We start from the raw sequence: 52816 nt of genomic DNA, 5'->3' as shown, positions 1-52816 counted from the left end.
AGTATGTCGGGATATTTTAAGTTTCATAGCTGAATTAGCAGATGTGTGCAAATTTTTATTTTAATTATCTTCAAGTATTTATCAAAAACATATTTCTCTTGTTTCTACCTAAAATCATTCAAGTAGAAAAAAGAATAATTGATGATTGAGATGTATTTTGATAAAATATGGTAATAGTTTAAGTAGAAAATCCGCACACCTAAATAGTTTAGACATAAAACTCAACAAATTAAAATACTTTAAATATGCTTTTAATTTTTAACTATTTAAAAAAAGAACTTCGGATAAATTTGTAGTTCTTAATAAAACTCATTTTTATTCAATAATAACTTAAAGATTATGTAAAAGATATATTTAAAAAATCAGAAATAGCAAAGATAATAGATATAATAAGGTTTTTGTAACACCCCGTATCCGAAAATAGAGATTTCAGATTTTCTGGTGTTACAGGTGGCACTCACGGACACCATCCACGGACCGTAGATGGACTCACGGTCCGTCCTGCAGGTCCGTGGTTCGTGACAGAAAACTTCCCCAGAACTCAGTTAGAAAATTTGGCTAAGTGTTGACCCACGGCCGGACTTACGGTCCGTAAATCAAGTCACGGACCGTAGTTCGTGTCCGTGGATCGATGCCCCAAAAGCCTAGCTTCACTCCCAAACTACGGTTGACCAGCACTGACCGTCATTCGATCCACGGTCCGTAGGTCTGACCGTAGATCGAAGGTCAACAGCCAGTTAGCTGAAAATTTTGATGGGTCAACTTCAGATGGTCATAACTCTTAGCACAAAATGAATTATGTGTCACATAACCTATGGTTAGATAGATAATGGAATTATCTTTCCAACGCCACCGAGTTTGCTAAATTTCGACATCCGCGTAAAAAGTTATGCTCGTTTTAGTGAAGGCCTATCGAGCAGGCTTGACTTACGGACGCAATCTACGGACCGTAGATTGACCCACGGCCCGTAGGTCCATTCCGTAGATCACTCCGACAGCAGTTAATTCAGGGGTCCTTTGGTCTTTTCCTATTTCGTTTAACCCCTAAGATACGTCATTTAGACCCTAAATCATGAGATTTTAATTAGTTTAACCCCAGAAACATAACTAGAACTTACCTAAGTCAAATCATTAATCAAACTTAGAAGAATTAGAATCAAGAGAGGAGAAAAAGGTCAAGAACCCTAGTTCAAGAACGCAGCGAGGTTTCTTCAGTTCCAGCCCCAAAATCGAAAGATTTCTCCGTGGAATTCGTCACCAGGTATGTGGGATTTCACTAGTGGGTTCCTTTCACCCATTAGGTCCCTAGAATTCAGTCAGATTCTTGATTCCATGATTATGAACAGACCTAGGGTTTCTAGAATTTCAACAGATCATCATGAATTAGTTATTTAAATGTTCCAAATCAGATTATCATGTTATTGCTCAGTTTATCGCATGAATTTCAGAACCCTAGCTATGTATTTCTTTAGTTCTTGAATTACACATGCTAGGTCAGATATTTCAGTATTCAGTTTTACATGCCTCAGTTTATGAATGCATCATTATCAGATTAATTGTTGCATTCTCAGTTTGCATGTTCAGTTTCGAGCTATCCAGTATTTACAGAAATTCAGTCATAACTAGTTAACCACTTAATTCATTGGGAGTAGCATAATACCGAGTTGGACTAGGGTTTCAGCGTACCCATATAGTCCCAGAACTACGAGCCACGTAGGTGTAAGTCCCCTCTGTGGGCAACATCAGTTTAGTGATCACGCCAGCATGCCTCTATACCTCTGGCAGGGTATATTGGGTCCTCTCGATGGGGCGTATACATCGGACTCCACATTTAGCTCATGTGGTTTTATGTCGGTTATTAGTAGCTCCCACAGTTCAGTCAGACTCTATTGCATTGACCATATTTCAGTACAGTCAGTATTCAGTCTCAGCATGTTATAAATTTGGTCATTGCATCAGTTAGCTCAGTATTCAGTATTTTCAGTATCTATATCATGTTCAGATTATTTCATTGCTTTATTGCTTTGTTCAGTTATATGTTATTTCAGCTTTACTCTATCCTGCATGCTCAGTACCTTTCAAGTACTGACGCATACGTGCGCTACATCTTCTCGTGATGTAGGTTCAGGTTCTCAGTATCCAGATCACGCTTAGATCGGTTCTCGATCTCCAGTTCAGCAGCATCAGTTGGTGAGTCCTCATTCTCCGAGGACAATAGTCATGAGTTTCTTTTCAGTATTTTTAGTCTTTAGTTTCAGTTTTGCTAGATCTAGTTGGGGCATGTCCCAACATTTCTAGTCAGTTTAGAGGCTTATTTCAGACATAGTTAGATTCAGCTTAGTATTTTGAGTTTGATATTTCTTTTGTATTAAACTCTCAGATTTGATATATTCAGCTATAGTATATGGGTATTCCCCATCTTTTCAGATTTAATCATGAATTAGCTTCCGCATCAGTTTATTATCTTTAGTATGCTCATGATCATGCCAGTAGGGTTAGCTTGGGATCACTTGTGGTCCTAGGTCCCGTGTCCGCGTCTTGGGGGTAGCTCGGGGCGTGATAGTTTTATAGCTATAGTTTCGGTAATTACGATCCATAGTTATAGTTTTGTTTGCTATGTAGACTGCGGTTTGTATATTTTACTTGTTCGTTTGTATATTTCACTTGCAAATATACAAATAGGGAAAATATATATAAACGGAGACTGAAATTTGTATGTCTCGTTTGCTCGTTTTTATATTTCGCTTGCGAATATACAAACAAGAAAAGTATATATAAATTTTATATTTATATATTTAAGAAATTTTCACAACTCTATTTATATATTTGGCTTGCCAATATACAAAGAAGGTAATTTATTGTGATTTTTTCATAAATCGTATACAAATAGTTATGATAAACATATAAAAATGACGAACTTATACAAATAGAAACCAAATTATACAAATTTTGGAGTTATACAATAGAGGGACCGAATTATACAAATTAATAAATTAGAAAAATGAATAGCAAAATTTTGCAAAACTATAGCCACAAATTAAAATAACTAAAACTATAGTTATATTACATAATATACTCTAGAGGTTTATCATTTCGCATATTTTTTTCTATTATAAATCACACTAGGTAAATTTGATGCAAAAGATATTATTGGAGAAATTGATACTTAATTTGTTTCACCTGTTATATCAATTGTAATCATATCATTGATATTATTGTATTTTTATTTTTTTTATCTTTGATTTTGCTTCCAGCTTGGCGGCTACTTTAGGGACGGCCCAAAGCAATATATTATCATAATGATGATATTTAGACTATTTTTATTCTTTTTTATTTTATCAAAGGGATGTCTTTATTCTCCAATAAATTTTAATTTAATTATTCGTTTTCGTCCTTTTGTTTATATATATTTATTTATACTTCCACCATATAAGTTGATCAAAATATTTTGAAAGATCAAATTTTATCTTAAAAAAATAAAGTTTTAAAAAAAAATTAATACTCTTGTAAAATTACTTTTTTCAATTCAAATCATATTAAATACACGAAATCATTTCTCCGTCTATGTAAAGTTGAAGAAGGAAACATAAATAGTCTTTATTTTATCATAAAGAATAATTTCAAGAGTTTTGATTACTCATAAGAAAAACGCAAAACACTATTTTATTGTTATAAAGACAATTTTAATAAGTACAAAAAAGTTGTCAAAAAAATAATAAAAGAAAATATAGTTTTAACTTTTGAATCAAATAATAGGAGTCATTATATCAATACGAGTCTTAAGTCTTTACAGATTATTGAAATTCTTTCATCAAAGAGGTGAGCTATTAGGTTGAAACTTTTGAAATGAAAAGAATCCTACTAGAACACTAATATGATATCAACACTAAAATTTAGTATGAATCGAACACTAATATTATTAACATGTATAAATATTAGAAACGAGTCTTGCAATATATAAGTTTAATTTAATAAAAAAAAATCATATAAATATCAAATAAAAAAGAGAGTCAACATAATTGAGCTTAGCGAGACACTAAACCAATTGTTATTATTCATTCAATAAAGTTTTGTTAAATAAATGAGTCAATTTTCCTTTGACTATGGAAAGGGAATTCATCCTAATATTTTGTTGTTTTGGTTATCAGTCATCGACTTATCGTAATTTAATTTTATATAATCTTAAAAAATATTAGTTTAAAAAATTAAAGGCAGATTAAATGTATCAACACTAAAGTCGTGAGCTATAACTTTATATGTAAAAACTTATTAAAATTGTACTAGTATATATAAATTAATAATTTTTTAAAATATAATAAAATCAATATTAAAAATCTTAATTACTCAAACAAAATCCATACAACTCATTAGCAGAACCTCTTAAGGCATCAACTTTAGCATGTTATAGAACATGCAGCTGATCTTAAATACAACCCATGAATGAGCTGTCCAACATCTTCATAAATTAATTTATTAAAACATGGAATGATACGATAAATAAATTTTTATTTAATATTGTTTGTTAGTATATTTGATGGCGGACACTAAGAATAAGGTTGAGTATTAATATTATTGGGGGTATTTTTGTCTCTAAAAAGTATGTCAAATATCTTCTAGGGATATAAGTTTCAATTTCATATTTGACATTAGTCTTCCTATGCAATAAACAAAGAGCACGCTTGATAGATATTCATAAATCTTTATTTGGACACCTTCTCGACATTGGGCTGGCGCTAGATGTCTCGAGCGGTTCATCAAACTCTCTCGACTTCTTTGTGTGTTTGCTTGGTTATTGTTTGAATTCTTAGTAAAAATTTTGCATTTACCATTACTCGAGAGATCAATTATGTGTTTTGTACTCGTAGTTTACATATCGGAGAGATAAATCATCTTTTGGCTCTTTTTTCTTTGTGATAGTTAAGGGTCTGAATCATTCGATCATCTAGATGACTAGAATTGATTTGGTAAATGGGCTGACCCAATATGAGTTGGTTTAGTAGTGTACTTGGACATAGCTAGAATCATAATGGGCCGAATATCCACTCGGAGCTACTATTTAAGTCATAGTCAATTTGGGAAGTATTGAGTTGATAGCCATATGACCCTATTATTTATTTAAGTTATATTTGGTTTGTTCTAAATTATTTAACTCGTAGCTAGTGTAAACAAACTTCAGACAAGATCGATCCTCCTTTTTTTTTCATCGTCTTCTTCTTCTTCAGTTTGTTGAACAAGTTTTTGTAATCGATGATCCAAGATAAGAAGAAAATGACATTGAGTCTTTGGACGTAAAGTTGGTCTCAATGTAAAGATAAATTTCTTAATTTGTTCTGACCTAAGTAACTGGAAAATGGGCTTGTGTCTTTTTCACTATGAAGTATTTATCTTTTATTTATTTGAAATTGTTCCTTTTACGAAGTTGAAAATACTTGGGTGAGATATATAACAAAAATAAAAATCCTTAATCGAGATTTATGTTAGACTTGTTAAGTTTGCAGAATATGTTGAGTTTGAAATTAGACTAACAAATCTAGGGTTTGAGCCTATCAAGCCTAATTTCAAACAAAAATGTTTGAAGTTTGAGAAAACCAAGCCAAACTTCAGACAATTTCAAACAAAAATGTCTTAATGTTTTAATTTTACCATAAATTTGAAGTTGATTTTAAAGTGGCTAAATAGACAAATTATGTAATTTGGCTATAGCTTTAATAGTGGTCCAACTGATCCTCAAATCGGTGATATATACATTTTTCCTTTCTTTTTCGAGGGAATGAGATCTCTTGCCCACTTACAATTTGATTAGAAGAAAATATCAATCTTTCATGTGCAAAAATAAAAATCTTCGATTAAAAAAACATGAACTTATAAAGGTATAGAAAATCATTTCCCCCTCTTTTTTTTTTTTTAGTTCAAAGAACAGGTTTATAACAATAACAACTTTTATATAATTAGGAAAGGTTTTCAACGTTTAACTGAACTATATATATTGCAATTCTCAAGAATTTATGTGTTTCTTTATTCACTAAAAAAAATTAATCAAACTCTTTTACATGTTACCAAACATCTTTAGCGTAGATAGTTGTGGATAAGTGACTTAGGTTACTAAATATTTGTGTAAATATTTTATGCTTTTGGATTTCCTTCACGATATATCCCTAAAAATAATTTTCACATATAAGTTTTATAAAAAAAAGTGAAATTTCATCAAGTGTCTTGAATTTCGTTTTTAATACTACGATAAAGTTTCACTTTTATCCATGACATAATTACAATATTATAGATTTCAAAATTTAGTTATTTTTCAATGATTTTCAATTATACGTGTGGAGAATTACTATATTTGAATTTTACTCTATTTTAACAAATTTTCCAAAAATAGTACTAAAACAAATGAGCCTATGAAACTGTAAATATACATTAACATTTGTAGGTTATCCTCTTTAAACAAAATATAGTGCTTAGACTAAATTTCTTAAAAACAAAATTAAGAGAATTAAGTAACATGGTTATCACTTACTAATTAAAAAAATTAAAAAGGTCAACTCATGTAAATAAAATAATTAATATGCAAATTCTACTTACGATATGTTCCTTCCCTTGCTAAGAAAGTGGTACGGAACAAGTGGAATCTCAAGATAGTGAACGCATTAACTTTAATTAATTAAATAATTATAACATATGATTAATTTATTTTTCTTTAATGATTGTCAGGTGAGTTCATTCAATTAGATGACTAGGTCAAGATATCTCCTAATTAACTCCTAAGCAACTTTTTTTTTTTTTTTTAATGTTGAGATCAATGAATTATTTGTTGATGAATACTCCACCCATGTCGTGACAAGATTCCTCTCTGACGGATTTTAATTATTTTTTAATTATGGTTTCCTTTTTAAAAATTAAAATTCTAAGTAAGAAATTAAGAATAACCTTACTATTGTTTTCCCTTATTTACCGCTACAATACAAGTGTAATTCCGTGAGTAAAGTTTGAAGAAGTTCTTATAGATCTTCGGCTCTAAGAAAAGTTTTCGATTACAAATTAATATAACAATAAAATAGAAAGATATTACAAATCAAAATAATAATACACATTGAAGAATAAGAAATTATACAATTACTAACTAATACTACTTCTAAGTTCTAATTAGGATAAGAAGAGGGGATTGAAGCTAGCCCGACCCATTGCCTCTCCCAAATAAAATAAAGTGTGATAACACTTGACTATCTACTAATATTCTATTCTATATTCTAAATCCCAATACCTCCCTATATATCTAGGATTATGTCTTCAGTAAATACGAGAATTTTAACATTAATGCCTAAAGATTTAAAATTAGCTAATTAAGTAACTAAGATTTTATTTTATTTTAAAAAAATGTTATCTTAATTCCTCCGTTAACTTTTGTTTGTCCACTATTCCAAAATAGATTTTCACTTAACTTGTCATCTTTAACATATATAAAAAAAAACAAATGTTTTTTTATTTATCTTTTTACTGTTAATATTAATTGTAATACTTATTCTTCAAATCATTTTTTCAAGACGTAAGACTAAACATCAAATAATATGAATATTATAATAAAATAGGCATATCAATTACTATTTCTTGACAAAGTTTAAAATAGACAAGTAAAAGTGAACGAAAAAAATAATTAATTGAGAGAACCAACGTATAACTAATTGGTATCATTATAATGATTGGACGGCATAAACACTCGATTTTTAATTTAGATGAGTAATAATAAATGAGGATTACTGAGCTTAAATAGGTGGGCATGGCATGCTGTACGATATACGTAGGTAACACTCAATTAGTTAATTAATTTGGTATTATTTTTCCAAGAATTAACATATAATTAAAAATAAATCAATTGTTTGCATGTGATTTCAGATCTCTAGAAGTAAGAACCTAAACAGAGAAAGTCAAAATACTTTGATGGTCAACTCATCATTATACACTTTATTAGATGTTAAAATTAATTTACACATGCAAACCTGAAACTGAATAGAAATTGTCGAATTTGGGTTCAATGAAGGTAAAATGAGTCCAACCAATAGGTCAAACTTTTTCCATGCTAGCCTATAATACATATTCTTTCACCCTTATAATTATATTATTAAAGGTGTCAAATTCAGATCACGGGAATGAGAAATTTACAATAATGATTTTCTTCTTTACTGAGTTTTACATCGCTTCAATTTAGATTGATCAGAACTCGAGTCAGTAAATTCTAGTTACATGATATTTTCCAAATAAATAAAAAAATTATTTATATAAAGTGGTAATATCTTCTTCTTTTTATGACAAGTGTTATATTTTTCATATGTGGACAAATCTAACGTATTAATAGGTGTATAAGTGGGAATAAGGTGTTCATTTTAACCTTTTAGATGAAAATATTATATACGTCGTTGTTAATAGGTTGATAGTAGTGCCTTAGTGGAAGCAAAGCGATCTTTGTGGAAAACTAACATGCATTGCCATGAATGATAATTGATATTTAATTCTACGTTCTATGATTAAGATTTGGTAACAAACTTTTTTTTTTGTTTTTTTAATTAATCCACCCAAACTATTTTGGATAAAATTATGTTTTAATTTAGATCGATTCGTACCTTAACTTTGATATTTATTGTGCCATTGAAGACTTATAATAATAAATGATAGGCAAAACTTCATTTAAGAAAATATTGGTGAGAAGTAATCAGTTACATTTCGATTAACAATTTCTTAGCACGTCTAATTATAGTAAAAACACTAGGGATATTAAACCTCGTTAGTACGCAATAAAAAAATAAATCATTGTAGTTAGCTTCAGCTACGACACTAGTATATATTATTATAATAAAGAAGTGCAAAATATTTTAGCCTATAATTAAGCTTGTAGCTAGCAAATTCTAAATTCATAGCTTCGTTTAATTTTTAGGGTGTGTGTTTGGTACGATAGGAAATAAGTGATTTTTTTTGGGGTTCGATATGCAAGTAAAAAAATATTATTCTAAAAGTATTTGCATATAATCTAGATAAATATTGTGAGAGGGAGAGCAGGGCAGGGGGATCACACTATACGGGAGTGGAGTGAAAATGAGGTGTATTGATGGAGGCTGAAAAAGACACAATCCATATGAAATGCTACTTATAAAACTTATTTTCCCTATATTTCACCTAATCAAACATGAAAAGCTTGAAAAACATTATCGTCCTCCTCCATACCAAAACTTTAATTTCATTAACATTACCATGTGCCCAAAGCTAGGTATCCTCACCACCACATGCAACTCACATGTATACTTGTAATGAATACCACATATTGTAGTATTTTCCTTCTTACTCCATAAGCCATGATAAATATTGCTACTCTACGTTACTGACATAAAAAAATAATACTATACAATATATTATTAAATAAAAAAATAGTAACTCATTAATGACGAGCCATGCACTTGTTATTAAGTACCTCCATTTTCCTCCTTACTACTATATCGATCCATTGTCACCCAAGATTGCCCTATTAGCATTTTCTCCACATTTCTATTCAAACAAATGGCTATAACTTGGATGCTTTGCATTGCTTCCCTCCTCTCTTTCTTGACAACCGTCGATTCAAAGGTCCGCGGTGTTTACACCGCTGGCCCTTGGCAGAACGCTCATGCCACCTTCTATGGTGGCTCTGATGCCTCTGGAACCATGGGTACGTATTTTATTCATTTTATACAATAACAAATTCAAAAAATTTAAACATAAGTTCATTCACCTTTAATCTAGAATATAATTGCTTATTGAAGAGCGTGTTAGATTGATCAATCTATTTATACCTATATGGTTTGCACTTTTATAACCAACTATATATATTTTTGGTGACCTGATAGCGTAAGCAATTTTTTTTTTAAAAAAAAAATTTGTAAATTTTATATTTTAAGAAGGTTTACGTATAAATATATTTTACCATCAGGTGGTGCATGTGGATATGGAAATTTGTACAGCACAGGATACGGAGTGAATAATGCAGCACTAAGCACAGTACTTTTTAATAGTGGACTAAGCTGTGGTGCTTGTTTTGAAATAAAATGCACTGATGAAAAATGGTGCAACCCGGGTAACCCATCCATTTTCGTAACGGGTACAAATTTCTGCCCGCCAAATTACGCTTTGCCAAATGATAATGGAGGTTGGTGCAACCCGCCCCGGCCCCATTTCGACCTTTCCATGCCTGTGTTCCTCAAAATTGCGCAGTATCGAGCCGGCATCGTCCCAGTTACCTATCGAAGGTTAGTCGTAATAATTGATAATCTAATAAAAATGATAATTATTAATCTACTATTATAAATAAGATTCAATTATAGTATAAAATATTCTTACGTAAAACGTAACTCAAAAGGGTTGATTTATTAATCTTTTTTATATTATGAATCTTTCCCTTAGAACTCCTTGCTTCGATCAATCGTGGCTTGATCTAATCATTAAATGAAAATGTGAATAAAATGTACGTCTCTCTCTTTAAAGAAGGGACGATGTTTTCGAATTGAAATAATTTTATCTTTCTTCATATTATTATAGTTTTAGAATCAATAATTTTATACGTGATATCTATAAATATCTTTTGATTAACCTGATAGCATAATATATCATTTTGTTTGAAATAATAGGGTTCCATGCAAGAAACAAGAAGGAATAAGATTCACAATCAACGGTTTCAATTACTTCAACATGATCATAGTGACTAACGTGGCAGGCGCTGGTGACATCCAGCAAGTTCAAGTCAAAGGTACTAAAACTAAATGGATAATTATGAGTCGAAACTGGGGGCAAAATTGGCAATCCAATGCTTTGCTAACTGGTCAAGCACTTTCATTTAAAGTCAAAACAAGTGACCGTCGCTATGTTACCTCATACAACGTGGCACCTTCTAATTGGCAGTTTGGCCAGACCTATCAAGGCAAAAATTATCGAGTTTAAATAAAATTACCCCACAAATTGAAAAGAAATAAATTACTACATACTATATACTTATTAGTATACCATTTTCCCCTACCTTCAATTTTTTCTCTTTTTTAATGGGATAAATTATAGGTATATGTGGAATTAGTTTATTTTCGTTTTATATTTTGTAACGATCCTTGATTTCTTTCGTACAAAAGAATCAAAATCGCATGAGCTCAAAGTTGTGCTCATTCCACGTGCAATTCAGAATACTTTTTTTGTTTTTAGTGATGATGTGTAAGATGTTGATGTGGTGGTCGCAGAAAATGTAGCCCGCAATTCTATTTAATGTAATGGGAATAATTATATATTGTCTATGAATATAACATTTTGTCTCTTATAATTTTTTTAGATATATATTTGGCGATGTTTTAATTTATTTCTGGAGTGATTATATGTTGGTGAGTGAGGAGGCTGATTTAAGTAATTAATTACTGTGTACGACAATATTTTATATTCGTCTTGCTAAATCATTGACTATGATATCAATTGTTGGACTAAAGCTAACCAAAGATACTATCATCATTGTCTAAAAATGTCTTGTGCAATTGTAAGAATTTCAACCATTCAAAAAGTCCTAAATTCTGTTGGCTATTTTGACTATAGATTCAATATTTTCTTGTTACACTGATAACTGTAATCCTTCGTCTCCATTTCAAGAACAATAATACATAAAACATGAAGAAATATCAAGATTCAAATAGAACACTAATTTCTCAAGCCAAGGGTCTATCAAAAACAACAAAAACATTTGTACCTCTCAAGGTAGGGATAAGGTCTACATATACTCTGCCCTTCTCAGACGACACTCATGGGATTACACGGGGATGTTGTTGTAGTAATTAGAACTCTAATAGTAGGTTAACTTACATAACTAATAAACTGAACACACATAAATCTATTGTTCAAACAGTATCCAACAAACTAAAACACAAAAAAAAAAAGAGGACAAGCTGTACATCCTTGTTGAAGACATTTTCTTAGTTATATGCCAGAAGTTCTTGAACAAAAGAGTACTAGTAACTGGCACACCAAAAACTTACTTTCCTCTTTCTAGGAAAGAAGTGAAAGTGAAGGTCTTGGGTACTTGGATTTCGCGGGAGTCTCTTCCGTGCTGCTTTTGCAGGACTTCTTGAGCGCAAAGCTTGATCGACTATGCTGATTTACCTGCCGGACTTTCTTATCATTTTTTGCTACATCCTTGGACTGCTGAAGCTGTTCTAGAGCTGTTACTACTTCGTCCATTGTTGGCCTTGACTTGGGGTCCATCGATATGCATTGAAGAGACAGGATAGCAACCTTTAAGGCATGACTAAGTGAATATTGTCCTTCAAGACGGGCGTCTAGAACACGGAAAACTCTACGTTTATTGGTCAAATAAGGTTTTGCCCAATCAACAAGACTATGTTCCCCCATGGGTCGATTCTTGTCTATTGCTTTCTTACCGGATAGAATTTCTAGTAGAACTACCCCGAAGCTGTATACATCACTCTTGGCAGTAAGATGGCCTTCCATAAAAGAGAAAAGTTATCAGCTCAGAGCATGAACATTCTTATACACATTTAACTATTTAAAAGGTGAAACAAAACATAAGCGTTTCATTCAATTCAAACTAAATTTTAATTTATAAAAGAATCACGTTCATCTGTTCTAATAGTCCTCGTATAATCATAAGAACTCGGTGTCCAGATACAATAAACAGGACGAGATGAGTATATGAGAATGTACACATGAAGTTCATCGTCTGTAGACTAAGCCGTGTTAAAAGAAAATAAAAAGTACCATCAGATTGTGAACTTGAAAATTGAATTGGGCAGCATGCAGACAAACCTGTGGATAGATACTCTGGAGCAGCATATCCATAAGTTCCCATAACCCGAGTAGACACGTGGCTCTGATCACCTATGGGACCATCTCTGGCCAACCCAAAATCAGAAAGCTTGGCATTGTAGTCCTGTCAATGTAGACCGTAAAATTGAGTACAAAAAACCAAGTATCTGAAAATATGAAAGACTTCGACATAACCCATGTTTCAAGGCGACGGGACAGTGCAAACTGTAAAGTGACCCTTTGAGATGATATTCACATACCGAGTCCAGCAGAATATTTGAAGTCTTGAAGTCCCTGTAAATAACTTTTGTTTCAGCATTATGAAGAAACGCAAGGCCCCTTGCAGCACCAAGTGCAACTTTCATACGAAGGCTCCAAGAAAGTGGTTGGTAGTATGAACCTCCTGACTCAAATAAACAAAACCACATATATCATCTAGGACTCCACACGCTTGTTCATATGTACCGTAAGTAATTACACAGGTGGAAGAATATAAAAGTAATACTGAACTCACTCCTAAATAGATGATTCTCCATGCTACCCTTAGGCATAAACTCATAGACCAAGAGCCTGTGATCTTCCTCTAAGCAATAACCGATCAAATTTACAAGATTTGGATGGTGCAGTTGCCCAAGATAGTTTATCTCAGCCTGCAAATTTGTATGGTCGAGAACATAAGGTACGCTGCTTATAATAAATGGCATTCATTTGTAGCAAAATGCTATATAAGCACTGACCTAGATGCAAATCAAGTCATCCTATTCATCACGATATTTGTTTCTTTCCCCAAATCTACAAATGAGGTTACCCAGCAGAATCCAATACTCCCTTCGTTCCAATTTGTTTATCTTACTTTCCTTTTTTTATCAGTTTAAAAAGAATGTTTCTTTCCCTTTTTGAAACTCTTTAATTTCAACTTCACACTTGACATATTTAAGACCACGAGATTAAATGATATTTTGGTACATTCAACATATATTTAATCTTAAGACCACAAAATTCAAAAGTCTTTTTTACTTTCTTAAACTTGTTAAATCAAAACCAGACAAACAAATTGAAACAAGGGAGTAACAAATATGCAGATAAGCCTACGGAACAATAATTTCACAGTATCAACAATGTCTTTTAAAAAAATTAACTCCAGTTGCGGAGCAATTCCAAGTAGAACAAAGCTTCAACTCACCAGCCATTCTCTGTGCCCCTGCCACCCTTCTTGGTTTAACTTTTTCACAGCTATCACAATCCCTGTGCCAGGCTTTGATGCTGCAAGAGTATGCTCGTCGACCCACCCTTTGAAAACCGAGCCAAAACCTCCTTCTCCTACTACACTGTCAGGACGGAAATTTCTAGTTGCAGATCGGAGTTCACTGAAAGTGAAGCTCCTCAAGTTGGATGACTGCAAGATCTCACCCTCACTCCGAGGAGTCGGGGGTACGGAAGCTGATGAGTGTTTGCTATTTGAATTACTAATATCGGTACCATTTCCACTGACATTTCTTGAATCCAACCCTAAAAGAATCCATTTACAATGCAAACAAAAGACAGTAAGCAAAAGAATCAAGATGTTCATCCAACAGTAGAAAACAATTACTACTAATCTCCACATACCAAGCAAATTTCCTACATAAAACAGAAACCTTTCAAAAGGTAATATTACTACTCTTTGAAACACACAAATTTAACTTTCGTTGCAATTAACAAATACATGATAGACAATACATTAGTCACCCACAAAACCTTACACTGACCAGAAACCATATTTGGTCTATTTCTTCTCCTTCTCCCCTGCAATGACCCCCACCCCACCCTAACCCCACCCCCTTTTAGGGGGTGAGTGAGGGGCTGGTGACAATAATCCTCTGCAGCTTTAGGGTACTTTCCTTTTTTTTTTATTCTTCAATTTTTTAAGCAAGCAAATACTTGAACTCACCAAAACACTCAATATATAACTAGAGCTAACAAATCATATCATACCTTTCAAAAATAAATTATACAAAAAGATAGTGAACTTAGTATACCTGAAACAGTGTAAAATGTTGTCTCAGCCTTGATTTGGTTACTCAGACAAATCCCCATTAGAGCAAAAAAAAACCCAAAAAGTCAATCTTTTTTAGCTCCACTAGCCACCAGACAAACTGCAAAACTCAAGTTTTCATCATTATATGCACAGATTAACACCAGTTGTTACTTCAATACAAACCCCAAAAGTTCATTGAAACCCAGATCTAGTGTGAACCCAAGAATCTTCCTCTACATCATGAAATGACAGTAACTTTGGAGATAAAAGAAAAAGATTGAAACTTTCTGATGAACAGGGCTGTAATTGTTTAACCCCACTTGCCTATGAATGAAAAAAATTATGACAAGAAAGTTGGAAGTAAAAGGACAAGAGGGAAAAAGGGCTTTTATTGCTTTTCTTGATTCTCTATGGTACTTTTGAAGTTTTTTTTGGACTTTTTGTTGGTGAAAACTGAAAAAGCCATAGATTAGATGGTTGGTTGACTTGCTTTGTAGGTTCTGTGTCTCTACTAGTAGCAGCACAGATTACAAGCAACCAAAAGAGACTGAAAAATTAAACTGGGGATTAACTACTTAATCAAATCAAAAGATTGTTAATGGCTTAACTTAGTTTCAACTTTATCTGTTGTTGCTTAGCTGTTGGATTTTTGTCTCTGTGTTGCTAGATTCTCGCTAATTAAGCAAGGCATATTTAGGAAATGATTATGGCTTTAATTAATATAGTTTAAGGCCTTCAAAGCAAATGCCTTGCTTGGTTCCACAGTTTCTATAAACAAATGTGCTCTTTATGTCTGGTAATCATTCAAGTTATGAATTTAAGTATGTTCTAATCATGAAAAAATAATATTATTTCATCAATATAAATTGACATATTATAATAAGTTAGTTAATGGAGTAATATAGTTACAGTTACTTGTATAACAATAATATCACTGAGATCTGAAGAATAGAGTGTATACAAATCTTAAGGTAAACAAATTATATCTGATAGATTCATTACTCTAGGAAAAAGATATTCCCTTCGTTTCATTTTATGTGACACTTTTTGGATTTCTAGATTCAAACACGTCTGTCTTTGACCATAAATTTTCTATAGATCTTTTAAACATTTTGAATTATCAATTATTGTGACTTATACTACTTTTTACATAATTAACAAATAAATAAATTTCATTTCAAAAAGATTTCGTGCGCAAATTTTCGATAAAACTTAAATTGTTTGACTCTCGAAAAATAAAAAATGTCACATAAATTGAGACATAGAGAGTAGTTCAAAACAATGTGGAAGAATAAATATCAACTTTGAAGGAGTTATAACAAAATATTATTAAAAGTATGACAAAGAATTATGTACAATACAACAAAATAATACGATAAATAAAATACAAGAAGCAACAATTAAAAACCGGATGAGTGATCCTGTGACTACTAATTAGCGGTATGATGCTCTGTTATACCTATTAATTTTCTATCTTAATTTGTGTTCACCCTAACCTTATATATATTGAAGATGAGTTATTATTGGAAATTTTTGTTTTGCAGCAAAAACAATTTTTAGTACAAATACTCATTGAAGAATTTGTTTTGTACCAAAAATAGTATGTTAAAAAAAAAAACGCAAATTCATCGATGGCTCCTTAAAGTTGGCATCAAATTTTACATAGACACCTCAATTGGACGATGTTCATTTTAGAAACTTTAAGTAGAGTCCTATTATGTCATTTTGATACTTTTTGTTGAATTGACATATTATGTGTGCTACACTTACTTTGAGCGCGTGAAAAACATAATTTATGATTTTTTTCTTTCTTCTTCCTTCTCTCTTTCCCACACTTCCTCCACCATATACCACCCACCTTGCCACCATTGCATATTCAACTTTCTCCTCTCTTTGTCATTTCTTGATGTGGAAATTTAAGAAAGGACCAAAATATGTCTAGAGCATATATCTTCTTCATGATATCAAATTTCTCCATCTAATTTTTTCCATNAAAACATAGTTTTTATGATTTTTTTATTTCTTCCTTCTCTCTTTCCCACACTTCCTCCACCATATACCACCACCTTGCCACCATTGTATATTCAACTTTCTCCTCTCTTTATCATTTCTTGATGTGGAAATTTAAGAAAGGACCAAAATATGTCTAGATCATATATCTTCTTCATGATATCAAATTTCTCCATCTAATTTTTCCCATAGTTCCATTGTTGGAAAGTTCGCCAAATCCCTCAAATGTTCGTTGGTCTATTTTCATCTCTCTCTATTTAAGTTATTTTTTCAGATTCAATTTTTGAAATACTAATTTTCTACTTCTCAAAGCTTTTAACTTTTTCTATTTTGAAGAACCCATTTCAAGTAAATTCATAAATAGATCTAATTTTATCATGGATAAATTTTTTTGGGTACTTTGAAACTTTCAAAACGAGCAGTTTCAATGATGAAGGTGATTGAAAAAAAAGAGAGGACAAATTTGAAGGATTGAAGAGATGGTAATAATATGATAGTTGGATTGTGGGTATTTTGCTTATGACCCAAATTGGTTATAATAGATAGATTTGAAAAAAGAGATGGTCGTAATGATAATCTTCAAATTTGAAGAAGAAGGCATCAAGGTAATAGTGGTTAGAGGAGGAGGAGATATGGAAATGGTGAAAGATGAAAATGGTGAAGGAGAAAAAGAAAGGTGTTAGTAGATTTTTTTTCCCTTTTTCTTCTTTATTGAAAGGTAATTTTTAATTAAATAGTTTTAAAATTAATTAATTACTTTAAAAATATTTTTTTATTCATAATATATTTTTTTAATAATTATTTTTTATATATATGTCACATGTCATTATTTAATTCGCTACTTTGACACGTCAACGGCGAGTGTAGTGTAATACACACATCTTATATATTTAGCTATTTGTCAAAAAAGTGTCAATATGACACAACGGCCCCTACTTAAGGTGTTTAAAATGAATAAAGCCTACTTAAGGTGTGCAACTGAAAATTTATATCAACTTTATATGGCTACCGATGAGTTAGGCCTTAAATTAATACAAACATTTCACCATTAGGCTCATATAATAGTTATGAGTAGCTTATAATGCATATTTAAAAACTCATGTGTTGATTAATAACGAATAAATTGTTATGTATATGTAATTGTTATGCAATGAATAATAATACAAGATATATTATTTAAGGATATTTATTACTTAAAGGACATATCCTTGTATTTAATCTTTTTATTGGTGTAATACATGTATATTGTATAAAAAATATTTTCTAGACCCTTCAACTAAATACGGTATTATATTATATTTAATATAAAGCTTGATGTTGAAATTATTTTTCCTAATTCCTCCTTTCAAACGATCTCATTATTTTTGAGACAGAAATAGACCAACCAATTTAATTGTCTATTAGTAACCTAATAAATGGAGTAGATGGCACATAAAGCAAAACAGCGATAGGTTTTTGACAACTACACTGACAATATAATAATGGAGCTAACCTTCTTTAATTAGAGTATCAAGTTTCAATTTTGAATATAACTTTTTTTATCGAGAATGTTTTCCTCCAAATAAGATCTTATACAAAGTGAATTCAAAATAATTGGACCCCAATAAAAATATCGGACATCAAATTTAAAAAAAAACACAGCCAAATACTATGAATAGAATATTTCTTCTCCACGACAAAAAAACTAAAATAATATTTTTTATTTTAAATGACAAATTGTGTTTTTCTTTATTTATTAATAATAAGGAAAAAAAAGAAGTGTCTTGAAACCTTATGGTCGACGTATGATCTCTAGATAATATCGGATGTATATGGACACAGGACATATATTCATGTATAGTTGAGGAGCGAAATTAATACATTTCTTACGGGTTCATATATATAGATTCAATAATTTTTGTATAACTTCTATAATTTAACTAAAAGCTTATTAAAAATTGTATGTGAACACCTTATTATTGTTATAATATTTACTTAAAGTTGATATAAAATTTTATAAATTTTAAATTTCAAATTTCAAATTTATTTCCGACACTATTTCATATTAACTCGCTTGAATATAAAGTGTTCCGCCCAAGATTTAGAGAGCTTATTGATGTATTAGTAACTACATGCATGGTGCATTTTCACATTTTTCAATGACGGTTAAGTTTTTTTGCCATTGAATACATTACACAAACACAATTAAAGTCAAAATCGCTATTAAAAATAAAATAATAAATTAAAATCAATCACAACACACCCTAAGAAATGACCTTTCATTAGTAATATATCACACATATTCACAATTAAGCCAACACTTGACTATCACTTTTAGATCAGATTTTAAAAATTCTTCTTCAAATATTTATTTGAATCAGATTTGATAATACGCCTTCAAAAATAATTTAAATTTTAAAATTGATTTTAATTTTTGAGACTTTCATTCATAAAACGTTAACTTTTTTAATGTTAAATAAAATAATTTCCAAACAAACTTCAATTTAAAAATCTCAACTTCAAAAACTTTATTTTTTAAATCTAAATTTTGGAATTAAACTTTATGATTAAACAAAACTATGTTTGTTTTATTGTTCATGTTAGTGGAAAATGGTTACAAGTAGCAAAGTTGTTGGCCTTCCAAAAGGCTAAAAAAGTCAAAGAGTAAAGCAAGTAAGCAATTTAGGCTTTTATCCAAAAAAAAAAAAAAAACAACAAAAGAGTATTACTGTATTACAGATCGTTCTAGAATTTTCAATTTTACATATGCGGTTGATGAACTTCAATTCTACAAATTCAGCTAGGGTTTCGAAATTCAAACTTTAAACTGACAGTACAATTGAGTAGAAAGTGGTGGAATTGTGAATTGTAATTGCGCCGATTGGATTCGGTCACTGTTACAAATGGAAACTGACTCATCGCCGGAGTCGGATACGCTCACTCCGATGGAGCGTATTCTTCAGGTAATCGATTTTTTCTTCTTCATAGTTTGTATCAGGTTGCAAGTATAGCATTTGATCATTTTTTTTTTTGAAAAAAATTGTTTCTTTAAATGTTGAACAAATCAAAAATGTTTTTTTTTTGGGTTTTGGATGTCTGTGTGTGTGGGGATGGGATGGAGGCTTTGTGATTATTGAAATATTGTTTAGCAGAACAGTACATTTCTGTTAAAAGGAGAGGTGAATTTTTTGGGCATTTGTATATGTGATTTTATGTTACTTAGAGTCTGCACCGTGCTTATTTTATCTGTAAGAAGAGGGAATGGACTTTGCAATATCGTTAATCTACGTAGAGGACTCTATCTATGCTAGAAGCAATTTTTTTTTTGCTATGTCCTAGTTTTAAGTTCCTGAATGGAAGATTCAAGAATTGGTGTTGGGTGAGTGGGTAATCACATTTGTGTAATTGGTCATAACTAATGGAACTTATTTGGCTGAAGCTGATTTACTGTTAATTTTATGATTGAGAATTTACAGTAGTCTTGTACTTTGGAAGTTGAAGGATGGCTACATGGAGTGCACGATTTTAGGTAGCTAAAAAGAATAGTTTTATTTTTTTTTGGGTGGTAATGGTGATGGTGGGGATTATTCCTATGTTTGAAGAGTCTGCATGCTTTTGAGGTTATATGGAGACTTCAAATTGTTTAACGTTCAATACTTCTTCTACATTGGTCTTGAAGTTTCACCAGTTATTACAACGGAAGATGGTTAACGAGGAGAAGCTTATGTTATTGGAACAAAGAATCAGACGCTCATCTATTTGGAGTAGAGTATTCATAATGGTGAGTGGTACGACAATTAAAGGTTCTGCAGGTGAAAATGGGTGAAGCATATCCAATATTTGATGATTGATATGGAAGAAAGATTTTGGTGGTAAAACAAAAATTGCATGATTCCATTGTCACTATCTAAGATATCATTTAAATGGTGATACTTAGACAGACTTTTTAATGTTTCAAAATTCTTGGGCTCATAAAATTGATCAACTTGTAATGAGGTCAGTAGTGGTCAAGAGGCAAATAAGAAGAACACCTTTGCTTAGACACAGTGCTTTTGAGGATAAGGAACATAGACATAATCACAGGATTTGCAGCCTTCTCCCCTATCCTTTTCTCTTTTATATATTAGAAACTCATTGATCCAGAGAAGCAAATGATGGCCTACATGTTTTATTACGATGGTACTTGTTGCTCTCTTAGTCTGTGCTGCCTTCTAGTTAGATGATATCAATTAATCAAGCAACTACGCTGCAATCCCAAACTAGTTAGGTTCGGCTGGATGAATCCTCTATATTTTTTCTGTTCTATTCTCATTTCATTCCAATAGCAGTTCTTATTGGATGACATATTTAGGAAAAATAGCTTGGTACAAAGTTGGTACCAAGTGCAAATGCTTCCCTATGACTTCCGTGATTTTTTTGGTTCAGTACTATGCTTGCCCTCTTCCCATTCATAGAACTGTGCAGAATGCCCCTTTGATTGTCTATCCCAAAATTCCGTTTTCCTTTATTCCCTTTGTTTGGGGTGGGGGAGCGTTAGTTGATGTGATTTTGTTAACCCTAGTTATTATATGTTTTAATTGTCGCGATTAAAATGAAAATCACCACAAGGATGTGGTATCTTGCATTACCCTGATTTTTGATAGTAAAATTCTTCCATTTCTAGTTTTTGTACTGTGGGAGGAATATCAATAAATAGGACAAGTGAACTTGTCATGTAATCCCTTGTCCTCTTGTCAGATGCTTGACATGTAATCCCTTTCAACCCTTGTTGATATTTGTATCTCTTCCCTTTTTGCTCTTGGTTTAAGAAGGGGGAATAATGGATCTTGACATGTAATCCCTTGTTTTCTTATCAGAGGCTTGACATTCTTGGAGTTCCTGCTGAGAATTTGGAACAACTACAGCCTGGTTTAGTTGCTTACGTGAAGAATAATAAGTCACAAATAGCAGAGTTGGTCCCTGCACTTTTGCCTACTAATGAGGAGGCAATGGAGATTATTACAGAACAACAAATGGAGTCTCCAAGATCCACGGTCAGCTCAAGCGTTAATGTTAAAGATTTATTCCAAGAAAGTATGGATTGGATACAGTGGTTGATGTTTGACGGTGAACCAAGTAGAGCTCTGGAGCAACTGGAAGACACTGGTGAGCGTGGTGTTTGTGGGGCTGTTTGGGGTAACAATGACATTGCATATCGTTGCCGTACGTGTGAGCATGATCCAACATGTGCAATATGTGTTCCATGTTTCCAGAATGGAAACCATAAGGACCACGATTACTCTATTATTTATACAGGTGGTGGTTGCTGTGATTGTGGAGATGTTACTGCGTGGAAACGTGAAGGATTTTGTTCCAAGCACAAAGGAGCTGAGCAGATTCAACCTCTTCCAGAAGAGTTTGCAAACTCAATGGGGCCTGTACTAGATTTATTACTGTCTTGTTGGAGAAAAAGGCTTCTATTTCCAGATAGCATCTCTGGGAGAAATCCTAGAAGAAATGATCATGCTACTGAGCTCAAAATGGTTACAGATGAGTTAACATCTGCAGTGGTGGAGATGCTATTGAAGTTCTGTAAGCATAGTGAAAGTTTGCTTAGTTTTATCTCTAGGAGAGTATCTTGTTCAGCAGGCTTACTAGATATTCTAGTGAGGGCAGAGAGGTTCATGATCACTGAAGAAATTGTCAAGAAGATTCATGAATTGCTGTTGAAATTGTTGGGTGAACCTCAATTTAAATATGAATTTGCAAAAGTATTTCTGAGCTATTATCCAACTGTTGTGAATGAGGCAACAAGGGAATGTAATGATTCAGTTTTCAACAAATATCCACTACTATCAACATTCTCAGTGCAGATATTTACTGTGCCTACTTTGACCCCACGTCTTGTGAAGGAAATGAATCTTCTACCCATGCTGTTAGGATGTTTAGGGGACATATTTGCGTCTTGCGCTGGAGAAGATGGTAAATTGCAGGTAATGTTGTATGATAATTATACTAAACTAAGGAGCATTATATTATTGTGCGAAATGTGAAGTTCTGATATAAGCTTGTTTATATACTTTTTTTCCCCTGATAAGAAACATGTTTATATACTCGTTAAATTGTAATAGCTTGTTTTTTTTACTCTCTTTCCTTCTATGTTTAGACATGTCTAAAATCTCCCTCTGTAGTTTATGTACTAAGACGGTGAACCGCGGTGCAATAGTAAGAATTGCTGTTGTCTGACCAAAAGTGTCATGCTACAAGCTGTGGAAAGAGCCTCCTGCAGAAATGCAATGCAAGGCTGCACACAATAGATCCACTATGGTCCGGTCTTTTGCTGGACCCGCAGATAAGAGGATCTTAGTGCACCGGGTGGCCCTTTAGCTTATGTTACTAAATAGGCTGGTCTTTGTTCTTGGATGGAGATGTATGTATGATTCTTCTGTAAGATTTTGTCTATTTGGTGTAGACTTCTTCTGCTATCTCCACATAACTCCACATAACTGCTCTGACTTTTCCTATGCACAGATAGATTAAGGTATTAATTACGGCAAATGTAAAAGCTGGAAATGAAGTCATAATGTTCAATTTCCTTTAATAAGTTGGAATCTGAATACATAAAATTGTTTTAGTTTCTGCAATATGTAGACAAGTGCATGAAATGAAGGCCATTAATTCCTGCACATGAATTTGTTTTCATCTTATTTGAACAGAATAACCTTGGATTGCCAAGTTTAGTTTTTAATCTCCTATGTATTAATTAACCTAATGATCAAATGCAATTTCTTTTCTTTGCTCTTTTTTTCCTTCTTTGGATCAGCTGCACAACTCAACTATTCTACATCGTACCTCATACTTCCACTAGTCCTCAAAGCCGGTTAATTACGAAACAAATTCTTTTTTATCTAGAGAGTTTCTTTTCGTTAAATGCGTTGAACTCTATCTGTTGGTATCACACTAATTTTTGGAAACTTTATATCCACCTGAAAGAACAAAACACAAAAAAGTGAAATCCTATCATCTTTGTCGGAACCTCGCCGGAAATCACGATCGATAAAATAGTCCACCATACCAAATCTACCACAAGAGAAAGAAAAAGATTTTTTTTAAAGATCTTATGAAAACCAAGAAGGAAAAAAAAAGTGGAAGAAGAACAAGGGTGTGTGTAGATTGTAGACTGTAGACCATAGGTAATTTTTATTTATTTAATTTTGTTGAAAATTAGTTTTTTTTTTCTTATACTTTATTTTCAAATTATTATTTTACACCTAAATGCCACATGTCCCTTTTTAGTTAGTCATCATGCCATGTCATCCACAAGTGTATTACACTTTAAATTTTAGTTGATCGTAAAAAAAAGTCAAAATGACACAACAGGGCGGCCTTACTTGAGGTGTCTAAGTGAAAGTTGGCGCCAACTTTATGGGGCTGCCGATGGGTTCCGCCTTTTATTTTGATATTCTTTTATCAAGTAGTTATCAATACGAGGAATATCAACTTTAGAGTGACTTTCTTACCAAAGATCAGGCAGATAGAAGTAATCATGTAGCTTTTTTGCCATGTTGGAATTCAAAGTGGTCTTCGTTCTAACTTTATTAACATATCAACTGCAAGTTCTTGTGAATTAGGAGTTTTCTCAATGGGTCATCATATATTCCCCAAGGTCAAATGCTCTTTAGTGCTATGTGTTTGCATGTGAATAATTATGTATAGTCTAAGTTTAGTTTGACGATTTACTGTTTAATGAGTTTTCTGAAGCACTCCTTTGTCAGATTATTCACCATTGGGGTTTCTGATGTTCTTTATTAGCCTATAGAATATGCTTTTATATTTTGTTTGGAGAGACGCATGACTGATTGACTAAGAGGAATTTTCAAGTGCTCGCCTCTTGGTCTTATTCTTCTCTGTAACAGAGTAAATGTGTTGATGGCAATGTCTAGCAGGTCATCTGAGCATACATTGCTCTTGATGTAGTTTATCTGGAAGTTAATTGATGATTGGTGTATGACTTCAACTTAACAGAAATAATGAAAGAAAAAAGGTGCATGCTTGTAAACTTACCAGTTTATAAAAAAAAAAAGGTGCATGCTTGATGTAGGTGACATAGTTTTCTTTGAGAGAAAATGTGCATGCTTGCAGATGCTTAGCTTTGCTTCTTTTCTTGGGCTTACTTCTGCCAATCAAAGAAGTATGCACATCCGAAATATATGAATATTTGATATGAATTTTGTTTTTGTAGGGCCTTGGGCTCTTTGCAAATGAACAACTAGTTTTTTAAATATTTTAAAATAATTTATTTGATAGTTCTATTCAGCGGTGACATAACTGGTTTTGTTTGATTTTTTGCTCGTTCTACCTAACTTTTATGGTCTTGTCAGTATACTTTCATCGTTAGTGGTATTATCATATTTATGAATTGCCAGTCGTTGGTTTGCTAAGGTTTGCTTGGTTATTCAGGTCATGAAATGGTCAGATTTGTACGAAACTACTCTCCGTGTGGTTGAAGACATTCGATTTGTCATGAGTCATTCTGTTGTACCTAGATATGTAACTCATGATCGACGAGATATATTGAGAACATGGATAAAACTATTGGCTTTCGTGCAAGGAACGGACCCACAAAAAAGAGAAACTGGCATTCATGTAGAAGAAGAGAGTGAGAATATGCATTTGCCTTTTGTTTTGGGTCATTCTATTGCAAATATTCACTCTCTTTTGGTGGGTGGTGCTTTCTCTATTAGTACAGAAGATGCTGCTGATGCTTTCTTCAACACACACACAGAAGATTTTGAAGACCAAGATAGCCAAAGACATGCAAAAGTTGGAAGGCTATCACAGGAAAGTTCTGTATGCAGTATGGCTGGGAGGAGTCCATTAGAACATGCATCCAGGGTTCCTGAAGTAACATATGATAGTTCTCCAATATCATCATCTGTTTTATGCTTAACATTCGAGTGCCTGAGGGCCATTGAAAATTGGCTGATAGTTGATAACACTTCGGGAGCTCTCCTTCACATATTATGTCCAAAAACAAGTTCTACTCCTGGCAATAATTTCTCTATGTTGAAAAAAACACTTTCAAAGTTTAGAAGAGGCAGAGAAATGTTTAAATCTCAGAGTCCTCCTTCAAATGACGTTAGACTCTTGACTTCTGCTGAAGGTTATAATAAACAATACTCTAATCCTTCCCTGAATGGTCGGACTACCTTGGATTCTGGCCAGGGTTCGGGCCAAGAAGCAGCTTGTCTTGGTGGTCTTGATGACAGTATGCTGGAAGGAGATAATGCATCTGAATTAGAAGCTCTGCGGTTGCTGAGTTTGTCTGATTGGCCTGATATAGTATATAAAGTTAGTTTGCAGGATATATCTGTTCACAATCCGTTGCATCGATTACTTTCAATGGTTTTACAGAGGGCACTAGGCAAATGCTATGGGGAGAGTGCACAACCAGTTGCTAGTTCTGCTAAGTTGTCATCTTCTGTCCATTATGACTTTTTTGGCCACATTCTGGGAGGCTACCACCCACAGGGTTTTTCTGCCTTCATTATGGAACATGCTCTTCGGATTAGGGTGTTTTGTGCTCAGGTTCATGCTGGAATGTGGCGTAGGAATGGTGATGCTGCTATATTATCCTGTGAGTGGTATCGCTCTGTCCGCTGGTATGTATACAGTTAAATGTGCAGTCTTTATTCATGGCTCTATGATGAACAATAGTGCATTTCTTTGTTATGCTAATATATATGAGATTTAATCTTTAATATTCCTTTGGATAGTACTAAGCCAATATCTTTCTAAACATTTTATGCAGGTCTGAGCAGGGTCTGGAGCTTGACCTCTTTCTGCTACAATGCTGTGCTGCACTAGCCCCTGCTGATTTATATATCAGTAGAATTTTAGAACGTTTTGAGCTATCAAATTACCTATCGTTCAATCTTGAACGTCCTAGTGAGTATGTGATTCACATTTTCTTTTTACTTTCATCAACGACTTCCATTTTCATCCACTATGTGATTGCTTCCACGGATCAAGTATAAAACACTATTTTCTTTAATTTGATGATGTATGTATACCATCATTACATAAGGGATGCTCTTGACACTTAGATTGATCATCGTCAGAATAATCATGTTCCATAATTTGTACTTAATTGTGCAACGGTAATCTTTGTGATTAGTACTTGCCTTGTCAATTAGTCTTGTTAATTGATATACACGTTCACCTATATTAAACAGTGGTTAAATCCTTGTAGAAAGAAATCCTTGATAAATTACATCTTTCCTGACATTTTTATGCAGCAATTCCATTTTGAGAAAGAGGTAGTGAAAAATATCGATGATTTTATATATTTGAGATTTTTTATGAAGTTTTTCTCTTTAGAATACATTATTCTGATGCCTTTTCTATTAATATTATAGGACATGCACATGTTTTTTTTTTTTTTGATGACAAGGGAAACCCGCAGCCGCTATCCTTTGGGAGCGCACAGGGTAAAACCCCCGCTCCTATGCAATAGCTCGCAAGCCACATAGGAGAGGTAATCCGCACTAGGCCAGCCTGGTGCGACGAGCTCGACCCAGAAGGCAAACCCCTTGCTTTCGCTGGCAAGGGGTTTCAAACTTGAGACCTCCAACATGGAAGTCCCACGTTCGAACATGCACACGTTACTTAGTTACATTTGTTCTTTCCAGAATTTTTTATATTTTCTTACTGGTACTTAAATAAAATCTTCTCCGACAACAAACAGGAAATAACCTAGGAAATGATAGAAGTCGTTGTCGTGCCACTGCTCTTGTTAAAATTTGTAAGTTCTATAGCTCCACTGGAGCCAAAGATGTTAAACTGTGTCCTATTTCATGGCAGAGGTATCTGCACAATCCTGAAACTTAAACAAATAAGATAAAAAGAAGATTAGACAATAGCTAGGCCGTAAGGACATACTTGTTATAAGTAAATTCTCCTTTGAAGTGTGTGTGTGTGTGGTGGGGTGGGGGGAGGAGGTAGACATTGAACCTTTACTTGATATTAATATAAAAAAATGTAATACATGAAGGAAGAGGACATGTGAATGTACCTTGTATGCTATGCTATAGTTGTACCTACTCGACTCTTTACAGTCTGCGTACTTTTCCAAAAAGTTTTTAAATCATGCCTGTAGAGATCATTATACATGTTTGGAAAAATCATATATCTAGGGATGTGTTTAACATCTACGAGTTGCATCATCCTTAAGCATTCACATGACTTTGACGATCTAATAAAAAAAAAGGAACTCCTTTTAAGATAGTTTGCTGCAGGGTTTTTGTTTGCCCTGAAAAGAACTGGGGTTTGGGTTCGTAGAGGGTTTTTTAATTGCTACTTGCTACTGTATACTTTCTTTGAGATGATTGATAGTCTTTCCATTGAGCTATTGCTGGACATGGGCATGAATTGGCTAATATGCTTACGGTTAGATAGACTTAGAAGATCTGATTCACATGAGATCTGCATTGTATATTTTGATTGGCAGTGTACCTTGTTGTATATGTTTAGTATTGATAATATGTGATGCTTTGGAACCTCGCAGGTACATTTCCCATGCATCTACTACTTGCTCTGTCTAATACAATTCACCATTCTTTCTAGGTACGAACCCGCTTTAGTTCAAGAGATGCTTACTCTTATTATTCAAATATTGAGAGAACGACGGTTTTGTGGGCTAACCTCGAGTGAATGTTTGCAAAGAGAATTAGTATATAGACTATCAATTGGTGATGCCACTCATAGTCAGCTGGTGAAGTCTCTTCCTCGTGACCTATCCAAGATTGATAAATTTCAAGAAGTTTTGGACAAAATAGCAATTTATTCAAATCCATCTGGCATGAACCAGGTTTATTTCTGATATTTGGTTCATACTTAATCCTTGTACATTTCCAAGGGAAAACAATTTGATCATTTTTCTGTCCTGTGATATTTCCCAATTCCTTATCTATCACAGGGTATGTACAAACTGCGGTTGCCCTATTGGAAGGAACTGGATCTGTACCATCCTCGTTGGAATTCGAGGGATGTGCAAGTAGCCGAAGAGAGATATATGCGTTTCTGTAATGCATCGGCATTGACCACTCAGCTTCCAGGATGGAGCAAGATTTATCCACCACTTGGTCGTATAGCTGAAGTAGCTACCTGTAGGACAGTCCTCCAAATTGTCCGTGCTGTTGTATCATATGCTGTGTTTTCTGATGCATCAAATGCTTCACGTGCTCCAGATGGTGTTCTGTTAAGAGCACTGCATTTGCTGTCATTAGCATTGGATATTTGTCATGCACAGAGGGAATCTGGTGAACATAGTTGCTATAATGGTGATGTTATTCCAATTTTAGCGCTAGCTTGTGAAGAAATATCAGTGGGTAAATTTGGTGATCAGAGCTTGCTATCTCTTCTCGTTTTGTTAATGAGGAAACACAAGAAAGAAAATTACTTTGTGGAGGCTGGAATGCTTAACCTCTTATCTTTGGTTGAAAGTGTACTGAAGAAATTTGCTGAACTACAACCTGAATGCATGAAAAAACTGCAAGATCTTGCTCCAGATGTGGTCAATCAGTTATCTCGATCCTTTCCAAGTGGTGATATGAATAGCTTCAGATCATTTTCAGACAGTGATAAGCATAAGGCTAAAGCTCGAGAGAGACAAGCTGCTATGCTGGTGAGATTACCCAAGAGAAGTTAAATGATTTGTTGTTCAATAATTTGCTAAATACGGATAATCTATTTTTTGCTCTCTAGACAATTAACCTTAAGTTGTTCATTTTGCTGCTGTGTTGTGTTTGGCTGTTAGCTATGTATCTTATGCCTTGAGAAGTGGAGATTCCTTATTTGGCATACAACAAGGGAGGGATAGCCTAATGGTAAAGACCGGCATCCAACCATAAGGTTTGGGGTTCGAGTCACCATAGGCACAAAATGGGAAACATGCAACCGTTGGATTTCTAGGTAGAGGGTTTGGGGTGGTGGTCTGTACCAAATAAAAATAATAATTATCCTTATCCGGACAGGTTTTGGCATTCTCCATGTGTAAAATTTATAAGCATGTAATGTTGAAACATAAACTTAGTATGCTCTACCTCAGATTGGGAATCCTCATGGATTAGAAGCCCCACATGTATATGACAGAAGAGATGCTGAAAAAGTGTGTGGGAGTTGCTGCGCTTTGACTCAAGAGTGCATGGATATATGCTAGGATGACTGACTTTTTTTTTTTTTTTGGAAAACAGAGGTCTAATGTCAAGGTAACATTATTTTGGATAAGAACAGAGAATAAGGAAATAAGTAGAATTTATGTAGCAACAAATGATTAGAAGGGTTAACATAGGTGGGAAGTCCTCCATCTACTTATACAAGTGGAGTCCATATTATTCACATGAAAATAAATAAATAAATAAATAAATGGAGGCCTAGTCAATTTCGTCTTATCTAGCAGAAAATTTTGGCACAATTCCAGTTTAAGAAAAAATCTTGTGTTCATTTTTAAAGTCAATTTTTTCTTCTTCTAGCAGCATTGGATGAAACCATGCTTAGTATAAAATTCTTTATATGACAGAGAAGAGTGATGTTACTGGAGTGAAAATAGTAGGGTAAAGTGTAAACTACATTGATCTCCCCTCTAGTTTGTTACTATCACATAAATATACTCTCTCTTGTGTAAAATCACATTCTTCCCCGTTGATGACTCTTGGCTGGTGGAGTTAAATTTGAGTCTATTGACTCCATTATGCCTTACCTGGACTATAGGCATATTAATTTTCAAGTAAAATGATAAGTTACAAATTCAGCAGCTGATTAATGAAGGTATCCATTTTCTTAACTCAGAATACTTATATTAATATTTGTGACTCAACAAATGAAATTACAATGACAAATGAAAAATAATACAACTTATTCTAGATGAAATAGTATCCCTACTTAAAGTATTTACTGAGCTATGGGTGGGGGTGGGGGTTGGGGGTTGGGGATTAGGTGAAAACATTGGAGATGTTCTCACCAATCTCTCGGATGTAGATTGAGAATATTCCTTTTTTCCGAAACTGGTAACTTGTTCATTGAGAGTATTCTGCCAGTCTCAGGTTGAACCCCCCATAGTAAATTGGACTCCACTACTTAACTGTAGAAGTGACCCCTAATTACAATGTGACATGCACAGATGCCCTTTCCATCTTATATCTTCCTACAAGAAATCTAGAAAGTTTCAAGTTCAAATCCTAGTGGAGGAAAAAATTACTTGGTGATTTCTTCCCATCTTTCCAAGCTTTGGTGGACAAAGTTATCTAGTACCTGTAGTAATGGAAGGTAGCAAACAGGAACCTGTGGAATTAAGCGTGTGCACAAGCTGGCTTGGACACCTATTCCATTCCCCATGAAGTAGGATACATAGCTTTATCCTGCAATACATCAAGGCATATACACGGGAGAAGGAGGATTCTGAACCTATCAAACTCTACCTTTTTAGTGTTGTCACAACCACATAATTTAATTAACAGAAACTCACCCAAACTGCACAAAACATTAGTCTTTTATTGCAAACAGGTAACTGTATTTATTAAAAAAATATGATTGCAAATAACCTCCTCCATGTTTCCCTAGAAAAGGTGTAATGCATAACTGTGTCTATGACTTGCTGCTTTATCCACCAGCTAAGGTAATGCTAGAACAATATCTTTCCCTGTGATATCTTGAACAAGTTACTAGTCATAAGTCTAACGTGGAAATTGGAAATCAGAATTAAATTATATCACAGAGGAAAATATTGTTCTGGATAAGCACCCAATGGTGTGGCTTTGTGGTCCATGGAGTTGGAGAACCGTGAGGTCACATTTTGAAGTTCAAACAGAGGCAAAAATGCTAAACGATTTCCTTCCATCAATGGTGTGCAGAGTTACTCAGTACCTAATGGAATAGTCAAGGTACACATGTTTGCCGAACACCGCTGTCAATAAGAAAAGAAGAAATAATTGTTCCAGATAAAGGTAGATAGTTGGTACCTGTTTGAACCTACAACATGCCAAATATGGTGACAAACATGTACAAATGCATCTTGACCTCATACAAAAGCTCTTCGGCACTAAAAAGAATGATGTGCTGCAATGAAGTTTTCTCCCTAAAGTTGAAGCTGGCCTGCTTTTCCTTCTGTAATTAGAAGCGTAAATTTAGAAAGTTTTGTTTTAACATATCATATATTTAGAATGTTACTTGTTTCATTGTCATTATAATGTATACTTTCCATTGTGCTATGTTGCCATACCATAGTAGAACCAGAGAAAATTTAATCCTTCTGTTTTCAGTTGATAATACAGGGAGAATCTTGTTTGACTCTGTCACTTTCTCAATGTATTCCATGTCTAATTTACAGGAGAAGATGAGGGTTCAACAATCCAAGTTTTTAGCAAGCATTGATTCCACAACAGATGTTGCGGCAGATGATTCTAAACATGGCAAAGACTTGTGCGATTCAGATGGTAGACCTAGATCTGAAGAGGCTACTCCTGTTATCTGCTCTCTTTGCCGTGATCCAAATTCTAGAAGTCCTGTATCTCACCTAGTTCTTCTTCAGGTAGGTGGCTCTATTTATGTGTTGCTATCAATTTCTTCTGCTTGGATATGACTGGTGATTTATCTGATTATTGAACTTTAATTTATCCCCTGATAAGTGGAATAACTCTTATTTCATCTTGATTCCTGAAATAAGAAATCCAGGCTTCTCAGTTGCACCAACAGAGGTCCTCCTTCATGGGAACAAACTCGCCGCCCTGGGAAAGAGCCCACGTCTTGTGCCAAACAAGTGCCAAATATTTCATCTGAAAGGAGCAATCTTTCAAGAAGTTCAGAAATTACTTCATCATCTTGGTTAATGCAATTAATCCAAAATAAAGTAAATGAGTTTGCTTTAGAAGGACAACCTAAGGAAGTGGAAGCATTTCTGGAATATATCAAGGAAAAATTCCCCTCAATGAAGAACATTCAACCCTCTTGCGCATCAAGCACTGTAAAGAAAAAGACATCCTCTTCCTTTGAGATGCTAGAAGAACACATGTACTCGTTGATTTGGGAAGAAATGGATGCTAATTCATGGAACTGGGATCTTTTAAAAAATGATAGGAAACTTTCAGCTTTGGGTGATAATAGGAGTGCTGAGTCACTTCTGCTTGGAAGATACATTTCTGCTCTTTCAAGAGAATGTAGTCCTTCTGCATCAACGAGCCGCAAGGCACAATTGGAGTCAAGTATGCTGCTTCCAACATACAAGGGATTTGGTCCATCAGATTGTGATGGAATATATCTTTCATCCTGTGGGCATGCTGTGCATCAGGGATGTCTTGACCGCTATTTATCTTCACTAAAGGAAAGGTATTAATTTCTTAACTCAAAAGAGGGTGCGTTGCCTTGAAAGCTTTGGTTTTAATCCATTCCTTTTGTTTTTGTACTTCTGAGACCGTCTTGTTTGACCACTGAAGTGAATGTCTTAAGCCAATATCAATTTTTCTGATTTGGCGGAATTCTCTTTTCTTTGTAATAGGGTTGTTTCCTTTTACTGACCATGCATTTTAGACTACTTTATTCTAGTATTTCCTTCTCAAACTTAAATAGGTTTCTTGTAACTTCCTATTTGGATGTGTTATTGTGTTCCATAGTAAGCCTTCCCTCCAATTCTGCAAGTTTAGGGCAGTAACTGTCTCATATCTTTTATGCAGATATACCAGACAAATTGTTTTCGAAGGGGGTCATATTGTAGATCCGGATCAGGTAAAAAACCTCCATTCTAGTCTTACTCTCTGCTCTCTGATGGAGTTGATACTAAATTATTTTGTCATTTTTGCTGTTTTTCAGGGGGAGTTCCTCTGTCCTGTATGCCGTGGACTTGCTAACTCAGTTCTGCCAGCATTACCTGCCGAAACTAAAAGGTCAACACCGTCTCTTTCAACTGGTCCATCAGATGCTGTAAGCCTTTCAACGCTTCGTTTTCAAGAAGCTTTATTTCTCCTGCAAAGTGCAGCTGATGTTGCTGGAAGTAGAGAGATTTTACAGAGTCTTCCACTTCAGCAATTCGGGCAGATGAGAGTAAATCTTGATTATGTGGTTCGGGTATTATGTGAAATGTATTTTCCGGACAAGGATAAGATTTCAGAATCTGGTAGGCTTAGTCACTCTCTGATTTTGTTCGACACACTCAAGTACTCCCTTATATCGACAGAAATTGCTGCTCGATCTGGGAATACTTCTTTAGCTCCAAACTACAGCCTTGGTGCTCTGTACAAAGAACTCAAATCTACAAACTGTTTTATATTTGCCTTGTTACTAAGCATTGTACAAAGCACACGGACAAAGGACTCACTTACTGTCCTGTTGAGGTTAAGAGGAATTCAGCTGTTTGTGAAGTCTATATGCTCAGACATTTCTGCAGATGAGTGTCCAGATAGTCCTATTGTTGGAGGTACGGTTCCTGCTCCATTAGTTGCTTTTTGTGCTTCAATTATTTTGTTAAGGATAAAACTTAGATTCTGGAAACATGGATATAGTGGTAATCGATGTCAGGGGAATGTAGAAGCAGTTTATGATTGTTGGTGTGCTTTGCAGGTAATATGCAAGACATCTTGGAATTTTCTGAGACGGAATTACAGTACCCTGATATTCAGTTCTGGAAACGATCCTCTGATCCAGTTCTTGCGCATGATGCTTTTTCATCATTAATGTGGGTTTTATATTGCCTCCCGTGCCAATTTTTGTCGTGCGAGAAATCATTCCTGTGTCTTGTTCATCTTTTCTATGTTGTCACTATTACTCAGGTTACCACATATTTTCTTTGTTCAATCGTTGTCTCTACTACTAATTAGTGTGTTTTTTCTTGAAGGTGCTAAGTCATTATTTTTTCTTTTCAGATTGTAATTACCTATAGCAGAAAGCGACAAAGTAGTTTGTCTATGTCAGGATGTAGTGATTCTCTAGTTACAGACATCTATAGAATAATCGAGGAAAATGGAGTGGCTTACATATATTTTGATTCTAATCATATTGAAACGCATGATGTCAAAGATGCAATCCGTAGCCTAAGTTTTCCTTATTTAAGAAGGTGCGCATTGTTGTGGAAATTGGTTCGTTCTTCTGTATCAGTACCATTTAGTGGCGGCAGTAACATATTAGATGGATTACCATATTCAATGGGTGAAACAATGGAATGTGGGGGAAACATACCAGTTGAGTTCAATGAGATTGGAAAGTTGGAAAAGTTATTTAAGATTCCCCCACTTGATGATGTTATTAGTGATGAAATAGTTCGTTTTGTGGTTCCAAGATGGCTGCGTCATTTCTCCAAGCAGTTTGAAGCTCGCACGTTGAATGGTGTTATGTATTCTACCCCTGCAGTCCCATTTAAACTGATGCTTTTGCCTCATCTTTACCAGGACCTCCTACAGAGGTTGGTTATTTACATGCATAAGTATTGTATTTGACTTGTGTACTATATTTGTAATAGTATCCAATTTGTCTACTATCTTTGTATAACCGTTGAATGTTTTGGATACGTTGGTGCTACTTTAAGGTATATTAAACAACATTGTCCAGACTGTGGAGTTGTTTTGGAGGAGCCTGCATTGTGCTTGTTGTGTGGTAGACTGTGCTCTCCAAATTGGAAGCCATGCTGCAGGTTCAAGTGCATCTTTTATTCTTCTGATAGTCCTCTTAATTATGTCTGACATATTTGATTTCGACAGGGAAAGTGGGTGCCGAACACATGCAATGGCATGTGGAGCGGGTACTGGGGTGTTCTTATTAATCAAAGTAAGTGGTATTTCTTTTTTGCTCTTGTATTTTTGTCTTGCTCTTTTTGATGCAATACCGTCTTTTAGGACAAGTAGAATGACTTTTACTTATCCTTTCACTACAGAAAACCACAGTGTTACTTCAAAGATCTGCTCGTCAGGCATCGTGGCCTTCCCCATACTTAGACGCATTTGGTGAAGAGGTAAGTCAGTGGTTTAGCTATCTTTGCATGGTATGAAAGGGGTTTTGATTGCAGAAGATTTGTGTTTGGTTGACAACAATTTTGTTCTTAATTTTCTAAGAATATGGAGAAGGGGAAAAATAGATTGTTTCACCTAAGGAGAGATCACTGAGAGTCTCAAGAACGTCCTTCCAAATTGAAGTCAATTCAATTAGGCACTGGAGTTGTTTTCCCTGTTTTTCTCCACAAACTGAAAGTAGAGTTGGAACTGGTCATAAATGGTACCTCTTTGTAGGTATCTGCTGACAAAATCATTTTTCATAATTGACCATAACACGTCTCCCCTCATCATCTCCTTTCTCTTCCATCTTCGGCAATGCCAACCCCTCTGCCCTCCCTCTTGGCATTCTACTTCCTCTCCAACCCACAACCCTAAAATGCAGCCCAACATCCATCTTCTTTTGTTATTTCTCTCTGTGTGTCACCAATGAATATATCAACTTTTGTTTTGGATGGGGGATCCATCTTAGAGCAGAAGAGCAGACTTTGCTTTATGTGTAGGTAGCCAGCCATATCTTGTTTTCAAATTTCATCCAAAGCCCAAAGCTGTGGAGCAACAATTATTGTGCTATTTCTTTTATATTTTCTTCCATCTTTTCTTTTTTGGTGCGATGCTAGAACTTAGGTATATGTGTCGTGAAGAATGAGAAAAGTGATTTTTTTTACAAGAAGATGGTCGTATACTCTCTAACCACTCCAAACTAGTTCCCAAAAATTCTAGGAAAAAAACAACAAAAATTTGAAATGTGAAATTCTTTGTAAACTTGATATGTAAAAGGTTCTAATTGGGAATCCTTGAATTCGGTGATTTTTGAAGCCCTAATTGGACCTAATGGTCGGTCGGATATGGATGTTCTTCTTTTAATTGCTTCTAATTTGAAATTTGCTATAAAGTGGGCAGGCAATCAGGCAAGTCCAGTTTGTTTTGGACTTCAATTTTGGAAGTTGAATTGTGGGGTCATGTATTTATTTTTGAATTATAGCTAAATCCTTAATTGTTTTGAAAGCCACCTAATGGCCATCTTGCTACCTGTAATCAGTTCTGCAAGGTTTTATTTGTCAAGAAAGGTGTTTGGGGTTTCAATGGTTCATTCTACCCCTTAGTATTTTTCTCACAGAGCTAACTGTAGTTTACTTGTTTGTCACATACTTTTATATCATTATTTTCTGTTCCACTCACATTTCTGGCACTAACACGAGAAGCATTTTAACAGTCACATAATATTTACACGTAAATTGTACAGTGAAAAAATATATAATTATGTTATTTTTAAAAGAGTTTATACTTCCTAGCACAACATTGAAGTTTAGTTTCTATTTTGAAGTTTGCCGGCTATTTTGAGCCCCCGAGCTCAAAATGTGAAACAGTTACAATAGGTGCTTTTATATAAGAGACGTTGCTTTTCAAAATAGCACAACGTAGAAGTCAAAATGTGAAACAATTACAATAGGTGCTTTTATATAAGAAACGTTGCTTTTCAAAATAGCACAATGTAGAAGTTTAGTTTCTATTATGAAGTTTGCTGGCTATTTCGAACCCCCAAGCTCAAAATCTGAAACAACTAAAATAGGTACCTTTTATTTGAGAAATGTTGCTAGCTAAGGTTCTTTATACCCACAAATCGTCCTCAACATTTTTATTTTGATTACTTATTTATTTAGTTTTATATTTTGAGTTAAAAAGAAAATTGGCCCGGGTCAAGTTTGTTTTAGGGATGTCTTTAGAGTTTCCAATTTGTGACAGTCCAACTTAATCTGTTTAAAAATGTTTCTTAGGATCTGATGGATAGTGGTTACTTTGCTTCTGTTTTGTATTTCCTTCTTTTTGTGGGTCAAATTAATTTTTAATCCTTGTCGAGACTGGTGTGGGTAGACATACATGCACAGTGCTATGGTCTTTGGTTATCCATTTGGTATCTTAAAACTTTCTCTTTATACATGCAGGATTCCGGAATGAATCGTGGGAAGCCATTGTACCTAAATGAGGAACGCTATGCAGCCTTAACTCATATGGTATAGAAAAGAACTTTGCATAATTTACTGCTGCTGTGACTGAGTTTCTCTTATTCTGCTATTTGTTAGGTGGTATGATTAATGTCCTTGGAGGTAAAAACAAGAGAAGGGGGTAAAAAGAAATGCTAATGATCTCTGGAGGAATAGAAAAGTAGAGATTCTTCTTTCTCTGATTGTCTTGGGTTAAATGGAAAAAAGCTGTTAAAGGCATTGAAAAAAGTCGTATGGCTTAAAAATCTAGGGTTAATTATATACTCCATGTGCATCTTTGAGCTTTGAAATGTCTTAAAGAGTGCAACCAGTGAGCCACTGCTTATGGTACCTCCTTTGCTTAGACGGTTAAAGGCTCTTTCACCAATATATATGTTATATGTCTATGTATCCCTTCGGTCCCATTTTATGTGAAACTCTTTCCTTTTGTCATTTGTTCTAGTAAGAATGACACTTTTCTGTATTTAGAAACAATTTTTTGAAGCTTTCCATTTTACCATTAGTGAAATAATTTATAGAAACAATTTAATTTGAAACTTTCATTTTACTCTTAATGAAATGATTCATAGCCACATAGCTATCTGTGACATGTTACATTACCAGTTTTTTCCAAACAAAATAATCCGTGACATGTTCTACACCACAAGTTTCAAAAGTTTTTTTCTTAAACTCCATGCACAGTCGAACACTATCACATAAGTTGGGATGGTGGGAGTATCATTTACTGAAAATTGAGCAGGTACGAGCCATTTTTTCCCTTTTGCAAAGTTCATGGTTCCTTACTCTCAAACGTACCTAAGCTAAGCTTATTGTAATTGCATGTCCTGCACTATGTTGTCTTCTTATAGCTTTTACTTTTCTTATTCCCCTTCACGGTATCAATTGTCTTCTTCTTTGATGTTAGTTGCTATCTTGATTATCTTTATAATAACAAAGAAGTTTTGTTCCTGTCTTCTGAAATCTGAACGAGCATAACTATTGCTTTAAATAAGGCGTTGTAATCTGAGAAACAATGGTTCACAATTATCTTTATTACGTAGCTCTAGTTGTAGCAATTTGTTGATTTGTTTGAATGGACATTGTAGGTGGCTTCTCATGGACTAGATCGGAGTCCAAAGGTGCTTCATCAAACGAATATCGGCAACTTTTTGATGCTTTAGCTCAACTTTTTTCATAAGGTTTGGTAAAGGTTAGTTCAAGATCGCCAGATTCTCTACATATGTCTTCACGTACTGACATGTAGTTTATCTTTTTACCTTATTTGGACCCATGCAGGTTAACTAGGCCCATGGAATTCGTCTAAGATGATAAAAAGTTATCAACTGTCCAGTCCCGAGTTTTGACTCAGACACAGCATGTTCAATGTTCTGCGATCTGCTACTATTAAATGTACAGATTATTAAGGTTAGTCTGTAATTTCTTTGTTTTATTCTGATAATTTTTTTTTTGCTTTAGATGTAGTGCAATGCAAATAGATCAGTTTCATTTGCTTGTCTTGGCGGCAGGGTTTTCCGGACAGTTCCTTTGTATGATTGTTCGTGATTAATGTTTCTTAAATTCCTTTGTTTAATTCAACTTCAATTTACTTTTCCTGATATTTCTGTTATCAGTTATCACTGTGTTAATGAAGTGTCTGAGCTTGCTGATAAAACGTAAGATGAGTGCATTAACACCATGTTAATGAAGTGCCTAAGATTTTAAAAAATGGTTTCCAACAATTAAACTCCAGACTCGGCATCAAAATTCCAGGTGGAACCTCAAAATTGATCAATGAGATTTTACAATAAAAAATGCAATCTTGGGTAAGGACGGGTCTGGTGTTTGGACTTTCTGCATAGTAGGGACTTCTGGCAGCTCTCTTGAAAAAGTCAGGTAGTAGACCAACTCGGTTCTGAATACAGGGATATTCGGCATCCTCATCTGCTAGGTTAAAGTTGTACATGATTTTAGCGAGTACTTGTGTCAGATAGTGTTTGGCAGGAGTTTCTTTTTTTTGTGGTTTAGTTTGGTTAGAATTTGTGTGTCAATTCAAGGATAAGTGATTACTCTAGGAATTCTCAAAAGTATCATCTTTGCCGGGTAAAATGTTAGATCAATTGATTTGAAGAATAGTTTATGGTTGATGAAAGAACTGAATGTATATCCTTTTGAGGCTTTCAAATGATGACCAAAAGATACATTATAATCTATACAAATAGCTTTGTCCCTGCTTTGTTTGTACTGTTCCGCATGGTGGGAGGGAGACTTTTTAGATCTTTAAATTTGCAATTCATATTCAAGTTACCTTTCTCAAAAATAAATAAATTGCAATTAATAGTAGGATCTTTAGTAATCCAAAGAATTGACCTGTGGAATCTGATAAATGACTGGACTACACTGCATCAGCCCCTCTGCATGTCCTACTTCCCTTTCTAAAGTGATGGTAAACATTTGAATCACATGAGGTATTTTATTTCTTTCCACTCCCCCAAACTACCCCCCAGCTAAGTCAAAAGAATTCTAGCCTGAAGTTCTGTTATGTTAGTTACTAAAACAAGACAGCTAGAATCAGTTGAATTGATTTTGGAGATAAAAATGTTCTCTTATGCAGTCATATTTTCTGCTAAAAATGTTGCTGATGAAAAGGTTCTTATTGCCATTGGCTCCCTTTGATTGTTCTCTTTTCTGCATCTCGCAGGCACCTGATCCGTCCTCTCATTAGTTTTTCCTGTCTTTGTTCTCCCATCTCCTTTTTTTCAGAAGGAAAAGGAAAATAAAAAAGCAATTTCCTTGATGGTTTAGATGTTCTAGTTTATAGAATCTTTTTGAATAGGTTTTGCTAAAGTATAAAACATCTCTGGCAGATGAGTAGGCATTGACGTCTGTGGCAGAGAAGGATTTGCTTTTACCAGAATGGGACGTTTCGGATTCCATGAAAGTTACTTTGGTGGTGGAGCGGCTGTTTTTTCGCTCTTACTGTACAGACATTGTGAATAAAGTGTGTTTTAATGTAGTTTTGATCCATCAAATTTGTCTCCTTAGAGGTGTAAATTATAGTCTAAGCAGGCAGATGACACACAAAAACACAGTTTACTCTGAAGATGTAAATTGAGATCTAATCAACAATATGTTGAAGAGCACCAAGGCTTTTGAGTTGCACTTAGATATTATCTAAGCTTACTTTTGCACTGGTAGTTTATCTGTCGTCGAATTTCTGGAATTCTTAAATTGAGCTCGCACGATTGTGAAATTGCTCCTAAAAATAAATTCTCTCTAGATGTTCGTTTAAACTCAAAAATCATTTAACTAACAGAGTATTCATTTCTACTAGTTTTGCCAAGAAAGGATTCAATAGTAGTGGATTTTGTTAAGAGCTAGTCTTCCACGATAAAAAAGAATGATAAATATATAGTACAATGCTTTTATCATTTAATCCAATAACACATAAATGTTGGTTAGGAACAAAGAGATAACTCTCGAATAGAGTATTAGATTTTAGAACGGAAAGATATAGCGCATGAAGGTTGGTTAGGAACAAATTCGATAAATAAAGATTACTCTCGAATAGAGAATTAAAAATTAGAACAGAAAGATTTATCATAGTTGAATGTAGGGGTGTGCAAAAATCGAATAGAAAAAAATGTTATTGGGTTATTGCTATTGGGTTTTTAGTATTGGGTAAACTGTTAACCCATTAAGACGATAGTAAGTTATAACTATATTATCCTTTATAAATATTAAATATTAATAATTTAACATAACTAGACACTATATCAGTACTCTACACTATGATCTACACACTTCACACGTCATAGTACTTCTACTTCACATCAGAAATTCCATATGTATTTGTTGTAACATGTTATTATAGCCTTCGTACTACATCTATTTTTATTGATGCAATTTCTCATTATATTTCTTGTTTCACTATATCAAAGCATTTATATGTGATTTGCTTGTCTCACTGTATCGTGCCTAATTGTTAGAGAGGTACCAAATCATATATTTATTTTATGAGCATTTTCTCATTGGGTAAACCAAAAATTGAACCGTTAATGACCAAAAATTCGATAAATCAAAAACCGATAAAGAATATCTTATTGGTTTGTTATTGGTTTAGCGTATATAAAAATCAAAAATAGATAAACTGAATCAATAATACGTAAAACCGAACCGAATGATCGTTGCACACTAGACATAGTTGAATGGTATGAAAAATAAAAAAAATGTCACAAACGCCCACCAAGATTATCAGATATATCATAATTGAATTATACATGCACCAGATAAACGAAAAATTTTAAAAAAAATATCATAAACGCCCACCGTGGGGCTCGAACCCACGACCACAAGGTTAAGAGCCTTGCGCTCTACCAACTGAGCTAGACGGGCTTGTTGAATCTAAAATGTAGTTGTAAGAAACCATGGGTTCTTTAAGAATGTGGGGCATAATTTGTCAGATATTATGCCGCACAACTAAGTGATTTGCGATTAAAGACCAACACGAAATAGGGACAAAAGTGCAAATGACCTCATTTTTAAAAAAATAACATTGATGTTTAGATCAATTTGCCTGAACTTCGACTAATTTCACCATATACCTGTCAGCAGCCACACAAGTACCGGTTATCTTCATCTTCATAGCTATAGACATTTTTCATTCTCCGCACTTTAAATATCATTTGAATACTTTGTGTTGTGTCCATAGAGTAAAAAAAATATCATAGATTACAAATACTGTTCACTTAATTTTTCACTTAAACTTGAGGATTCATATGGAAATTTTCCCACAAACATTTTTGAAATACAAGTACAAAAAACAGATCTTCACTTGAACATGATAACTTACATCTATTAGTACTTCTAATGGACCATAACGACAACAGGGAGTTGCTCGGATGGTAAGTACTCTCCACTTCTTGATTATACTACAGAAACTCAACTGCATCTTCTTATATATGCACCAAGCTTAATAGCTTAATCTACTAAATCTATACAGTCTAGAACAGTTTTGTTACCAAATATTTACTCATCAGTAGTTTTTTTCCTATACTCTTGATGTGATCAACTGAGAGAACTGGCTAAACAATTTCTATGAAGAAGAAATGTAATGCACCTACCTAAGAAGGACTAATAAACGTCGATGAATATTAGCTCGTCTAAAAGATCATCGAATATGAGTTCCTCGAGCTCCAATCCAACACATTCTGCATCAAATTGCAGGTTCATCCAATTGTCCCTTTTATCCAGATCACGACTCGCAGCATCATCAAGTAATGATTGATCATTCTCCAGTTTGAAGCTGAGCCACCAGCTTACATCTTTCCATACCTCTTCAAGCAGATAATATCCAACATGTAGCATTGGATGGATATAAGAACGAGATGTTAAGGCCTTTGGCCAGTATAACGATGATTTCTCGTAAAGTTGTAGTAAGACCTCATTGATCAAATCAAATAGAAGAAGTTGATCATAGTTTCCGCTTTCTTCAGCGTACCCTGAACATTCGGGTTGAGAAAGAAATGATCCTCCAAGTTCCTCAAATACTGAAAGGTTCATATATTCATTTCCACTAAAGCCTGATAGGTTCAGTACATCTTTTACATAATTGAATTCAGCTTTGTTTTTTTCATCCACCTGAATTTGAAATAGATTTGTCGTCTGTTCATCGCCTAATATTTCTTCTTCATTGGAATCAAATACATTTTCCACTATACCTGAGGAATCCATGTCAGATTCATTCAGTTAGTTAGCAAAAAAAACATCGCAGCAGAAATTTAGAAGTTTTGGTTTTCGTTCTAATATGCTTGCAGCGAATATGATCACCTATATCTATAATCTATATTTGAGTCTGGGTAAGGATACTAATGTATAATATGCACCACCAGAGGCGGACCCAAAATTTGAAGACGGCAGGCACCTTATCTTAACATAAATGCCAACAAAATCTTCAATGATGACTAAGAGATAATACTGTGTCAGACTGGTCGCTATCAGCGTGAGAAGTGATGAAAACACAAGTATATAGGTCAAATATGATTTCTACGCTAATAATTAAACTTTAACACAAAATGAAACAATTGAGATAGATAGCTCAGTGGTTAAGGTTGTGCAAAATGTATGGAGAATGGGAGAAGAATGTAAGATTGCCTCAAAATAATACCTTCAGTCGCAGAGAGATCTGCTGGAATGGTACTAGCTTCTTGAATTATCATATCAGGCAAAGTAGTCGAAATCGGTTCATCCAAAGTGGAATTAGTAGATGAATTGTCATCCATATTGTATTCAACCGGAAAAGAGTTTTCCTCCGTCTTTAAGCCACCAATGTCATCGGAATTCTCTCTAACATCAAGAAAATTTTCTGGAATCTTTGAGTCTGAACATGAATCTTGTTGAGTTTTCTTTTCTGGAATATCCAGGGATTTTTGTTCATTGGACCTGGTAGCCCCTAAATATAAGTTGCTGCTGGATGCAGTCGATGCAGCTGTATCAATTGTTTCTGAATAACTAGCTTCGGGAGTGTCCTCAATTCGGAAAGAAGGGTAATGCCTAAGATCAGGTAAGGAAAGAATCCTCTCCAGGACTATAGGCCTACTTCTAGCAGGTGAAGGTGATCTAGATGCTCTCAAACTCGACCTTTCGGAGCTGTTCTGTTTTTCATCCCTACTGAAGCAGGTTTCAAGTAATCTACTATAACTGTCTAACGAGTCATTGAGCGATGACGTTCTTTTAAAGGATTTCATCTGACTCTTGCTAAATGGAGAATGACAGCGAGAAGTGCTACCCGTACTTTCTGAAAATGATCCGTCACTTCCATCTGGTTTAACATTCTTGGATGACCTACGACCGTGTGGAACCTTATGAAGGACAGCATCCATAACAATCCGATGCTTCTCCTTACGACTCTCCTTAAGAGCATGTGTTATTTTCTCCTTCAAGTTCCTGAAACGTGCAAGGACAAGTTTACTATTGTGGCGCTTGTGTTTGAGTGCAGCAGATGAACTCGGAGGGAGCTTATCAAATGATTCAAGTCTTGTCAGTACACCTTTTGCGACTTCCTCCTCGTTCCTCGTTACTAAATGTCTATTCAACTTTTCTGCAGATTCAAATCCAGCAGACCCCAAGAGTTCACCCCTAATTTGTGACTTGTCTTGACTGCTCTTATCATTGCTTGGCCTGGCAGCAATTTTTTCAAGTGACAGACACGAAGGAAATGACACGGACTTGGTTAAGCCTTTGGATGCACGTGTACCGTGTAACTGACGTGCTAACGAAGAATTAGGGTCCTGTAATATTTTAAGGAACAACTCCTCTCTCATGTTTAGTAAATCAAGAGCATCCAAAAATAGCTTCGACTCTTCAACTGACACATTTTTAGTCTGCTCCCTAAGATAAAGTGACTGTGTACGACGAAAACTGAAGTTTGTAATTGGTTGTTTCCCGTTCTTGTTAGTATCACATTGCTTTAAGTGATTCATATCAAGCATAGAAGCACACAACTCACATTTCTTGTTGTTGGTAACATCATCCTTTCTCTTCTCCGGCAGGGGTGGATCTAACAAACTAGCAACGGACGAATACTTATTCTGAGGCTGCTGCAAAATCTCATCATTTAGACGAATTTTTGGAGAATGCTCTACATTGGCAGGGCCTAGATAACGAATAGGAGCAGTTTGTTCCAGCGGCATTCTTATAGGACAGGACAAAGTTAGGCGATGTTGGGCCCTTTTACTAGATAGTAGCTCTTTTGTGATCAAAGTTTTTAAACGAGACTTCATTGAACTTTTATGCTGAGTGGCTACTGTTTTGGCTGCTGCTTTCACTACAATCTGAAATAGTGAATTTGTTAGCATATACAGTTATGTGCAAAACACATGTTGTCTTATTGCACATGTATCAGAAAAAACAACGACAAAACAGAAGCGGAAGAATAACAAGAGGCAAGCATGAAGCAGGTTACTTACAGGGGAATCATCAGATTTGACATCTATTTTTTCTGGAATGTTAGAAGAATCAGTTGCAGTTGCAGTTGCATTACTCCCACGATCTCCTGTCGCTGAAAAAAATGAAACAGTATATCATACCTTGTTTTCTACTCACTTGTTTTAAGTGTCAAATCTTGATGGTAGTCAAGGACTAAAAGGAGTGGCGTATAGCGTGACTGGACATCCTTCATCGGAAAATTGTACCAAGTATGTAAGTCAAGATTTACTTCTTGTACATATATTTAAACCTTGAATACCCTTAGCAAAATTGCTGGCGCCACTGACTAAAATGATAAGTTGAATATGAACAATGCTACTTCACAATAAATAGGCTTAAGCCTCCAACATCAAATCCTTCATGTTTGGAAATGCTATATAGAATGAAAATATGATCATTTTTATATCTACGACAACATACACAATATAAATCCCACAAGTGGAATCTGGGAAGGGTAGGATATACACAGACCTTACCCCTACCTTTGTAGGGTAGAGAGTCTGTTTCCGATCATTTCTATATCTAGTTAAGGAAACTATTCTACCAATAAGTAATGTTTTTCTTACCAACAATATGCTTTGCACCGCCCTGCTTTATGTACGGCAGGCGTTTCCTAACTTGATGCCACCGATGTTGTTGATTTAAATGATGAAGTATCCCAAACATGCATCCCGGAGGATTACATTCTCGTCGACTTCTCAAACCCTTCCCCATTGTGTTACAATATACTCTTTGTGAACCAGCTACAGATACTACCTAATTGATTTAAAGTTTTCCAGCATCCTACACCTGATACATGTGATGTATACTGAATTAGCCAAAACTGATGGATCAACAAGGAGTAACAGAACACAATTCAAAATCAAAGGGAATGTAAGAATTTATGCGCGAGACCTTACCCCACCTTGTGAAGTAGGGGTAATATCTGCATACACTCTATCCTTTTCCGACCCCATTTATGGGATTTCACTCGATTTGTTATTGTTGTTTTACTTTACTATCTATACTACACTTGGTACAATTATCATGTCACCTATTTTTCCATACCAAACAAAATATTGAAGGAAAAAAATTCCAAAGAATAATCTATTTCTTAATGGAAAACATTTTCCCTCGAAAATATTTTCCTTAAACGAAACCACCCGTCAGGGGCGGACCCAGTATTTAATCTCTATGGTTTCAACCATTAAGTGGTTTGAAAGTTATAAGTTCTTACTTACTATCTATGACAATTTTATACATAAATTTATATTCTCACATAGGAAAATTTTAGGTTTAGATGAACCCGATCCGCCTCGTAAATGTCGGGTATCTAATGGGATCTAAGTCATCTAACAAGTAAACTTTCAAAATTTAATTTGTTCCTGGGTAATCAATTTTGAGATCCATGACAATAAAATATCTTCAGAAAAATTGGAAAAAATTAAATTAAATACTGAATATTTGTCATCCTCGTACCTTCATAATAAGCCTAGCAATGGCAGAAATGTCAAAATCTGAAGAAACAACGAAAAAAATAGATAAAGTGATAGAGAAATTACTAATTTTGTCTGTTTTTGATGAGTGGAAAAATAATGAATTTTTTCTCTCTTAGTTTTGGCGCCATTTGTATGCCAACCGTTCTCCGTTTCTCCCTCTTATGTACTAACCGTTTATCGATTTTTTTATTTTTTTAAAAAATATGGATAAGGTTTATCTATTATTATTCTCCAAATTTTATTTATAAGATTACACAAATATGTTATTATCATTAATTTAAGATGAACATTTGATGAAAATAAAAAAATATTTGTTTTAAAACAAATTTAAATGATCAAAACTAGTAAGATGATACTCGGATAAAATTTGTAACAATACTATTTTTTATTACTTCCTCTGTCCCTAATTACTTGTCTATTTTTTTTAATTGTCCCTAATTACTTGTTCATTTTGACAAATTAAGAAATTATATTTTTTTTTACCTATTATACCCTCAATTTATTACTTTGAAAAATGTAGATTTTCTTGAAATCTTAAGTTTTTAATTCATCAACTCCATAATTAATAGGGGTAAAAAAGTAAACTTACTATGCCAATAATTAATTTCTTAATAGGTGTGACAATTCAAAAGTGACAAATAATTAGGGATAGAAGGAGTATTTCTTTAAAGAAAGAAATAAACACATGAAATCCATGCTTGGATTAATAAAAATTTTGTCCAGAAAATAATAATCTGGTAAAAAAAAATCTTGCAGTAATCATAGTTAAGTGTTACAATCTTTATTAATCATCTGGTTCCTCTTTTTAAATATAAATTCAGAGTCTTTAATAAGTTCGATTGTAGAGTAATATTTGAATGGCTCTTCCATTTTTTTAAAAATAATCCTAATTAATTTTTTTTAATTGTTTGTTAAATAGTTAATGTTAATTTAGCTAGAAAATTCGAACACTAACAGAAAACTAAAAAGATCCCGCTAACAGTCTAACCGCCTTTCTATTTTTTTTCCCAACAAAACTTAATGATATTAACAACCAAATGGAGGGGGACATAAAGCAAGCGCCTAACCTCCTTTTACATCTTAGGGTAAGAAAGATCCTATCCTATTAAGCAACTGATCCAGAGATCTTAACAAAACAAAACAACTATACTAATGAATTTAAACTACAATTGTTAATGCATATAAATAAAAGTATTCAAGGTGGATCAATTTTTCAGGTATTAGTCTTCTTGGCTCTTCTTCGAAAGGTGGGAAAATCCAATTTATTCATCCTAAGAAGACCTTTAGTCACTTCTAGAAGATCCTCTTCTTGCAAAAAAATCTTCGGGTCTTGAATTTGAGTGGCATATTTTGCTAGAGCATCTGCCACTTCATTTGCTTGTCTCTCTATAACAATGTTTAACTGTTATATTTTTGTGATTAATTAAGAGTATTATTTCATCAATGATACCTAGAATCCTCCAAGGAGGCTTACAAATTCCATTGATCATTTGAACTACTATCATATATGTAAAACATTACTGTAGTAACGTTTTAGGTGTAAAACGTTTTTCACAATAACGTTTATTGAGAATTCAATTACGGGCCACCGAATCCAATCCTAAAAACTTAAAACGTTACTTACGAAAACGTTTCTTAAGAATCCAATCACGACCTTCGAATACTGCAAATTTAGCTATAAAACATTACTCACAGTAATGTTTTTCAGTAAAACAAATTTAAAAAAATCCCAATCGTAATTAAATTTAAGTGAATAGTTTTTTATTAGTGCAATTATGTTAATTTCTAGTTGTGGATCGATGTCCAATTGTGTTAATTTCCTTTCAGTTATCTACTGTAATGTAACTCAAATAATTAGCTTGATGCTCAAGGATGTCTTTTTGGTAGTATCGTTTTCTTTTTTACAATTAGCAATGACTTTAGTGTCATAAATTTTTCCCCTCAGGTGAATTCTTCTGGTGTTAATAATAAGCCTTGTGCTCCTATTTTTTGTCAAGTACACAGCTAATACAAGATTGGTGTACATGGTTTTTTTCATTGAACGATTGAACGGATTTAGCAATGTATCTACTTAATGTGTTGACCTTAACTATAATCACCTCTGTCTAAGGAGAATAAAAATATGAAAGTAAAAAAAATATAGAGAAAGAATGAGACCTCCCAATGGTTATTCTACTATAAAATTTGCAAACTATATGAATCCTCACTAACCAAATAGGCCATCATATAACGTAATTTGTATCAGCTTTATATCATTAGCTGATTAGAGGTGGAAGTATAACCCCCATCTTAGCAAAATTACTTTCCATAACCATTGGAAAAACACAAACCATGCCTCAAACTAAATAGATAATTACAAAAGTCTCCGGTGAGTAATAAACCATGCCTCAAACAAAGCTGCAAATTTTTCTGAAAAAATGACCAATTGGTCTTGATGTCCTTTCTCCTGGTTCTGAAAACATTATCCCAACAACAAAAGAAAGCAACAATCTTCAATTGCTTACTATATCACATGAAGAAGAACCAACATAAAACTCATCTCATACGCATTCATGAAATCTCATACCATAATTTCTCAACATAAAACTCATCCCGTACACATTCATGAAATCTCATACCATCTCCTAATTTTAGAATGAGAAGTAATGAATTCTATCATCGTCCCAATCGAAAAAACTAACTTAACTTAGAAATGCTCAGATTGCTAATACTTCAAACAACTCGAAATGTTTGAGACTATACAATTAGTAATACTATTAAATAGCACTTTCACAAACTTGAAGAATTTAAGTTTAACTTCACAATTCAAATTTAAATACCATTACTAATAGAGTACTAAATACCACTATTCACAAACTTTGAAGGAATCACAACGTAATTACAAAAGGACGAGATATTATTTTAAGAATATACGCCCAACGACCACTTTGTAGCTCTCAAACAAGTATGACATGTGCTCGTATTCAAACAAAGTCGTGTTAGCTTTTTGCGCTACCTCAATAGCTCATTTCTGCATAAATTAGGAGTTAATAGAGAATTCTTGTCATATAATACATATCAAAAAATTATAAATTATGATATGATAATGTTTTTTTCTAAGCCAACTGAACACAATGTTGATTTTTAACTAGTTCTAAAACTACTTACAGTACTAAAACTACTTGCACAATGTTGATTTTTTGGCATGTGTTCTAAAAGCTTTTTGGCGTATTAACAGAAGACAGGTCAGTTACACTTGCGCTAATGCAGCATATACACCCTTCACAAAATATATGCAACTATATGAATCCTCACTGACCTTCCTAACCTTCAAAAGGGTTGTGACTATACCAAAATTTCAAGAACTTACTGACCTTCAAAAGGGCCATAAAATATGCTCTGTTCATTGTAGCTCAGATGAAGGGCTACCAATGCAGGTACTTTGTCAAAATCATAAATTCCATCCTACAGAAAACATCCTCCACAGATTAAATAAGACCCCAATTCCAAATCCTTGGGCCACAAATATTCACCTAGCACAAGCTATATGAATTTTACTGATCATGTTTCTTCCGACCACCAAAAAATCTACCACAACCAATTATAGTAATTAATACACATGTCCCCAGGCCATCATATAAAGTAATTTGTATCGGCTATGAATCCTCACTGACCAATGGTTCAGGCCATCATATAAAGTAAATGAAAAATAAATACACTAGAAGTTCTCTCTATATTCTATTGGCATCATAATCATTGTACAGCGTAAGGTGAAACTTCAGGTTCAGCCTGTCAACAAATCTTAGCACATTTAGTTCACTACTCTAAAGTTTCAAGTTTTAGTTAAGCTTAGATATAACAAAAACGATATAAATACAACAAGATAGAAATTCTAAAATTCAAGCATTCCTTCTACTATTTTGTAAGAAAAAAAACATACCTCAAGGCTCAAACACAGAAAAATGAACTTGGTTCCAAGCTTTTCGGAAGATTTATAGCCATAATTTATCGTGAAACTCATTACAAAAAGAAAGCCTCAAAATTGATTTTGAAATATAAGAGCTACCGTTTATCCACGAAATGGTGGGTTTTGACCCATTCATTGTCTTTCTGTGTTTTTGTTCTTTCACACCTTCTCTTCTTCCACAAATTATCGGCCGGGAACGGAGTTGTGGGGGCTGAGAAATTTTTCAATTGTCGCTGCACAATAGTTTTTACAGCAAAAGGTTTGAAAGGGTTTTACAACAAAAGGTAATGGAATATTGAAGTAAATAAAAACAAAACGTCGTTTGGTTAAGAGATGTAGGCCTCTGTCACGTTTTAATCTAAAATAGTTACTGTCAGTAACGTATATTTACTTAACGGCGTTAATTTCTTTTTAATCAAATAAAGCCTAAAACGTTACTCTAAAGTATGTTTATACTAGTTTTGTAAAAAAAAAAATTAAAAACGTATTAGTTAGGTGAATTGGTTTACTTGAAGAAGCAAGTAAACACAGAGTTAGTTAGAATGACAGTTAAGTTAGAATATCAAGTTAGGAAGTTAGTTATTCTGGTAGACTATAAATAAGAGAACTCTGTACATTGTAAAGTAATATTTTGGAAATAAAAACAGAGAATTACTCTTCTACTTCTATTCTTCTTCTTCCTCTCTAATATACAATCTACTATTCTATTTTTGATTCATAAATCATCACATTCCCCAAAACATTTTCTTGGCTCTCTAATGGCGGCTATTAAAGATAGTGACTAGTTAAGTGGTTAATTAATTGTAGTTAAGTCATTAATGTTCAATTAGTTACAGTTAGTTACAGAGTATTTTGTTAGTGATGTCAACAACCTGTATATATATATGCTTCATACCATTTATTGTATTCAGTTTTCCCAGAATGAATTACTAGAAGCTTTCAATTCTTTCTTCCACTGATTTCAATATGATATCAGAGCTTCAGTGAATCAATAGTTATTTGATCCAAGTTTACAATTCGATTGTGGAGTTTCTTCTGTAGAAGCAACAATGTGCAACAATGTCTGATACGACTGAAGAATCGGTAGCTGAAATTGATGTACCAGTAACACTGGAAGTGATTGAGTCGAAGAGGAATCATCCTCTCTATTTTCATCCGTCAGATACTCTTGGCAGTGTTCTGACCACTGTTCAACTCACTGGAGCAGAGAACTACTCACCATGGATTAGATCTATGGCAATCAACCTCAGAGCAAAGAGCAAATTTGGATTTGTCCTTGAAACTTGTAGGAAATGTGATTATACCCTAGAACTTGCAGAGCAATGAGAGAAGTGCAATGCCTTTGTACTTGCATGGATCATGAACACCACTTCGAATGAGCTATTGAGTGGGATGATCTATGCATCAGATGCTGCAATGGTGTGGGCAGATCTGAAGGAGAGATTTGATAAAATTGATGGATCGAGAATCTATCAACTCCATAGAGAAATTTGCACAATTCACCAAGGTAATTCAACTATCTCAGCCTATTTTACCAAGCTACAATTAATGTGGGATGAATTTGATGCAATTGTACCCCCACCTTCCTGCATCTGTGAGAA

General features: G+C 34.1%; 4 protein-coding genes and 1 non-coding gene across 7 annotated transcripts; 2 read left to right on the top strand and 3 right to left on the bottom strand.

The window, feature by feature from the left end:
• The first annotated feature begins 9543 nt into the window (after nt 1-9543).
• Nucleotides 9544-10956, top strand: LOC125865602 (expansin-A3-like). The gene is made up of 3 exons (XM_049545803.1): nt 9544-9691; nt 9953-10268; nt 10647-10956. The coding sequence occupies exons 1-3, from the start codon at nt 9544-9546 to the stop codon at nt 10954-10956; spliced, it is 774 nt and encodes a 257-aa protein (XP_049401760.1).
• Nucleotides 10957-11723: 767 nt separating this feature from the next.
• On the bottom strand, nt 11724-15383 carry LOC125865600 (probable serine/threonine-protein kinase PBL11). The gene is made up of 6 exons (XM_049545801.1): nt 14829-15383; nt 13994-14319; nt 13325-13460; nt 13071-13213; nt 12811-12934; nt 11724-12488 (listed from the first exon to the last, which is right to left on the bottom strand). Exons 1-6 carry the CDS (start codon nt 14884-14886, stop codon nt 12034-12036), a joined length of 1242 nt encoding a protein of 413 aa, XP_049401758.1. The 5' UTR covers nt 14887-15383; the 3' UTR covers nt 11724-12033.
• Nucleotides 15384-19514: 4131 nt separating this feature from the next.
• On the top strand, nt 19515-40995 carry LOC125865595 (E3 ubiquitin-protein ligase PRT6-like). Of its 3 annotated transcripts, none has more exons than XM_049545797.1 (20): nt 19515-19779; nt 20496-20597; nt 21673-22788; nt 25256-26457; nt 26607-26747; nt 28421-28664; nt 28773-29480; nt 32181-32381; nt 32517-33175; nt 33520-33571; nt 33656-34259; nt 34403-34611; nt 34705-35240; nt 35364-35468; nt 35536-35602; nt 35709-35786; nt 37770-37838; nt 38915-39007; nt 39105-39233; nt 40673-40995. In XM_049545797.1, the coding sequence occupies exons 1-18, from the start codon at nt 19720-19722 to the stop codon at nt 38987-38989; spliced, it is 6228 nt and encodes a 2075-aa protein (XP_049401754.1). In that variant the 5' UTR covers nt 19515-19719; the 3' UTR covers nt 38990-39007; nt 39105-39233; nt 40673-40995. The 3 variants fall into 3 exon arrangements, with proteins under 3 accessions (XP_049401754.1, XP_049401753.1, XP_049401755.1); XM_049545796.1 differs by having other exon boundaries at nt 19516-19779; nt 38915-39018; XM_049545798.1 differs by lacking the exon at nt 20496-20597 and having other exon boundaries at nt 19517-19779; nt 38915-39018.
• A 1132-nt stretch (nt 40996-42127) lies between these two features.
• On the bottom strand, nt 42128-42200 carry TRNAK-CUU (transfer RNA lysine (anticodon CUU)). Its single transcript has one exon. It is a non-coding gene; the product is annotated as a tRNA-Lys (tRNA).
• A 676-nt stretch (nt 42201-42876) lies between these two features.
• LOC125865284 (uncharacterized) lies at nt 42877-46582 on the bottom strand. Its single transcript, XM_049545492.1, has 4 exons — nt 46358-46582; nt 45773-45864; nt 43972-45637; nt 42877-43525 (listed from the first exon to the last, which is right to left on the bottom strand). The coding sequence occupies exons 1-4, from the start codon at nt 46503-46505 to the stop codon at nt 42939-42941; spliced, it is 2493 nt and encodes an 830-aa protein (XP_049401449.1). The 5' UTR covers nt 46506-46582; the 3' UTR covers nt 42877-42938.
• Between the last annotated feature and the right edge of the window lie 6234 nt (nt 46583-52816).

Source organism: Solanum stenotomum, chromosome 5, assembly GCF_019186545.1.
Source record: "Solanum stenotomum isolate F172 chromosome 5, ASM1918654v1, whole genome shotgun sequence".
Classification (NCBI taxonomy): domain Eukaryota; kingdom Viridiplantae; phylum Streptophyta; class Magnoliopsida; order Solanales; family Solanaceae; genus Solanum; species Solanum stenotomum.
Note: the sequence above shows the minus strand (reverse complement) of the source record. Positions and strands in the feature narration are given on the sequence as shown.

Excerpts from the sequence above, each read along its gene's own strand:
- LOC125865595 (XM_049545797.1), top strand. The coding sequence starts at position 19,720 with ATGGAAACTGACTCATCGCCGGAGTCGGATACGCTCACTCCGATGGAG. Across the intron at positions 20,598-21,672 it reads GGAGTAGAGTATTCATAATG|AGGCTTGACATTCTTGGAGT; the intron begins GTGAGTGGTACG and ends TTTTCTTATCAG. Across the intron at positions 35,603-35,708 it reads GGGTGTTCTTATTAATCAAA|AAAACCACAGTGTTACTTCA; the intron begins GTAAGTGGTATT and ends CTTTCACTACAG.
- LOC125865600 (XM_049545801.1), bottom strand. The coding sequence starts at position 14,886 with ATGGGGATTTGTCTGAGTAACCAAATCAAGGCTGAGACAACATTTTAC. Across the intron at positions 13,214-13,324 it reads GGAGAATCATCTATTTAGGA|GAGGTTCATACTACCAACCA; the intron begins GTGAGTTCAGTA and ends TATTTGAGTCAG. Across the intron at positions 12,935-13,070 it reads CAAATATTCTGCTGGACTCG|GACTACAATGCCAAGCTTTC; the intron begins GTATGTGAATAT and ends CTACATTGACAG.
- LOC125865602 (XM_049545803.1), top strand. The coding sequence starts at position 9,544 with ATGGCTATAACTTGGATGCTTTGCATTGCTTCCCTCCTCTCTTTCTTG. Across the intron at positions 9,692-9,952 it reads TGATGCCTCTGGAACCATGG|GTGGTGCATGTGGATATGGA; the intron begins GTACGTATTTTA and ends TTTTACCATCAG. Across the intron at positions 10,269-10,646 it reads GTCCCAGTTACCTATCGAAG|GGTTCCATGCAAGAAACAAG; the intron begins GTTAGTCGTAAT and ends TTGAAATAATAG.
- LOC125865284 (XM_049545492.1), bottom strand. The coding sequence starts at position 46,505 with ATGGGGAAGGGTTTGAGAAGTCGACGAGAATGTAATCCTCCGGGATGC. Across the intron at positions 45,865-46,357 it reads CGGTGCAAAGCATATTGTTG|CGACAGGAGATCGTGGGAGT; the intron begins GTAAGAAAAACA and ends CATTTTTTTCAG. Across the intron at positions 45,638-45,772 it reads TCAAATCTGATGATTCCCCT|ATTGTAGTGAAAGCAGCAGC; the intron begins GTAAGTAACCTG and ends TCACTATTTCAG.